The sequence below is a fragment of the Procambarus clarkii genome, chromosome 53 (genome assembly GCF_040958095.1).
Source record: "Procambarus clarkii isolate CNS0578487 chromosome 53, FALCON_Pclarkii_2.0, whole genome shotgun sequence".
NCBI classification, from domain to species: Eukaryota; Metazoa; Arthropoda; class Malacostraca; order Decapoda; family Cambaridae; genus Procambarus; species Procambarus clarkii.
In genome coordinates, this window is record NC_091202.1 from 19,332,995 (window position 1) to 19,405,083 (window position 72,089).

A 72,089-nucleotide genomic window follows, 5' to 3' on the forward strand; every position below is an offset into this window, starting at 1 on the left:
CTGGTGTAGTTCTCAAGCTATATCTTGCTCTAGTTAGGCCCCATTTAGATTATGCAGTTCAGTTTTGGTCGCCATATTATAGAATGGATATAAATTCACTTGAACGTGTCCAGCGTAGGATGACTAAGTTAATTCCCCAAATTAGAAATCTTTCATGTGAAGAAAGATTAACAAAGCTTAAGTTGCATTCACTGGAAAGGCGAAGAGTTAGGGGTGACATGATAGAGGTTTACAAGTGGGTGAATGGACATAACAAAGGGGATATTAATAGGGTATTAAAAGTATCAACACAAGACAGAACACGAAACAATGGGTATAAATTGGATAAGTTTAGATTTAGGAAAGACTTGGGTAAATACTGGTTCAGTAACAGGGTTGTTGATTTGTGGAACCAATTGCTGCGTAACATTGTGGAGGTGGGGTCCCTCGATTGTTTCAAGCGCGGGTTGGACAAGTATATGAGTGGGATTGGGTGGTTATAAATAGGAGCTGCCTCGTATGGGCCAACAGGCCTTCTGCAGTTGCCTTTGTTCTTATGTTCTTATGTGTTGGGGTCTACATCGTCTGTATCTGGGAGACAGACAGTATCAGCCCATTTTTTCTTATCTAGTTTCTTAATGTTCCACTTGGGGAGCGTTAGGGGGGTGGGTTGGTGGCTGGAAGTTAGTAAATTTTATAATGAGGGGTTTGTGGTCACTTCCATTATCTGGTCCAGTATGAAACTGTAGTTCATGTTGAAAGTGCGCAGAGCCAAAGCAGATGTCCAGTGAGGCTTCATAATTGGTTCTGTAGTTAAAGTAGGTTGCAAGGTCGGGCGGCGAAAGAATATATGGTGCAGTGTCTAAGTAGTTATATAGATCGGTGCCTGCAGTATTCTGGGTACCTCTACTCCATGTGGGGTGGTTTGTATTGAGATCACCTGTAACAATGATCGGTTGCCGTAATTGGTTAAGATAGAATTCCAGTTCATTTAAATTTATTGTGCCACCAGGGTTGTATATACCCAGAAAGGATATGTGTGTACCATTGTAGGGTATTAGACATGCTAAAATTTCTAGTTTACCGTTCACAAAATGTGTAAGCGTTACAGGTTTAAATGTCATGTTACTCTGTGTTAAGAGGAAAATACCCCCCCCCCCATACGGTTTGGTCTGTCCAGTCTCTGCATCTGAAAGTTTTTAAAAATAGGATTTTGTTTGGGAGTGAGCCAGGATTCGGTAATGAAAGCTAAGTCCGGTTTGGATGAGTAAAGGAAATGTTTAAGTTCTGTAAGGGATGTTTTAATGCTTTTTGCGTTCCAAGTCATGAAGGTTAGGGGAGCCATTTAGGACGTGTGCCTTTATGCCTTCAGCCGAACAAGTCTATGTGGGTGGGGACGAGGACAGGTTGACGAGTTTAGCAGTTACCAGGGAGGATGTTCTTAAACAAATAGTAAAACTCAAACCAAACAAATCCCCAGGGCCGGATGAAGTGTTTGCTAGGGTGCTTAAAGAATGCAAAGAGGAGCTTTGTGACCCACTGTCAACCATATTTAATAAATCAATAGAGTCAGGCAGAGTGCCAGAGTTTTGGAAAGTTGCTAATGTGATACCAGTTTTTAAGAAAGGAGATAGATCACTTGCGTCTAACTATCGACCAATTAGCCTAACGTCTATTGTGGGAAAGTTACTCGAATCTATAATAGCAAATAAAATTCGTCTTCATCTTGAAAAACATAAATTAATAATTGAGTCGCAACATGGTTTTATAAATGGCCGTTCATGTTTAACAAATTTGTTATCTTTTTATTCTAGCATTGTTGAGGCAGTTGATAGTGGTAAGGATTGCGATGTTGTATACCTTGACTTTAGCAAAGCTTTTGATACAGTGCCACATGAAAGACTGATTAAAAAAATAGAGTCTCATGGTATTGGGGGTGCTATATTAAGCTGGATTAGGGCATGGCTATACCAAAGGAAACAGAGAGTTAGTATAAATGGAATCAAGTCAGAGTGGGAAAATGTTGTAAGTGGAGTGCCTCAAGGCTCTGTCCTGGGACCTCTGTTGTTTATAATATATATAAATGATTTAGATTCAGGTTTGAGTAGCAACATTTGCAAATTTGCCGATGATACGAAAATCGGTAGGGAAATTAATTCGGAGGAGGACTCACTATCACTTCAAGTTGATCTAGATAGGGTTTTGAAATGGTCAAAGGATTGGCAGATGCAGTTTAATGCTGATAAATGTAAAGTTCTGAGGTTAGGTAATGATGATAGAGTTACAAGATACGAGCTAGATGGTGTTGTGATTGCGAAGTCGGATTGCGAAAGGGATCTGGGAGTTATGATTAGTAAGAATTTAAAACAAAAGGATCAATGCATAAATGTTCGTAATAAGGCAAATCGGACACTTGGATTTATTAATCGCAGCGTTAGTAACAAGACACCTGGTGTGGTTCTCAAGCTATATCTTGCTCTAGTTAGGCCCCATTTAGATTATGCAGTTCAGTTTTGGTCGCCATATTATAGAATGGATATAAATTCACTTGAACGTGTCCAGCGTAGGATGACTAAGTTAATTCCCCAAATTAGAAATCTTTCATATGAAGAAAGATTAACAAAGCTTAAGTTGCATTCACTGGAAAGGCGAAGAGTTAGGGGTGACATGATAGAGGTTTACAAGTGGATGAATGGACATAACCGGGGGGATATTAATAGGGTATTAAAAGTATCAACACAGGACAGAACACGAAACAATGGATATAAATTGGATAAGTTTAGATTTAGGAAAGACTTGGGTAAATACTGGTTCAGTAACAGGGTTGTTGATTTGTGGAACCAATTGCCGCGTAACATTGTGGAGGTGGGGTCCCTCGATTGTTTCAAGCACGGGTTGGACAAGTATATGAGTGGGATTGGGTGGTTATAGAATAGGAGCTGCCTCGTATGGGCCAATAGGCCTTCTGCAGTTACCTTTGTTCTTATGTTCTTATGTTCTTATGTGTGGGTTATGGATGTGTCTGTTTTCCTTGGTATGCCAGTAGTAGTACGTGTTGGATACCTAGATGTGGATGGGGGCTGTGTCTTACTCTTGGTACTGGCGAGTTATTTATGAGTTTTTCCATCATCTGTTCAAACAATGTGTGTCCAGCAATGGTGGCTTTGTTTGGGCGGATGTCAGTGTCTGTAGCTGTTGATGGGATTTTTTTGGGTCAGGCTCAGGGGTGAGTTGTGTTGCGTAAAAAAATTTAGTTAGAAGTCGGTCCAGCGTCTTTTCTAGTGCATTTTCAATGCGAGTGACAAGAGTTTCAACAAGATCAGGACTCATGGTGCATTTTGTGGGAGATGGTTGGACCCTGGGGTTGTGGGAGTGTCGGTGACAGATATATCAGGTACAAGCAAGGGTTGTGTTTGAGTGTGAGGTAGTGTTTGATGATGGGCTGTGTTTGGTTGATTCAGTGCACTACTGTATAGCAGGTTGTTGGTAGGGAGAACCTTAGTTTTTGCTGCTGCTGCTATGTATGAAGGACATTGTTTGATTGTAATGTCGTGGTCGCCACCACAGTTTGAGCAGGTAAGTGTATCTGATGTACAATCTTGCGTGTAATGGGAACCAGAGCATTTCCCACAACCCTACCCTATCGTTAGGCTCAGGTTGGCTCGAAGTTGTTAGGCTCAGTTCCTTCAAGCGCTCTTCATACTCTATCCCTCGTAACGCTGGGATGAGTCTTGTTGCAAACTTCTGAACCTTTTTCAGTTTCCTTATATGTTTCTTCTGGTGAAGACTCCAAGATGAGGCGGCATACTCCAAGACTGGCCTCACGTAGGCAGTGTAAAGCGCCCTAAATGCCTCCTTACTTAGGTTTCTGTGTGTGTACTCACCTAATTGTGCTTGCAGGGGTTGAGCTCTGGCTCTATGGTCCCGCCTCTCAACCGTCAATCAACAGGACTGTACTCACCTAATTGTACTCAGCAAATTGTGCTTGCGGAGGTTGAGCTCTGGCTCTTTGGTCCCGCCTCTCAACTGTCAATAAACAGGTGTACAGGTTCCTGAGCCTATTGGGCTTTATCATATCTACACTTGAAACTGTGTATGGAGTCAGCCTCCACCACATCACTTCCTAATGCATTCCATTTGTCAACCATTCTGACACTAAAAAAAAGTTTTTTCTAATATCTCTATGGCTCGTTTGGGCACTCTGTTTCCACCTGTGTCCCCTAGTGCGTGTGCCCTTGTGTTAAATAGCCAGTCTTTATCTACCCTGTCGATTCCCTTGAGAATCTTGAATGTGGTGATCATGTCCCCCTTAAGTCTTCTGTATTCCAACGAAGTGAGGTTTAATTTCCGTAGTCTCTCCTTGTAGTTCATACCTCTCAGCTCGGGTACTAGTCTGGTGGCAAATCTTTGAACCTTTTCCAGTTTATTCTTATGCTTGACTAGATATGGACTCCATGCTGGAGCCGCGTACTCCAGGATTGGTCTGACATATGTGGTATATAATGTTCTGAAAGATTCCTTATACAAGTTTCTAAAGGGCGTTCTTATGTTAGCCAACCTGGCATATGCCGCTGATGTTATCCTCTTGATATGAGCTTCAGGGGACAGGTCTGGCGTGATATCAACCCCCAGTTCTTTCTCTCTCTCTCTCTCTTTGACTCTTGAAGTATTTCATCTCCCAAATGATACCTTGTATCTGATCTCCTCCTCCCTACACCTATCTTCACTAAAGTACATTTGCTCGGGTTAAACTCTAACAACCATTTGTTCGACCATTCCTGCAGCTTGTTCAGGTCTTCTTGTAGCTTCAAGCTGTCGTTCTCTGTCTTAATACTTCTCATAATTTTGGCGTCGTCAGCAAACATTGAGAGGAATGAGTCTATACCCTCTGGGAGATCATTTACGTATATCAGAAACATGATAGGTCCAAGTACAGAGCCCTGTGGGACTCCACTGGTGATTTCACGACAATCTGAGGTCTCACCCCTCACTGTAACTCTCTGCTTCCTATTGCTTAGGTACTCCCTTATCCACTGGAGCGCCCTACCAGTTACTCCTGCCTGTTTCTCCAGCTTATGCATCAACCTTTTATGGGGTACTGTGTCAAAGGCTTTCCGACAGTTCAAAAAAATGCAGTCCGCCCATCCTTCTCTGTCTTGCTTAATCTTTGTCACCTGATCGTAGAATTTTATCAAGCCTGTAAAGGCAAGATTTACCCTCCCTGAACCCATGTTGATGGGTTGTCACGAAGTCCCTTCTCTCCAGATGTGTTACTAGGTTTTTCCTCACGATCTTCTCCATCACCTTGCATGGTATACAAGTTAAGGACACTGGCCTGTAGTTCAGTGCCTCTTGTATGTCACCCTTTTTGTATATTAGGACCACATTAGCCGTCTTCCATATTTCTGGTAGTCTCCTGTCTCCAGTGACCTACTATACAGTACGAAGAGTGGCAAACAAAGTACTCCTGCACACTCTTTCAATACCCATGGTGAGATTCCATCCGGCCAAACTGCCTTTCTCACGTCCAGCTCCAATAGATGCTTCTTGACTTCATCTCTTGTAATTTCGAACCCTTTCAAGGTCGCCTGGTTTGCTGCCACCTCTCCTAGCGCCGTGACCTCTCCTTATTCTATTGTAAAGACCTCCTGGAACCTCTTATTGAGTTCTTCACACAATTCTTTGTCATTCTCTGTGTACCTGTCCTCGCCCACCCTAAGTTTCATCACCTGTTTCTTCACTGTTGTCTTCCTCCTGATGTGACTGTAGTAGCTTTGGTTCGGTCTTGGCTTTATTAGCTATATCATTTTCATACCTTTTCTCAGCTGCTCTTCTCACACTAACATACTCGTTCCTGGTTCTCTGGTATCTCTCTCTACTTTCTGGTGTTCTGTTATTACGGAATTTCCTCCATGCCCTTTTGTTCAGCTCCTTTGCTTTCATACATTCCCTATTATACCACGGATTCTTCTTTTGCTTCTCGGTTTATCCTGTCGGGCTGGGATAAACTTGCTTACAGCCTCCTGACACTTTTGGGTGACATAGTCCATCATGTCTTGTACGGACTTGGTTCTGAGGTCCGTGTCCCTTGGTATAATATCCCTTAGGAATTTATTCATCTCAGTGTGTGTGTGTGTGTGTGTGTGTGTGTGTGTGTGTGTGTGTGTGTGTGTGTCTGTCTACGCGTGTGTGTGTGTGTGTGTCTACGTGTGTGTGTATGTGTGTGTCTACGTGTGTGTATCTTTAGGGGGTGTGTCTCCCAACTGATTGGATTTCTGTCCCGGCTGACCTTTCCGTGTACCTTTGCTCTATGTGTGGGAGCTGAACACTTCCTTGATGTACTGGCTCTTGTTGAATGGAAGTGCTACGATGTTGGGCTGGGGTCTGAGAGAGAGAGAGTACAGTACACTTCACAGTACCAGTGTAGTGTAGTCGATGTGGGTGCCAGTTACGGTTACTGGGAGGCATTGTACAGAATACAGTAGCTAGTAGTACACTGTGTTTTCCTGTACAGAATACAGTACGTTGAAGTACCGGTGCTCCCTGAACAGTACCTTGTTGTAACGATGCTGGGATACATGCAGTACTTTGTGGTAGTTTGACAGAGTTTACATATGATTAACCTGAAGTGACTACGCTCTCCTACCTTCAGCTCGACCACACCAGGACTCTCATGATGTGGGTGCCACGATGTATGTAATAATCACTTGCAGGTACACTGACTGAATTCCTGGCACATTTAACATTTCGATACAAATGACAGATGTTTTTTTCAGGTTTATACATGGATTCGAACTTACAAAACATATTTTTTCATTCGGACCAAATTGTCACTGTGCTACATTTCTCACCGCTTGATTTTTTTTTTTATAGAGTTCCAAGAATGTTTTTTTTAGTGATTGGTGCACCATTGTATGCGTGTGGACGTGTTTTTGTATTAAAAGATGTTTTTGAAGAGTGAAAGCAATTTAAAAAGTGCAATATTGTAACTTTCCTCTTATGTGTAACATATATGTCAACGTTTTAAAAGTTTTTTCGGCATTACAAATTTGTTTCATGGTGTTTCAAGCCCATTTTTTCAGCGTTGAAAACATATTTTTGAGTTTGAAACATATTTATCAATGCTTAAAACATGTTTCTCAGCGCATAAAACATGTTTTAAAAATACAACTTCAGAATAGACCCCTATATCCCGTCAAACACACACCGAAACTACGACGTTGCTACAACGTTCGAACAAGGTTTAACACCTCCTAACCAGTTATAACAACCAATATAGCAAGTTGTAACAATGTTCTAATACATCTTAAACACGTTAAGCCAAGATGTAACAACTTTATTACAAGTTGTAACAAGCGGAAAACAGAGATAGTTGCGGTTTGTGTTTCCAGGGATACACACACTATCGTCACTCGACTCTCAATCACATGATCCATATTACAAACAATTTCAACATGGAATTACATCCAAATTAAATGGGAACTCCTGTTATTATTTTATCTACAGGAAGTTTTAAACGCTTCTGTGCATTAATAAAGCTGCTAATATTTTAATGCACAACAAAGAATTAATCTAGAGGAAAACAACAATTTAAACTCGTATTTTAACTGAGATTATTTATGATTAAATTATAAAATTACAGTAACGCATTTGTGTGAGAAAAGTTCAGGTTCTAATTTAAAGAAATTGCTGCAAAAAATTAATTAATCATTTACAGGTAAACAAAAACAATAGTGATTATTGTCCGAATTTTAATAAATTATGAATTAGTTTGTACAATTGATTTAAAAAAAGTAGTAAAAACTAAAAGAAACATTTTCCGGTTATTAATGAAATTATTATTGTGTTGTTGTGGGAGTCAGTGTTGTACAGAGTAGTCCATGTGGTTGTCAGTGTAGTGCATGTGGTTGTCAGTGTAGTGCATATGGGTGTCAGTGTAGTCCATGTGGGTGTCAGTGTAGTGCATGTGGGTGTCAGTGTAGTGCATGTGGGTGTCAGTGTAAGTAGTAGGGATGGCTCCACACAGGTACCTTTTTTTTCTGGGAGAAAAAAGGTACCTGTGCGCCCCAAGGGTTTCAGGTAAATTTAGAATATCCCCTGTGCGCCCCAAGGGTTTCAGGTCCAAAGGGAAAAAAAGTGCCTGTGCGCCCCAAGGGTTTCAGGTAAATTTAGAAAATCCCCTGTGCGCCCCAAGGGTTTTCAGGCGAATTTGGGGAGTCACAGATTTAGAATTAGGGAATTCTTATAATGAAAAATAATGTCATACGAGTTTGCTAAAGTTCTTATAAGAAAAATAATTTCCGAGACTTAGAAGTTTGTTAAGGCCTTATGGGAGAAATTCAAATAACATGTGTAGCACTTTAGGGCTTCCAGGAGAACTCTACGGACATATTTTACATGTTTTCAACTTACAAAATCGTCTATGTAAGCCTTAGTTATTCATATAAATTTAGAAAAGCACCTGTGTAAGTCATTGTTTTCAGGGTTTCGTACATCACACCCCCCTCCCTCTCCCCCTTACCTCGCAATCTGTCGCATCACCTTTATTTACTTTGCGCCCAGCCAGTCAGTCGGCTCTTAATCTTATCTTATCTTATCCATAATATCTGGACCGTCCCTCCTCTCTCTCTCTCTCTCTCTCCTTTCATTCAGTTCAACTATTTTCCAACATCGTATGTTTGCTCCTTTTCATTAAGCAAGTCAGTATGTTTGCTCCTTTTCATTAAGCAAGTCAGTTTTACACAAATAAATCATGTTAGTAAGCAAGTTCTAGCTCACGTTCCCCACCTTAGTCCCCTGTCGTATAAAGAATACTATCATTCCAATCCCTCTAAAATTTTAAAATAATCATATTTCAAATGTAGTTCAATACAGTAATTAGTTACCAAGCTCCAGCTCTTGTCCTCCGCCTTAGCTCTCTCTCGTATCTTCGTTAGTATCAGTCCAATTTCCCTGAAATTTCTACCCTCTGTATTTCAGACATAGTTTAGTAAATGCAAACAATTATCAAACTCTAGCTCTTGTCCCCAGCTTAGTTCATTTGTACAAAATCATTAGTAACAGTCCAAATTTCCCTGAAATTTCTACCCTCTGTATTTCAGACATAGTTTAGTAAATGCAAACAATTATCAAACTCTAGCTCTTGTCCCCAGCTTAGTTCATTTGTACAAAATCATTAGTAACAGTCCAAATTCCCTGAAATTTCTACCCTCTGTATTTCAGACACCGTAAATAAGATCAAAACAGTTACCAAGCTCCAGCTCTTGTCCTCCGCCTTAGCTCTCTCTCGTATCTTCGTTAGTAACAGATCAATTCCCCTGAAATTTCTACCCTCTGTATTTCAGACACCGTAAATAAAATCAAAATAGTTATCGAGCTCCAGCTCTCGTCCCCGCCTTAATTCTCTTTCGTATCTTTGTAAATAACCCATCAATTTCCCTAAAATTAAAAGCAGACATACTTCAAAGTTAGTAAATAAGATCAAGTCAGTTACTGAGCTCCAGCTCTCGTCCCCGCCTTAGTTCTCTTTCATATCTTTGTAAATAAACCATCAATTTCCCTGAAATTTTTACCCTCTGTATTTCAGACATAGTAAATATGAAGTAAACAATTATAAAACTCTAGCTCTTGTCCTCTGTCCAAGCTCACTTTTGTAAAATCATTACTCTCAGTCCAAATCACCCAACTACATTTTCAGACATAGTAAATAAAAACCAGTTCAGTTATCAAGTTTCAACTCTTGTGCCCCAGCTTAGTTCATTTGTACAAGTTCTTTATTTTCCAACTAAATCACCCTGAGATTTAAGATCACCGTATTTCTAACGTAGTAAAATTAATCGGGGCATTAACCAAGCTCAATTCCCTCTGCCTTAGATCATCAGACATAAATATTTTCGATCAAGTCCGTCTCCAGCTTAACTCTTACCCTTTCCCTCCCTTACCTTCTCATCCCCAACTTATCCAAACCTTCAATAATCGTACTGTATTTGCATATTTTCTCTATATTCACTGTGTTCTTCGTATTCTCATCCGTGTTCACTCCATGTTCTTCAAAATGTTCACAGTCCCATTCAGTTCATATTTTCACAAGTATCTCCATTTTTTATGTAATCTTTCTCTTAGTCTCATTATGTTCTCTACAAATTCTAGTCATATTTTCTATGTTTTCATATGTTCTCTTTACAACTTTTATACTCAATATTCATGCTAACTTCCATATTTTGTGTTCTTTGTCAATATTCATGTTCTCAATGTTCTTAGCTTGTTCTTCACATGTTCAGTGTTCATTCTTTGTATTCCCTATGTTCCTTATCATGTTTTCATATTCTCTGTAAGTTCATATTCCCAGCATGTTCACTGTATTCATCAACTTTTCTTACATGTGTTCTTTGCCATGTTCCCCCATATGTTCTCTGGGTTTTCCCCTTACATGTTATTTAACGTTCCTTAACTAAAAAAATCTTTCGCCAATCAACTAAAACATAGTCACTTTCGTCATTTCTCAACTAAACCTATTATCCAGTCAACTAAAAATAGTCAGAAATAGCCTCGTTCAACACTGTTCTTAACTAAAACAACCTTTCTCTTAGCTAAAAATTGTCAAGGAAACTTTTTCAGCACTTTCTTAACAGGCGCTATGTTTCATCAAGAAAAATTGTCAAAGGAAACTTTCCAAAACTGTTCATAACTAGCTTTTATCCATCGTCAATCAACTAAAAATAATAACTTTCATCATTTCTTAACTAAACATATTCCCCATTCATCAGAAAATAACCGTGTTCATCATGTTTCATTGTCATTTCTTAACTAAAATTATCTGCCAATCATCAGAAAAAGTCATGTTCATCATGTTTAAGCTTTTGCTCAACTAAAAGTATTCATCGGTCAACTAAAAATAGTTACTTCATCATGTTTCCTTGTCATTTCTTAACTGAAATATCACTTCTCTCATCTGAAAATAGTCAGGATTAACCTCATTCAACACCGTTCTTAACTAAAACAGCCTTTCGCTTAGCTAAAAATTGTCAAAGGATTCTTTTCAGCACTGTTCATAACTAACTTTATCCATCGTCAAGTAAGAAAATATAGTTAAAGATATCTATCATCGTCGTTCTTAACTGACATTTATACTTTGTGGAGCACTAAAATAGTCAAATGTAACTTTTTCAACACTTTCGTAACTAAAATTATATGTCGCTAAGTAAGAAAAAATAGTCAAATGTAACTTTTTCAGCACTTTCGTAAAAATTATATGTCGCTAAGTAAGAAAAAATAGTCAAAGGTGCTCTCCGTAACACCAAAGTTACTCTTCGAGATAACAAAAAGACGCTCTCAAACACTCAAAAATTTACTCGCATCCTCAATGTTATTCTCAGAGTCATCAAAAAGTTAATCTCAGTTATCAAAATGCTATTCTCCAAGTAGCCTTTCATTCATCAGAGAACTTTCTAAGACATATTCGTTCATTAAAGTTAATCTCAGAGGCATAAAAGTTATTCTCGGAGCTATCAAAAAGTTAATCTCTAAAACAACAAAAGTTAATCTCTGTCATCAAAGTTGATCTGCAAGATATCTTCGAGTCATCAAAGTTACTTTTCATTACATCAAAGACGCGTTCAAATACTACCCATGTTCTCAGAAGTCATTCTCAAAGTTATTCAAAGAGCTAACAAAAGTTATTCTCAGAGTCACCTTCGTTCTTCAGAGAAACTTTCCAAAACATCTTTGTTCATCAAAGTTATTCTCAGAGTTAGCAAAGGTAATCTCTAACTCACTCTCAGTCATCAAAGTTAATCCAAGAGACGTCAAAGTTAATCTAAGACATCATCTTTCATCAAAGATATTCTCTCTAAGCCATCAATGTTCTTCTCTAAGACATAAAAGTTATTCTCTATGTCAACAAAAGTTATTCTCTGAGCTAACAAAATACTACTCATGTTCTCAAAGACATTCTCCAATTCATCAATGTTGTTTCAAAGACATCAAAGTTAATCTCAGAGTTATCCAAAGACATTCTCAAAGTCATCTAAAGTTATTCTCTAAGACATCAAAGATATTCTAAGAGTTATCAAAAGTTATTCTCAGTCATGTTATGTTATTCTCTAACTCTCTTCCATTCATCAAAGACATTCTCTAAGCCCTCAAAGTTATTCTCTAAGACAACAAAGTCATTCCCAGAGTCATCAAAAGTTATTCTTCGAAACATAAAATTTGCTCTGTAAGATATCTTCGTTCATCAAACTTATTCTCCGAGATATCTAAAGTTATTCTCAGAACAATCAAAAGTTATTATAAGACAACAAAAATTTATTATCAGAGCTACCCAAAGCTATTCTCAGAGTCACCTTCGTTCGTCAGAGAAACTTTCAAAACATCTTTGTTCAACAAACTTGTTTTCAAAGTCATCAAAAGTTAATCTAAGACATCTGCTTTCATCAAAGTTATTTTCAGAGACATCTAAAGTTATTATGTAAGACATAAAAGTTATTCTCAGAGACATCAAAGATGTTCTCAAAATCATAAAAGTTATTCCCAGAGCTATCAAAGTTAATCTCAGAGTTATCCAAAGATATTCTCATGTCCACAAAAGTTATTCCAAGAGACGTCAAAGTTGTTTCAAAGACTTCAAAGTTAATCTCAGAGTTATCCAAAGACATTCTCAGAGACATCTAAAGTTATTCTCTAAGACATCAAAGTTGTTCTAAGAGTTATCAAAAGTTATTCTCAGTCATGATATGTTATTCTCTAACTCACTTCCATTCATCAAAGACATTCTCTAAGTCCTGAAAGTTATTCTCTAAGACAACAAAGTCTTTCTCAGAGCTACCAAAGATGTTCTCTAAATCATAAAAGTTAATCTTAACTCACCTTCGTTCATTAGAGAAACTTTCCAATCCATATTCGTTGACCAGAGTTATTCTCAGAGTCATCAAAGCGATCTCTAATTCATCTTCGTTCTCCAAAGTTGTTCTCTAAGACACCTTCATTCATCAAAGAAACTCTCCTTCTTCCATCATGTTATTCTTTAAGACATCTTCAGTCATAAAATTTTCTCTCCAAAATGTAACTAGTTCAGCTTTTCATACCAAACCTGCATTTCTGTTAAAACATATTTTCTTAGTTGCTTTACCCTAAAACTGTTCTCTGAACTACACTGTTCAAACCTACGTAACCTATCCTCTCCACCCAATGTTACTTAGTTAACGTAACGTTCCTAAACCTAGCTTTACCTATCCTAACATACCTTACCTTACCTTCCCTATCTTACCTAACTTTACCTATCCTAACATAACTTACCTTACCTTCCCTATCTTACCTAACTTTACCTATCCTAACATAACTTACCTTACCTTCTCTAACTTAACCTAACTTTACCTATCCTAACTTAACTTACCTAACTTATTCTGCTTAACATAACTTACCTTCATATCTTACCTAACTTTACCTATCCTATCCTAACCTAACTTGTCTTACATAACTTAATCTTACTTTCCCAAACTGATGTATCCTAACTTATCTAGTCCAACCAGACATGATCTAACTTAAGTATTCCTTCTTGTCTTTGTGTTTCGTCAATCATTGTCTCATATTCATTTACTCATTTCAAGGGTTAATTTCTCAAATGGTCACTTATGCATTTCAAGTGCTATTTGTTAGAGATTGGATATTTAAGCATTTCAAAGAATTATAATTTCTCAAATGGACGTTTTTGCATTTCAAGTGCTATTTGCTAGAGATTGAATATTTAAGCATTTCAAAGAATTTTTGTTATATATGGGCATTTACTCATTTCAAGGGATAATTTCTCAAATGGACGTTTTTGCATTTCAAGTGTTATTTGTTTAAGATTGGGTATTTAACCATTTCAAAGGATTTTGTTATATATGGGAACTTACTCGTTTCAAGGGCTAATTTCTCAAATGGTCATTTTTGCAGATCAAGGGTTATTTGTTAAAGTTCATCAAGTTGCCCATAAGTTGTATTAGTAGGTTCTATCTTATGTTCTTATTCCCCAACCCTTTAACCTATCCTTTCAGATGTAGTTTGTTGAATATATTATCCTTTTCCTAACCTTTCAGATGTAGTTTGTTGAATATATTATCCTTTTCCTAACCTTTCAGATGTAGCTTTGTTTCTCCTTTTGTATATTTTTACCCAAACCATCTTTCCTTCTTTACTTTGATTCTCCTACTCCTTCTAACCCTCCTTTTCTATCTCTCTCCCTTATTCTCTCTCTTCCTCCCCTCTCTCTCCCTCATTTGCTCAAATGCTCTCTTGTTTCTCAAATTCAAGTCTTATTGCTCCCATTCTCACACCCTCATTCTCATTCACTTAGTTTTTCTTTTTCTCAATTCAAGTCTTATTGCTCCCATTCTCACACCCTCATTCTCATTCACTTAGTTTTTCTTTTTCTCAATTCAAGTCGTAGTGCTCCCATGCCCACACTCTCTCTCATTCTCTCTTCTTTGGTCCCATTTTCTTCCGCCCCCTCTCTCTTACTCCTTGCTCTTCTTTCATGCTCTCAATCCCTTGAGCTCTTGTTTCTCAATTTCAAGTCTTAGTAGATCTGATTCTTTACTATTGTAATTTTATTATTACTATGATAAAGAATGAACTTATATGTGAAAACAAAGTAAAGAAGGAAAGATGGTTAAGTGGGATGGTGGGTTTGGGTAAAATATACAAAAACAAGAAACAAAGCTACATCTGAAAGGTTAGGAAAAGGATAATATATTCAACAAACTACATCTGAAAGGTTAGGAAAAGGGTTGGGGAATAAGAACATAAGATAGAACCTACTAATACAACTTATGGGCAACTTGATGAACTTTAACAAATAACCCTTGATCTGCAAAAATGACCATTTGAGAAATTAGCCCTTGAAACGAGTAAGTTCCCATATATAACAAAATCCTTTGAAATGGTTAAATACCCAATCTTAAACAAATAACACTTGAAATGCAAAAACGTCCATTTGAGAAATTATCCCTTGAAATGAGTAAATGCCCATATATAACAAAAATTCTTTGAAATGCTTAAATATTCAATCTCTAGCAAATAGCACTTGAAATGCAAAAACGTCCATTTGAGAAATTATAATTCTTTGAAATGCTTAAATATCCAATCTCTAACAAATAGCACTTGAAATGCATAAGTGACCATTTGAGAAATTAACCCTTGAAATGAGTAAATGAATATGAGACAATGATTGACGAAACACAAAGACAAGAAGGAATACTTAAGTTAGATCATGTCTGGTTGGACTAGATAAGTTAGGATACATCAGTTTGGGAAAGTAAGATTAAGTTATGTAAGACAAGTTAGGTTAGGATAGGATAGGTAAAGTTAGGTAAGATATGAAGGTAAGTTATGTTAAGCAGAATAAGTTAGGTAAGTTAAGTTAGGATAGGTAAAGTTAGGTTAAGTTAGAGAAGGTAAGGTAAGTTATGTTAGGATAGGTAAAGTTAGGTAAGATAGGGAAGGTAAGGTAAGTTATGTTAGGATAGGTAAAGTTAGGTAAGATAGGGAAGGTAAGGTAAGGTATGTTAGGATAGGTAAAGCTAGGTTTAGGAACGTTACGTTAACTAAGTAACATTGGGTGGAGAGGATAGGTTACGTAGGTTTGAACAGTGTAGTTCAGAGAACAGTTTTAGGGTAAAGCAACTAAGAAAATATGTTTTAACAGAAATGCAGGTTTGGTATGAAAAGCTGAACTAGTTACATTTTGGAGAGAAAATTTTATGACTGAAGATGTCTTAAAGAATAACATGATGGAAGAAGGAGAGTTTCTTTGATGAATGAAGGTGTCTTAGAGAACAACTTTGGAGAACGAAGATGAATTAGAGATCGCTTTGATGACTCTGAGAATAACTCTGGTCAACGAATATGGATTGGAAAGTTTCTCTAATGAACGAAGGTGAGTTAAGATTAACTTTTATGATTTAGAGAACATCTTTGGTAGCTCTGAGAAAGACTTTGTTGTCTTAGAGAATAACTTTCAGGACTTAGAGAATGTCTTTGATGACTTCGAGAATAACATTTGATGACTCTGAGAACAAGTTTGATAGCTCTGAGAATAACTTTAGATGTCTCTGAAAATAACTTTGATGAAAGAAGATGTCTTAGATTAACTTTTGATGACTTTGAAAACAAGTTTGATGAACAAAGATGTTTTGAAAGTTTCTCTGACGAACGAAGGTGAGTCTGAGAATAACTTTTATGTCTTAGAGAAGAACATTGATGGTTTAGAGAGAATATCTTTGATGAAAAATGATGTCTTAGATTAACTTTGATGACTCTGTGAATAAGTTTGATGACTTTGAGAACAAGTTTGATAGCTCTGAGAATGACTTTTATGCCTCTGAGAATAACTTTGATGAATAAAGATGTTTTGGAAAGTTTCTCTGAAGAACGAAGGTGACTCTGAGAATAACTTTTGTTAGCTCTTTGAATAACTTTGATGAACGAGAGTGAGTTAGAGATTACCTTTGTTAACTCTGAGATCAACTTTGATGAACAAAAGAGAGTTAGAGATTACATTTGATAACTCTAAGATTAACTTTAGATGTCTCTGAGACAAACTTTTATAACATAGAACTTAACTTTAATGACCAAAAGTGAGTTAGAGAATACCTTTTGATGACTCCGAGAATAATTTTGATAGCTCTGAGAATGACTTTTGTTGTCTTGGAATAACTTTTGATTGTGCTGAGAATAACTTTGAGGGCTTAGAGAATGTCTTTGATGAATGGAAGAGTCCCATTGAAGTCTTTGATGTCTCGAAGGATGTCTTAGAGTGTAACTTTGGTGTCTTTGAGTAAGTCCTTGATGTATTGAAGAGAGTCTTTGATTTCTCGAAGAGTAACTTTGGTGTAAAGAAGAGCACCTTTGACTATTTTTCTTACTTAGCGACATATAATTTTTACGAAAGTGCTGAAAAAGTTACATTTGACTATTTTTTCTTACTTAGCGACATATAATTTTAGTTACGAAAGTGTTGAAAAAGTTACATTTGACTATTTTAGTGCTCCACAAAGTATAAATGTCAGTTAAGAACGACGATGATAGATATCTTTGACTATATTTTCTTACTTGACTATGGATAAAGTTAGTTATGAACAGTGCTGAAAAGATTCCTTTGACAATTTTTAGCTAAGCGAAAGGCTGTTTTAGTTAAGAACGGTGTTGAATGAGGTTAATCCTGACTATTTTCAGATGAGAGAAGTGATATTTCAGTTAAGAAATGACAAGGAAACATGATGAAGTAACTATTTTTAGTTGACCGATGAATACTTTTAGTTGAGCAAAAGCCAAAACATGATGAACATGACTTTTTCTGATGATTGGCAGATAATTTTAGTTAAGAAATGACAATGAAACACGATGAACACGGTTATTTTCTGATGAATGGGGAATATGTTTAGTTAAGAAATGATGAAAGTGACTTTTTCTGATGATTGGCAGATAATTTTAGTTATGAAATGACAATGAAACATGATGAACACGGATATTTTCTGATGACTAGGGAATAAGTTTAGTTATGAAATGATGAAAGTTATTATTTTTAGTTGATTGACGATGGATAAAAGCTAGTTATGAACAGTTTTGGAAAGTTTCCTTTGACAATTTTTTCTTGATGAAACATAGTGCCTGTTAAGAAAGTGTTGAAAAAAGTTTCCTTTGACAATTTTTAGCTAAGAGAAAGGTTGTTTTAGTTAAGAACAGTGTTGAACGAGGCTATTTCTGACTATTTTTAGTTGACTGGATAATAGGTTTAGTTGAGAAATGACGAAAGTGACTATGTTTTAGTTGATTGGCGAAAGATTTTTTAGTTAAGGAACGTTAAATAACATGTAAGGGGAAAACCCCGAGAACATATGGGGAAACATGGCAAAGAACACATGTAAGAAAAGTTGATGAATATAGTGAACAAGCTGGGAATATGAACTTACAGAGAACATGAAAACATGATAAGGAGAATAGGGATTACAAAGAATGAACAATGGACTTGTGAAGAACATGGAGAATATGACAAAGAATGTAGAAAACATGTAAGTGAAGGTGAAAAAACGTAGTGATCTTGTGCGGAACATGAACTTGTAGAGGAACATGAATATTGACAAAGAACACAAAATATGGAAGTTAGCATGAATATTGAGTATAAAAGTTGTAAAGAGAACATGTGATGAACATGAAAACATAGAAAATATGACTAGAATTTGTAGAGAACATAATGAGACTAAGAGAAAGATTACATAAAAAATGGAGATACTTGTGAAAATATAAACTGAATGGGACTGTGAACATTTGAAGAACATGGAGTGAACACGGATGAGAATACGAAGAACACAGTGAATATAGAGAAAATATGCAAATACAGTACGATTATTGAAGGTTTGGATAAGTTGGGGATGAGAAGGTAAGGGAGGGAAAGGGTAAGAGTTAAGCAGGAGACGGACTTGATCGAAAATATTTATGTCTGATGATCTAAGGCTGAGGGAATGGAGCTTGGTTAATGCCCTGATTAATTTTACTACGTTAGAAAATAAGGTGATCTTAAATCTCATGTGATATAGTTGGAAATAAAGAACTTGTACAAAATGAACTAAGCTGGGGCACAAGAGTTGAAACTTGATAACTGAACTGGTTTTTATTTACTATGTCTGAAAATGTAGTTGGGTGATTGGACTGAGAGTAATGAATTTACAAAAGTGAGCTTGGACAGAGGACATGAGCTAGAGTTTTATAATTGTTTACTTCATATTTACTATGTCTGAAATACAGAGGGTAAAAAATTTCGGGGGAAATTGATGGTTTATTTACAAAGACTTGAGGGTGGAAGAGGGTGGGGGACGAGAGCTGGAGCTCAGTAACTGACTTGATCTTATTTACTAACTTTGAAGTATGTCTGCTTTTAATTTTAGGGAAATTGATGGGTTATTTACAAAGATATGAAGGAGAACTAAGGCGGAGACGAGAGCTGGAGCTCGATAACTGACTTGATTTTATTTACGGTGTCTGAAATACAGAGGGTAAAAATTTCAGGGAAATTGGACTGTTACTAACGATCTTGTATAAACGAACTAAGGTGGGGGACAAGCGCTGGAGCTCGATAACTGTTTTGATCTTATTTATGGCGCCTGAAATACAGAGGGTGAAAATTTCAGGGAAATTGGACTGATACTAACGAAGATACGAGAGAGAGCTAAGGCGGAGGACAAGCGCTGGAGCTTGGTAACTGTTTTGATCTTATTTATGGTGCCTGAAATACAGAGGGTGAAAATTTCAGGGAAATTGGACTGATACTAACGAAGATACGAGAGAGAGCTAAGGCGGAGGACAAGCGCTGGAGCTTGGTAACTGTTTTGATCTTATTTATGGTGCCTGAAATACAGAGGGTGAAAATTTCAGGGAAATTGGACTGATACTAACGAAGATACGAGAGAGAGCTAAGGCGGAGGACAAGCGCTGGAGCTTGGTAACTAAATTACTGTATTGAACTACGTTTGAAATATGATTATTTTTAAATTTTAGAGGGATTGGAATGTTAGTATTCATTATACGACAGGGGACTAAGGTGGGGAACGTGAGCTAGAACTTGCTTACTAACATGATTTATTTGTGTAAAACTGACTTGCTTAATGAAAAGGAGCAAACATACTGACTTGCTTAATGAAAAGGAGCAAACATACGATGTTGGAAAATAGTTGAACTGAATGAAAGGAGAGAGAGAGAGAGAGGAGGGACGGTCCAGATATTATGAGAAGATAACATAAGATAAGAGGTCTGGCTGACCGGGCGTAAAGTAAACACAGGTGAGGCGACAGATTGCGAGGTAAGGGGGGGGGAGGGAGGGGGGTGTGATGTACGAAACCCTGAAAACAATGACTTACACAGGTGATTTTCTAAATTTATATGAATAACTAAGGCTTACATAGACGATTTTGTAAGTTGAAAACATGTAAAATATGTCCGTAGAGTTCTCCTGGAAGCCCTAAAGTGCTACACACGTTATTTGAATTTCTCCCATAAGGCTTTAACAAACTTCTAAGTCTCGGAAATTATTTTTCTCATAAGAAATCCTTACTTCTAAAATCTGCGACTGACAAAATTTACCTGAAAACCCCCAAGCGCTATACACGATTTTCTAAATTTACCTGAAACCCTTGGGGCGCACAGGGGATATTCTAAATTTACCTGAAACCCTTGGGGCGCACAGGTACCTTTTTTCCCTTTGGACCTGAAACCCTGGGGGCGCACAGGTACCTTTTTTCCCTTTGGACCTGAAACCCTTGGGGCGCACAGGCACTTTTTTTCCCTTTGGACCTGAAACCCTTGGGGCGCACAGGGGATATTCTAAATTTACCTGAAAACCCTGGCGCCACACAGACGATATTTTCCCTGAAAAAAAAATATCGTCTGTGTGGCGCCAACCCTACTACTAGTGTAGTGCATGTGGTTGTCAGTGTAGTGCATATGGGTGTCAGTGTAGTCCATGTGGGTGTCAGTGCAGTGCAGTGTAGTCCATGTGGGTGTCATTGTTGCACAGTGCAGTCCATGTGGGTGTCAGTGTAGTACAGTGTAGTCCATGTGGGTGTCAGTGTAGTACAGTGTAGTCCATGTGGGTGTCAGTGTTGTACAGTGTAGTCCATGTGGGTGTCAGTGTTGTACAGTGTAGTCCATGTGGGTGTCAGTGTAGCCCATGTGGGTGTCAGTGTTGTACAGTGTAGCCCATGTGGGTGTCAGTGTTGTACAGTGTAGACCATGTGGGTGTCAGTGTAGTCCATGTGGGTGTCAGTGTAGTCCATGTGGGTGTCAGTGTAGTCCATGTGGGTGTCAGTGTAGTCCATGTGGGTGTCAGTGTAGTACAGTGTAGTCCATGTGGGTGTCAGTGTAGTACAGTGTAGTCCATGTGGGTGTCAGTGTAGTCCATGTGGGTGTCAGTGTAGTACAGTGTAGTCCATGTGGGTGTCAGTGTAGTATAGAATAGTCCATGTGGGTTTCAGTGTAGTCCATGTGGGTGTCAGTGTAGTACAGTGTAGTCCATGTGGGTGTCAGTGTAGTACAGTGTAGTCTATGTGGGTGTCAGTGTAGTACAGTGTAGTCTATGTGGATGTCAGTGTAGTACAGTGTAGTCCATGTGGGTGTTAGTGTAGTCCATGTGGATGTCAGTGTAGTACAGTGTAGTCCATGTGGGTGTCAGTGTAGTCCATGTGGGTGTCAGTGTAGTCCATGTGGATGTCAGTGTAGTCCATGTGGGTGTCAGTGTAGTCCATGTGGGTGTCAGTGTAGTCCATGTGGGTGTCAGTGTAGTCCATGTGGGTGTCAGTGTTGTACATGTGGGCGTCAGTGTTGTACAGTGTAGTCCACAGAGCGTCAGTGTAGTGCAGTGTACTTACAGTGTATGTTTAAAACAATAAGGTAGGAAAAGAATATTAACTAAACATATTTATATATCTGGAATAAGTGGGAGACAAGCTAATGGCCTGGGTTCGAACCCCGCGAAGAACAGAAACATTTAGAGACGTTTCCTTCCACCTGATGCATCTCTTCACCAGGCAAAAACGTAGAGACTAGTAAACTGTTGTGGGACGCATTCTGGTTAGTCGTGCTGGGGAGAATGGGTGGGTGGGGAGGGGGGCGGCGGGTGATGTCGATGAGACTAGGTGCAGGCATCCTGTCCCCGATGACGGGAATATTGGTTTAGAGCACTGCTGAGACACTGTGGGGCTGAGAGCACTGCTGAGACACTGTGGGGCTGAGAGCACTGCTGAGACACTGTGGGGCTGAGAGCACTGCTGGGACACTGTGGGGCTGAGAGCACTGCTGGGACACTGTGGGGCTGAGAGCACTGCTGAGACACTGTGGGGCTGAGAGCACTGCTGAGACACTGTGGGCTGAGAGCACTGCTGAGACACTGTGGGCTGAGAGCACTGAAGGGACACTGTGGGCTGAGAGCACTGCTGGGACACTGTGGGCCGAGAGCACTGCTGGGACACTGTGGGCTGAGAGCACTGCTGGGACACTGTGGGGCTGAGAGCACTGCTGGGACACTGTGGGGCTGAGAGCACTGCTGGGACACTGTGGGTCTGAGAGCACTGCTGGGACACTGTGGGGCTGAGAGCACTGCTGGGACACTGTGGGGCTGAGAGCACTGCTGGGACACTGTGGGGCTGAGAGCACTGCTGAGACACTGTGGGGCTGAGAGCACTGCTGAGACACTGTGGGGCTGAGAGCACTGCTGAGACACTGTGGGGCTGAGAGCACTGCTGGGACACTGTGGGGCTGAGAGCACTGCTGGGACACTGTGGGGCTGAGAGCACTGCTGGGACACTGTGGGGCTGAGAGCACTGCTGAGACACTGTGGGGCTGAGAGCACTGCTGAGACACTGTGGGGCTGAGAGCACTGCTGGGACACTGTGGGCTGAGAGCACTGAAGGGACACTGTGGGCTGAGAGCACTGCTGGGACACTGTGGGGCTGAGAGCACTGCTGGGACACTGTGGGCTGAGAGCACTGCTGGGACACTGTGGGCTGAGAGCACTGCTGGGACACTGTGGGGCTGAGAGCACTGCTGGGACACTGTGGGCTGAGAGCACTGCTGGGACACTGTGGGCTGAGAGCACTGCTGGGACACTGTGGGCTGAGAGCACTGCTGGGACACTGTGGGCTGAGAGCACTGCTGGGACACTGTGGGCTGAGAGCACTGCTGGGACACTGTGGGCTGAGAGCACTGCTGGGACACTGTGGGCTGAGAGCACTGCTGGGACACTGGGCTGAGAGCACTGCTGGGACACTGTGAGCTGAGAGCACTGCTGGGACACTGTGGGCTGAGAGCACTGCTGGGACACTGTGAGCTGAGAGCACTGAAGGGATACTGTGGGGCTGAGAGCGCTGCTGCGGACACTGTGGGGCTGAGAGCGCTGCTGCGGACACTGTGGGGCTGAGAGCGCTGCTGCGGACACTTTGGGGCTGAGAGCGCTGCTGCGGACACTGTGGGGCTGAGAGCGCTGCTGCGGACACTGTGGGGCTGAGAGCGCTGCTGCGGACACTGTGGGGCTGAGAGCACTGCTGCGGACACTGTGGGGCTGAGAGCACTGCTGGGACACTGTGGGGCTGAGAGCACTGCTGGGACACTGTGGGGCTGAGAGCGCTGCTGCGGACACTGTGGGGCTGAGAGCACTGCTGGGACACTGTGGGGCTGAGAGCACTGCTGGGACACTGTGGGGCTGAGAGCGCTGCTGCGGACACTGTGGGGCTGAGAGCGCTGCTGCGCTCAGTAAATCAGTAAATCAGTAAATCAGTAGGGCTTCAGTAAATCTGCAGCTAGTTAGTCTTTAATGAACCTTGTAGCAGTTGGCATTTCCTGTTTGGCGTTGTAATGGCTAGAATTGTATCACCAAAATACTCTTAGAGTTTCAGGAATAAGGAGGAATAGATAACTTAGCATTCCTCAACAAGAGGGATGAGCACACTAAGCTTGGCGAGGATGAGTCACAATAACAGGTCTGAAGATAAGATGAACAATCCACTCGCCAGTAGATGAGACGTCGACGTTTCGGTCCGTACAGGATCGTTATCAAGTCGATTATGATATCGCCTGGCGGTTAGTCCAGGACGGACCGAAACGTCGTCGTCTCTTCATATCCCGGTGAAGATTTTTGCCTTTAAGCAGAGTCTACGTCAAAATACGACGTTCTATCAAGGGAACGGGTTGACTGATCAGGAGCAGAAGGATCTTTTCGGAAATCTTACTGCCAACCACTCGGCAATCGTTGATGGTCATCAAGAAACTTGTCATTTGTTTTTAAATATAATTGAGAAAATCCACCAAGGGTGGATTTCTGACTTGATATAAGTTATACAACCGGATTTCTTCTAAAATTACAGGACGTTTGAAGGCCCGTCCTGAAGCCAGTCCAAGTTTAATGTGTGACCCACAAGCACCCGGGTGGACGGGCAGAGTGGGTCTAGACCTTTTACAGCGATTATTGTCTCTTGAAGGTTTGCCCATAATTGAGAGCAGCGTCACTGGTCAGTAACTACTGAACACTTAACGACGCTTCCTTTAGTGGACTGTGATTGGCTCTGCCTACTTCCACTGAGTGGGGGAGGGGGCCCGTGGTCCATGAACGAGGCAGAGTTGGTAGAGACGTCAGAGGCGAAGCGACATGTTTGCACAAGTGTAGTTGAACTTACCTCGCCCCCCACTGTCTTACCTCGCCCCCACTGTCTTACCTCGCCCCCCCACTGTCTTACCTCGCCCCCCACTGTCTTACCTCGCCCCCCCACTGTCTTACCTCGCCCCCCACTGTCTTACCTCGCCCCCCACTGTCTTACCTCGCCCCCCACTGTCTTACCTCGCCCCCCACTGTCTTACCTCGCCCCCCACTGTTTTACCTCGCCCCCCACTGTCTTACCTCGCCCCCCACTGTCTTACCTCGCCCCCCACTGTCTTACCTCGCCCCCCCACTGTCTTACCTCGCCTCCCCACTGTCTTACCTCGCCCCCCACAGTCTTACCTCGCCCCCCACTGTCTTACCTCGCCCCCCACTGTCTTACCTCGCCCCCCACTGTCTTACCTCGCCCCCCACTGTCTTACCTCGCCCCCCACTGTCTTACCTCGCCCCCCACTGTCTTACCTCGCCCCCCACTGTCTTACCTCGCCCCCCACTGTCTTACCTCGCCCCCCCACTGTCTTACCTCGCCTCCCCACTGTCTTACCTCGCCCCCCACTGTCTTACCTCGCCCCCCACTGTCTTACCTCGCCCCCACTGTCTTACCTCGCCTCCCCACTGTCTTACCTCGCCCCCCACTGTCTTACCTCGCCCCCACTGTCTTACCTCGCCCCCCCACTGTCTTACCTCGCCCCCCACTGTCTTACCTCGCCCCCCCACTGTCTTACCTCGCCCCCCACTGTCTTACCTCGCCCCCCACACTGTCTTACCTCGCCCCCCACACTGTCTTACCTCGCCCCCCACTGTCTTACCTCGCCCCCCACTGTCTTACCTCGCCCCCCACTGTCTTACCTCGCCCCCCACTGTCTTACCTCGCCCCCCACTGTCTTACCTCGCCCCCCCCACTGTCTTACCTCGCCCCCCCCACTGTCTTACCTCGCCTCCCACTGTCTTACCTCGCCCCCCACTGTCTTACCTCGCCCCCCCACTGTCTTACCTCGCCCCCACTGTCTTACCTCGCCCCCCCACTGTCTTACCTCGCCCCCCACTGTCTTACCTCGCCCCCCACTGTCTTACCTCGCCCCCCACTGTCTTACCTCGCCCCCCCACTGTCTTACCTCGCCCCCCACTGTCTTACCTCGCCCCCCACTGTCTTACCTCGCCCCCCACTGTCTTACCTCGCCCCCCACTGTCTTACCTCGCCCCCCACTGTCTTACCTCGCCCCCCACTGTCTTACCTCGCCCCCCACTGTCTTACCTCGCCCCCCACTGTCTTACCTCGCCCCCCACTGTCTTACCTCGCCCCCCACTGTCTTACCTCGCCCCCCACTGTCTTACCTCGCCCCCCACTGTCTTACCTCGCCCCCCCACTGTCTTACCTCGCCCCCCACTGTCTTACCTCGCCCCCCACTGTCTTACCTCGCCCCCCACTGTCTTACCTCGCCCCCCACTGTCTTACCTCGCCCCCCCACTGTCTTACCTCGCCCCCCCACTGTCTTACCTCGCCTCCCACTGTCTTACCTCGCCCCCCCATAAAGCCTTACCTCGCCCCCCCCCAAAGCCTTACCTCGCCCCCCCACAACCTTACCTCGGCCCCCCACAGCCTAACCTCGCCCCCCACAGCCTTACCTCGCCCCCCACAGCCTTACCTCGCCCCCCACAGCCTTACCTCGCCCCCCACAGCCTTACCTCGCCCCCCACAGCCTTACCTCGCCCCCCACAGCCTTACCTCGCCCCCCACAACCTTACCTCGCCCCCCACAGCCTTACCTCGCCCCCCACAGCCATACCTCGCCCCCCACAGCCTTTCCTCGCCCCCCACAGCCTTACCTCGCCCCCCACAGCCTTACCTCGCCCCCCACAGCCTTACCTCGCCCCCCACAGCCTTACCTCGCCCCCACAGCCTTACCTCGCCCCCCACAGCCTTACCTCGCCCCCACAGCTTTACCTCGCCCCCCACAGCCTTACCTCGCCCCCCACAGCCTTACCTCGCCCCCACAGCCTTACCTCGCCCCCCCCACAGCCTTACCTCGCCCCCCACAGCCTTACCTCGCCCCCCACAGCCTTACCTCGCCCCCCCACAGCCTTACCTCGCCCCCCCCCACAGCCTTACCTGTGTCCATAGATCTAAGAAGATGATAGACTTCCGCCGGTTGTTTAACCACATCAGGTAACAGTGTCCCAGCACTTAGATCACACACTCCTGCAAGTGTTTAGCTCATAGGTTTACCAGTTAACAATTTTACCAGTTTACCAGTTTGCAAGTTTAACAGTTTACAATTTTACCAGTTAACAATTTTACCAGTTTACCAGTTTACCAGTTTGCAAGTTTAACAGTTTACAATTTTACCAGTTAACAATTTTACCAGTTTACCAGTTTACCAGTTTGCAAGTTTAACAGTTTACAATTTTACCAGTTAACAATTTTACCAGTTAACAAGTTTACCAGTTAACAAGTTTACCAGTTAACAAGTTTACCAGTTAACAAGTTTACCAGTTACCAAGTTTACCAGTTAACAAGTTTACCAGTTTACCATCTTTCTTTTGATTGCTGCCAGTACCAGCACCGTCTTCCTGGTCTACCGCTGGGATCCGATCCTGGTCCTCGCGGCGTGTTCCGTCATCAGACCTCGCGACCTTGGCGCCAAGACTTCCCGGTGCCAGTTATCTTGTATCTGATTCCCAGCTTGGTGTAACATACTGGTGGAACCGCCTACCCGCCGAAGCCGTAAATGACAAAACTCCGCTGTACTGCTGGAAAAGGTCATTCAGGGAAAAGGGGTGGGGGGGGGGGGGGGTCCTTCGACAAGCCGCCGGCGTCCTGGCATCATCGAGGCCAAAATATAGTGTTAGTGGCTATAGCAGGTAAATTCAGGTAAACTTTCTTTCGGCAAATGCGTCTGTCAGTGTAACGGTTAATTACCTGAGTTTACCTGAGAGCCACTAACACTATAGTGGCCTCGACGGGGGACAGGAAGCTGGCAGCTTGTCGAATGTAAACACCCCCACCCCTCTCCTCCCATTTTCCTTGATCTTTTCTAGATAAACTTTGAAAGTTTTAATAAAGTTTGGCATTTACGGCTTCGGCGGATAGGCGGTTCCATGGGGCTGAAATGAAGAGAGATATCTTTGTTTTATATTTTCTCCAACAATGTTCTTGGTCTCGGCTGGCCTCGGCTGGCCTCGGCTGGCCTCGGCTGGCCTCGGCTGGCCTCGGCTGGTCTCGGCTGGCCTCGGCTGGCCTCGGCTGGCCTCGGCTGGCCTCGGCTGGCCTCGACTCCTCTACAAGTATATATTGGCTTACCAGAAGCCTGGGTCACACATTACTAAGGAACGGAAGGTAACTATCGGGAGAAAGTGCCAACAAGCCACTTGGACGGTCGGGGATTGAACGCCGACCTGCATGAGATGTACATGTTTATCTTTTTCTTTTCCGCTGTTACTCATTCTCTCTACATTTATTCCTTCTGCTTCTACTATTATGTGTCTCTTCCACCCACCCCATTATCTCTCTCTCTCTCTCTCTCTCTCTCTCTCTCTCTCTCTCTCTCTCTCTCTCTCTCTCTCTCTCTCTCTCTCTCTCTCTCTCTCTCTCTCTCTCCCTCCCTCCCTCCCTCCCTCCCTCCCTCCCTCCCTCCCTCTCTCTCTCTCTCTCTCTCTCTCTCTCTCTCTCTCTCTCTCTCTCTCTCTCTCCTCTCTCTCTCCTCTCTCTCCTCTCTCTCTCCTCTCTCTCTCTCTCTCTCTCTCTCTCTCTCTCTCTCTCTCTCTCTCTCTCTCTCTCTCTCTCTCTCTCTCTCTCTCTCTCTCCTCTCTCTCTCCTCTCTCTCCTCTCTCTCTCTCTCTCTCTCTCTCTCTCTCTCTCTCTCTCTCCTCTCTCTCTCTCTCTCTCTCTCTCTCTCTCTCTCTCTCTCTCTCTCTCTCTCTCTCTCTCTCTCTCTCTCTCTCTCTCTCTCTCTCTCTCTCTCCTCTCTCTCTCCTCTCTCTCCTCTCTCTCTCTCTCTCTCTCTCTCTCTCTCTCTCTCTCTCTCTCTCTCTCTCTCTCTCTCTCTCTCTCTCTCTCTCTCTCTCTCTCTCTCTCTCTCTCTCTCTCTCTCTCTCTCTCTCTCTCTCTCTCTCTCTCTCTCTCTCTCTCTCTCTCTCTCTCTCTCTCTCTCTCTCTCTCTCTCTCTCTCTCTCTCTCTCTCTCTCTCTCTCTCTCTCTCTCTCTCTCTCTCTCTCTCTCTCTCTCTCTCTCTCTCTCTCTCTCTCTCTCTCTCTCTCTCTCTCTCTCTCTCTCTCTCTCTCCTCTCTCTCTCCTCTCTCTCCTCTCTCTCCTCTCTCTCTCTCTCTCTCTCTCTCTCTCTCTCTCTCTCTCTCTCTCTCTCTCTCTCTCTCTCTCTCTCTCTCCTCTCTCTCCTCTCTCTCTCTCTCTCTCTCTCTCTCTCTCTCTCTCTCTCTCTCTCTCTCTCTCTCTCTCTCTCTCTCTCTCTCTCTCCTCTCTCTCTCCTCTCTCTCCTCTCTCTCTCTCTCTCTCTCTCTCTCTCTCTCTCTCTCTCTCTCTCTCTCTCTCTCTCTCTCTCTCTCTCTCTCTCTCCTCTCTCTCTCTCTCTCTCTCTCTCTCTCTCTCTCTCTCTCTCTCTCTCTCTCTCTCTCTCTCTCTCTCTCTCTCTCTCTCTCTCTCTCTCTCTCTCTCTCTCTCTCTCTCTCTCTCTCTCTCTCTCTCTCTCTCTCTCTCTCTCTCTCTCCTCTCTCTCTCCTCTCTCTCTCTCTCTCTCTCTCTCTCTCTCTCTCTCTCTCTCTCTCTCTCCTCTCTCTCTCTCTCTCTCTCTCTCTCTCTCTCTCTCCTCTCTCTCTCTCTCTCTCCTCTCTCTCTCTCTCTCTCTCTCTCTCTCTCTCTCTCTCTCTCTCTCTCTCTCTCTCCTCTCTCTCTCTCTCTCTCCTCTCTCTCTCTCTCTCTCTCTCTCTCCTCTCTCTCTCTCTCTCTCTCCTCTCTCTCTCTCTCTCTCTCTCTCTCCTCTCTCTCTCTCTCTCTCCTCTCTCTCTCTCTCTCTCTCTCTCTCTCCTCTCTCTCTCTCTCTCTCTCTCTCTCTCTCTCTCTCTCTCTCTCTCTCTCCTCTCCTCTCTCTCTCTCCTCTCTCTCTCTCTCTCCTCTCTCTCTCTCTCTCCTCTCTCTCTCTCTCTCTCTCCTCTCTCTCTCTCTCTCCTCTCTCTCTCTCTCTCTCTCCTCTCTCTCTCTCTCTCCTCTCTCTCTCTCTCTCTCTCCTCTCTCTCTCTCTCTCTCTCTCTCTCTCTCTCTCTCTCTCCTCTCTCTCTCTCTCCTCTCTCTCTCCTCTCTCTCTCTCTCTCCTCTCTCTCTCTCTCTCTCTCTCTCTCTCTCTCTCTCTCCTCTCTCTCTCTCTCTCTCTCTCTCTCTCTCCTCTCTCTCTCTCTCTCTCTCTCTCTCCTCTCTCTCTCTCTCTCTCTCTCTCTCTCTCTCTCTCTCTCTCCTCTCTCTCTCTCTCTCTCTCTCTCTCTCTCTCTCTCTCTCTCTCTCTCTCTCTCTCTCTCCTCTCTCTCTCTCTCTCTCTCTCTCTCCTCTCTCTCTCTCTCTCTCTCTCTCCTCTCTCTCTCTCTCTCTCTCTCTCCTCTCTCTCTCTCCTCTCTCTCTCTCTCTCCTCTCTCTCTCCTCTCTCTCTCTCTCTCTCTCTCTCTCTCCTCTCTCTCTCCTCTCTCTCTCCTCTCTCTCTCTCTCTCTCTCTCTCTCCTCTCTCTCTCCTCTCTCTCTCTCTCTCTCTCTCTCTCTCTCTCTCTTACTGACTCTTTCTCGTTCTCATTATTAACTTCTCACATTTTTTACTCGGAATCGATGTTTTTCTTCAAAATACAATTCATATTTCCATATTCCATCAGTAATTGCGATCTTTTAAATTTGTCTTTTTTAAATTGGGAATAATATTTGTTCGGTTCCTCCTTTTAGTTTATATATACATATATATAATATATAATATATATATATATATATATATATATATATATATATATATATATATATATATATATATATATATATATATAAAATATAATATAATATAATATTTTACCCTCGTTATTTTTATTTTTATTCTTAATTATTGCTTCTTGTGCATGTTATCTCATTATTAATATTTCTCTGTGAATTATATATATATTTTAAATAGAAATTAAGGCAAATATTGACTAGTTGTTTTATCTGTTTTGCTTCTCGTTCTTGAGAGATTTTTTTTATTGATTTGTTACATTATTCTGGTGATAAAAAAATGTTTCAGTTGTAGGTGCTTTATTGATTTATTTACTTCTGTATTTGTTTTCTTTTATGTTTTATGTCTTTTCTCTCTTTTATCGTGTTCTGGTTTTATTCTTGGCATTTCTATCTTTCCCGTCACTTTTGTTTCTCTTCTTTTTTTCCTTCCTTTTCTCTTGTTTTCCACCACCATGTTACCACCTCTCTCTCCTTTCCTCTCTCTCTCCCTCCTCTCTCTCTCCCTCCTCCCCCTCCTTCCCTCTCTCTCCCCCTCCTTCCCTCTCTCTCCCCCTCCTTCCCTCTCTCTCCCCCTCCTTCCCTTTCTCTCCCCCTCCTTCCCTCTCTCTCCCCCTCCTTCCCTCTCTCTCCCCCCTCCTTCCCTCTCTCTCCCCCCTCCTTCCCTCTCTCTCCCCCTCCTTCCCTCTCTCTCCCCCTCCTTCCCTTTCTCTCCCCCCTCCTTCCCTTTCTCTCCCCCCTCCTTCCCTCTCTCTCCCCCCTCCTTCCCTCTCTCTCCCCCCTCCTTCCCTCTCTCTCCCCCCTCCTTCCCTCTCTCTCCCCCTCCTTCCCTCTCTCTCTCCCTCCTTCCCTCTCTCTCCCCCTCCTTCCCTCTCTCTCCCTCTCCTTCCCTCTCTCTCCCTCTCCTTCCCCCTCTCTCCCTCGCCTTCCCCCTCTCTCCCTCGCCTTCCCCCTCTCTCCCTCTCCTTCCCTCTCTCTCCCTCTCCTTCCCTCTCTCTCCCTCTCCTTCCCTCTCTCTCCCTCTCCTTCCCTCTCTCTCCCTCTCCTTCCCTCTCTCTCCCCCTCCTTCCCTCTCTCTCCCCCTCCTTCCCTCTCTCTCCCCCTCCTTCACTCTCTCTCCCCCTCCTTCCCTCTCTCTCCCCCTCTCCTTCCCTCTCTCTCCCCCTCCTTCCCTCTCTTCCCTCCCTTCCCTTTATCTCCACTATCGCCTGTGTACACATTTCATCTCTCCCTCACCGTCTGTTTATCTCTTTCTCTTCCATTCCATCTCTCTGTCCCTTACCTTCCCTCGGAAAATCTATCCGCACTTTTTCATATTTTCTGGTGGATGTGTTTCCTGCCTCGAGTGTGTGTGTGTGTGTTTGTTTCCTTTATTTTGATATAACTTGTTTATTGTTTGTTTCGTGTTTATTGTTGATTTTTTTTATCATTTTCTACCACAGACGTGGCCAGACATTTACAATGCTAACCGGCATATATACATTTTCTTCTGTCCTCCATGGACAGGGTTAGAGATAAGTTAAATATATAGTTTAGGGATTTGTTGAACACTCAACCACAGAAGGTGATTTGGTGCTTATAAAATGCTAAGCTAACCTACATACGTAAATACATAGATACATAGATTTACGTATGCCTTACATAAAGTGTTAGATGTGTCTTTTACATAGTGTCATTAATGTGCATTTACAAAGGTAAAATGAAATTCTGATCTGCTTCCATATATACTTAATACACATACATATACATACACACACACGTATACATACATATACATATATATACATACATATATACACACACATGCATTCACATACATTTGTCTCTTTTACTCTGACAGGGCGAGATAGCTGATAAAGAAACTAGTGTGCAATTAAGCACTTAATCACTGAAGGTCATTAAGGTGTGTTTACAAGCTCAGGTTATAGAGTTACATCACATACATACATTGTATAATTGATACATTACATGGTCAATCTTGGGTACAAGTCCAATATATCAAGTGTTCCAGTACTCATATAGTAATTACAGAGTTCAGCATACCTTAGCCCAGGAGGGCGAAAGTCAGTCAATATGGGACATTCTACAATATAATGTTCAAGAGAGTGCATGTTTTCTCTTTCACAAAATTGACACATTGTGTACTCGACATTTGGGTTTTGAGAAAGCTGCCAGATACGTCTATATCCCAGGCGTATTCTGGCCACTATAACATCACGTTGCCGGGTTCTTGTTCTATTAGTCCCATATGTGAATGTCTCCTCACGATATCTATCATAATATTAAATGCTACAACTTTCAGGTCTTTGTCAATTTGTTAGGTCGGTGAGATCTTCATTAGATATTTGTTTAAGTATTCTCTTTGTCACTGCTAATGAAACACCCATATTAATGTCTACCGCTGGTGTTCTATAGGCTGTCTTTGCAAGCATATCAACAGTGTTCTCATCTTCATTTCATTGTTTTCTTTTTGGACTGGGACAAACTTGTTTGCTGCGTCCTTGCACTTCTGCGTGATGAAGTCCATCATGTCTTGGGCCGTCTTTCCCCAGAGCTCTGTTAGTGTTAGTTTTGTGTTTGTTTTGTTTATTTTTATTACGTTTAACAATAGTTTTTACCGTGTTTATTGTTTGTTTATATACTGTACAAGGAGGGGTATCCGGCGGTGTCCGGGTCTATCCGGTGCCCAGGTCTTCCCAACACACAGACCTCATCTCCCCCTATTTTCTCTTACCCCTCTCTCTCTCTCTCTCTCTCTCTCTCTCTCTCTCTCTCTCTCTCTCTCTCTCTCTCTCTCTCTCTCTCTCTCTCTCTCTCAGAACATGGAACATATGTTACTTTCATACAACGTTGTAACAGCCTTGTAGTTACCTTGTGTATGTGATGAACAGCTGAAAAAACAATTTAGAAACTCTATTGACAACCAAACCCATGTTTCAAATTCGAACCGCCGACCACATAGCCAGCAACCAGCCGCTCTACCTACTGAGCCATCAGATGAATGACATGTATCCACGATACAGGGTTAGGAATTTACGTGAAAAGGGCGTGAATAAACCTAACTCCTAAATGCCACATCAGCACCCGAAAGGAATTATGGCCTAAAGTTTCAGTTGGACAGCAGAAAGGTGTTTTTGAAAATCCTTCTCCTTAGAGACTTATGTATTCACATACATACTGAATATGTGGTCAGTTGAGAGGTGGAGCACGGACGCCTGGGGCTAGTGTCAACAAATTTCTCAGTGACTGGTCTTGGTTCGAGGTTCGTGATAGGCATGAAGAGGTCACTCCAGTCACTGCTCCTCCCTTTTCAGTGTCCTGGCAAACGATGCCAATTAGAAACCTCAGCAATTAGCAGCCTCCGGTCACACTAAGATTTGTCCAGAATATTACGTTCATGGTGAATACTTCTTAGTTTTCCGTACATTATTTATTTATGAAGGAAGATAGTGTTAAGTGAAGAGGTATGATAGCCATTAATTTGGCTATCATACTCCCACAGCCAATAATCTGGCTATCATGCTCCCACAACCAATAATCTGGCTATCATACTCCTACAACCAATAATCTGGCTATCATACTCCCACAGCCAATAATCTGGCTATCATACTCCCACAGCCATTAATCTGGCTATCATGCTCCCACAACCAATAATCTGGCTATCATACTCCCACAACCAATAATCTGGCTATCATACTCCCACAGCCATTAATCTGGCTATCATGCTCCCACAGCCATTAACCTGGCTATCATACTCCCACAGCCATTAATCTGGCTATCATACTCCCACAGCCATTAATCTGGCTATCATGCTCCCACAACCAATAATCTGGCTATCATACTCCCACAACCAATAATCTGGCTATCATACTCCCACAGCCATTAATCTGGCTATCATGCTCCCACAGCCATTAATCTGGCTATCATACTCCCACAGCCATTAATCTGGCTATCATACTCCCACAGCCAATAATCTGGCTATCATACTCCCACAGCCAATAATCTGGCTATCATGCTCCCACAGCCATTAATCTGGCTATCATGCTCCCACAACCAATAATCTGGCTATCATACTCCTACAACCAATAATCTGGCTATCATACTCCCACAGCCAATAATCTGGCTATCATACTCCTACAACCAATAATCTGGCTATCATACTCCCACAGCCAATAATCTGGCTATCATACTCCCACAACAATTAATCTGGCTATCATGCTCCCACAACCAATAATCTGGCTATCATACTCCCACAGCCATTAATCTGGCTATCATACTCCCACAGCCATTAATCTGGCTATCATACTCCCACAACCAATAATCTGGCTATCATACTCCCACAGCCATTAATCTGGCTATCATGCTCCCACAGCCATTAATCTGGCTATCATACTCCCACAGCCATTAATCTGGCTATCATACTCCCACAGCCATTAATCTGGCTATCATGCTCCCACAACCAATAATCTGGCTATCATACTCCCACAACCAATAATCTGGCTATCATACTCCCACAGCCATTAATCTGGCTATCATGCTCCCACAGCCATTAACCTGGCTATCATACTCCCACAGCCATTAATCTGGCTATCATACTCCCACAGCCATTAATCTGGCTATCATGCTCCCACAACCAATAATCTGGCTATCATACTCCCACAACCAATAATCTGGCTATCATACTCCCACAGCCATTAATCTGGCTATCATGCTCCCACAGCCATTAATCTGGCTATCATACTCCCACAGCCATTAATCTGGCTATCATACTCCCACAGCCAATAATCTGGCTATCATACTCCCACAGCCAATAATCTGGCTATCATGCTCCCACAGCCATTAATCTGGCTATCATGCTCCCACAACCAATAATCTGGCTATCATACTCCTACAACCAATAATCTGGCTATCATACTCCTACAACCAATAATCTGGCTATCATACTCCCACAGCCAATAATCTGGCTATCATACTCCCACAACAATTAATCTGGCTATCATGCTCCCACAACCAATAATCTGGCTATCATACTCCCACAGCCATTAATCTGGCTATCATACTCCCACAGCCATTAATCTGGCTATCATACTCCCACAACCAATAATCTGGCTATCATACTCCCACAGCCATTAATCTGGCTATCATGCTCCCACAGCCATTAATCTGGCTATCATACTCCCACAGCCATTAATCTGGCTATCATACTCCCACAGCCATTAATCTGGCTATCATGCTCCCACAGCCATTAATCTGGCTATCATGCTCCCACAGCCATTAATCTGGCTATCATGCTCCCACAGCCATTAATCTGGCTATCATGCTCCCACAGCCATTAATCTGGCTATCATGCTCCCACAGCCATTAATCTGGCTATCATACTCCCACAACCAATAATCTGGCTATCATACTCCCACAGCCATTAATCTGGCTATCATGCTCCCACAGCCATTAATCTGGCTATCATGCTCCCACAGCCATTAATCTGGCTATCATGCTCCCACAGCCATTAATCTGGCTATCATGCTCCCACAGCCATTAATCTGGCTATCATGCTCCCACAGCCATTAATCTGGCTATCATGCTCCCACAGCCATTAATCTGGCTATCATGCTCCCACAGCCATTAATCTGGCTATCATGCTCCCACAGCCATTAATCTGGCTATCATGCTCCCACAGCCATTAATCTGGCTATCATGCTCCCACAACCAATAATCTGGCTACCATACTCCCACAGCCATTAATCTGGCTATCATGCTCCCACAACCATTAATCTGGCTATCATGCTCCCACAGCCATTAATCTGGCTATCATGCTCCCACAGCCATTAATCTGGCTATCATGCTCCCACAGCCATTAATCTGGCTATCATGCTCCCACAGCCATTAATCTGGCTATCATGCTCCCACAACCAATAATCTGGCTATCATGCTCCCACAGCCATTAATCTGGCTATCATGCTCCCACAGCCATTAATCTGGCTATCATGCTCCCACAGCCATTAATCTGGCTATCATGCTCCCACAGCCATTAATCTGGCTATCATGCTCCCACAGCCATTAATCTGGCTATCATGCTCCCACAGCCATTAATCTGGCTATCATGCTCCCACAGCCATTAATCTGGCTATCATGCTCCCACAGCCATTAATCTGGCTATCATGCTCCCACAGCCATTAATCTGGCTATCATGCTCCCACAGCCATTAATCTGGCTATCATGCTCCCACAGCCATTAATCTGGCTATCATGCTCCCACAGCCATTAATCTGGCTATCATGCTCCCACAGCCATTAATCTGGCTATCATGCTCCCACAGCCATTAATCTGGCTATCATGCTCCCACAGCCATTAATCTGGCTATCATGCTCCCACAACCAATAATCTGGCTATCATGCTCCCACAACCAATAATCTGGCTACCATACTCCCACAGCCATTAATCTGGCTATCATGCTCCCTCGCATGTTATCTTGTTTATTGCTTCCATTCCTGGATTTATTCACCTCGTCTTCTCTCCCTTTAACTTTATTAACGCCTCTCTCTCTCTTCTCTTGTTCCGTCACTCTCCCCTCATTTGTTCTTCTTGATTATCATTTCGTTATCCGCCTGTTCCTCTTCCCCTGTTCTTTCTCTCTCCCTTTGTTTCTTTCCCGATCTGATTCTCTCATTTAATTGGCCGTAGTGATATATTGGGCCTTCTACCGTCCCTTGCTCTTCTTTCTTCCTTCCTTCTCTCTCCTGTTGTCTCTTCTTTCTTCCTTCTCTCCTGTTGTCTCTTCTCTCTCTCTCTCTCTCTCTCTCTCTCTCTTGTTCTCTCTTGTTGTCTCTCTCTCTCTTGTTCTCTCTTGTTGTCTCTCTCTCTTGTTCTCTCTTGTTGTCTCTCTCTCTTGTTCTCTCTTGTTGTCTCTCCTCTCTCTCTCTTGTTGTCTCTCCTCTCTCTCTCTTGTTGTCTCTCCTCTCTCTCTCTTGTTGTCTCTCCTCTCTCTCTCTTGTTGTCTCTCCTCTCTCTCTCTTGTTGTGTCTCCTCTCTCTCTCTCTTGTTCTCTCTCCTCTCTCTTGTTGTCTCTCCTCTCTCTCTCTCTCTTGTTGTCTCTCCTCTCTCTCTCTCTCTCTTGTTGTGTCTCCTCTCTCTCTCTCTCTTGTTGTCTCTTCTCTCTCTCTCGTTGTCTCTCCTCTCTCTCTCTCTTGTTGTCTCTCCTCTCTCTCTTTGTTGTCTCTCCTCTCTCTCTTTGTTGTCTCTCCTCTCTCTCTTTGTTGTCTCTCCTCTCTCTCTTTGTTGTCTCTCCTCTCTCTCTTTGTTGTCTCTCCTCTCTCTCTTTGTTGTCTCTCCTCTCTCTCTTTGTTGTCTCTCCTCTCTCTCTCTTGTTGTCTCTCCTCTCTCTCTCTCTTGTTGTCTCTCCTCTCTCTCTCTCTCTTGTTGTCTCTCCTCTCTCTCTCTCTCTCTTGTTGTCTCTCCTCTCTCTCTCTCTCTTGTTGTCTCTCCTCTCTCTCTCTCTCTCTTGTTGTCTCTCCTCTCTCTCTCTCTCTTGTTGTCTCTCCTCTCTCTCTCTCTCTCTTGTTGTCTCTCCTCTCTCTCTCTCTCTTGTTGTCTCTCCTCTCTCTCTCTTGTTGTCTCTCCTCTCTCTCTCTCTCTTGTTGTCTCTCCTCTCTCTCTCTCTCTCTCTTGTTGTCTCTCCTCTCTCTCTCTCTCTTGTTGTGTCTCCTCTCTCTCTCTTGTTGTCTCTCCTCTCTCTCTCTCTCTTGTTGTCTCTCCTCTCTCTCTCTCTCTCTTGTTGTCTCTCCTCTCTCTCTCTCTCTTGTTGTCTCTCCTCTCTCTCTCTCTCTCTTGTTGTCTCTCCTCTCTCTCTCTCTCTTGTTGTCTCTCCTCTCTCTCTCTCTCTGGTTGTCTCTCCTCTCTCTCTCTCTTGTTGTCTCTCCTCTCTCTCTCTCTCTTGTTGTCTCTCCTCTCTCTCTCTCTCTTGTTGTCTCTCCTCTCTCTCTCTCTCTTGTTGTCTCTCCTCTCTCTCTCTCTCTTGTTGTCTCTCCTCTCTCTCTCTCTCTTGTTGTCTCTCCTCTCTCTCTCTCTCTCTCTTGTTGTCTCTCCTCTCTCTCTCTCTCTCTCTCTCTTGTTGTCTCTCCTCTCTCTCTCTCTTGTTGTCTCTCCTCTCTCTCTCTCTCTTGTTGTCTCTCCTCTCTCTCTCTCTCTTGTTGTCTCTCCTCTCTCTCTCTCTCTTGTTGTCTCTCCTCTCTCTCTCTCTCTTGTTGTCTCTCCTCTCTCTCTTGTTGTCTCTTCTCTCTCTCTTGTTGTCTCTTCTCTCTCTCTTGTTGTCTCTTCTCTCTCTCTTGTTGTCTCTTCTCTCTCTCTCTTGTTGTCTCTTCTCTCTCTCTCTTGTTGTCTCTTCTCTCTCTCTCTTGTTGTCTCTTCTCTCTCTCTCTTGTTGTCTCTTCTCTCTCTCTTGTTGTCTCTTCTCTCTCTCTTGTTGTCTCTCTTGTTGTCTCTCTCTCTTCTCACTTATTCAGTATTAATTATCCCTTACTCACCTAGTTGTACTTGCGGGTGTTGAGCTTCAGCTGTTTGGTCCCGCCCCTCAACCGTCAATCAACTGGTGTACAGGTTCCTGAGCCTACTGGGCTCTATCATATCTACTCCACTTGTTGGAGTGGACATGTCTACTATGTTCTACTATATGAACTCTTCTACTCCACTTGTTGGAGCGGACATGTCTACTATGTTCTACTATATGAACTCTTCTACTCCACTTGTTGGAGTGGACATGTCTACTATGTTCTACTATATGAACTCATGTCTACACTTCTTCTCCTCAAGGTTTCTGAAGTGATGTTCCCTACATGTATTGTGATAATTTATCCCTCTTGGCGCTAGGTAGTGGTAGCTGTGGTGGTGGTAGCTGTGGTGGTGGTAGCAGCGGTGGTGGTAGCTGTGGTGGTGGTAGCAGCGGTGGTGGTAGCTGCGGTGGTGGTAGCACCGGCGGTGGTAGCTGTGGTGGTGGTAGCTGCGGTGGTGGTAGCTGCGGTGGTGGTAGCTGCGGTGGTGGTAGCTGGGGTGGTGGTAGCTGGGGTGGTGGTAGCAGCGGTGGTGGTAGCAGCGGTGGTGGTAGCTGGGGTGGTGGTAGCTGTGGTGGTGGTAGCTGCGGTGGTGGTAGCTGCGGTGGTGGTAGCTGGGGTGGTGGTAGCAGCGGTGGTGGTAGCTGCGGTGGTGGTAGCTGGGGTGGTGGTAGCAGCGGTGGTGGTAGAACCGGTGGTGGTAGCTGCGGTGGTGGTAGCTGCGGTGGTGGTAGAACCGGTGGTGGTAGCAGCGGTGGTGGTAGAACCGGTGGTGGTAGCAGCGGTGGTGGTAGCTGGGGTGGTGGTAGCTGCGGTGGTGGTAGCTGCGGTGGTGGTAGCTGCGGTGGTGGTAGCTGCGGTGGTGGTAGCTGCGGTGGTGGTAGCTGCGGTGGTGGTAGCAAGGGTGGTGGTAGCTGCGGTGGTGGTAGCTGGGGTGGTGGTAGCAGCGGTGGTGGTAGAACCGGTGGTGGTAGCAGCGGTGGTGGTAGCTGGGGTGGTGGTAGCAGCGGTGGTGGTAGAACCGGTGGTGGTAGAACCGGTGGTGGTAGCTGCGGTGGTGGTAGCTGCGGTGGTGGTAGCTGCGGTGGTGGTAGCAAGGGTGGTGGTAGCTGCGGTGGTGGTAGCTGGGGTGGTGGTAGCAGCGGTGGTGGTAGCTGCGGTGGTGGTAGCTGCGGTGGTGGTAGCTGCGGTGGTGGTAGCTGCGGTGGTGGTAGCTGCGGTGGTGGTAGCTGCGGTGGTGGTAGCTGCGGTGGTGGTAGCTGCGGTGGTGGTAGCAGCGGTGGTGGTAGCTGCGGTGGTGGTAGCTGCGGTGGCGGTAGCTGCGGTGGTGGTAGCTGCGGTGGTGGTAGCTGCGGTGGTGGTAGCTGCGGTGGTGGTAGCTGCGGTGGTGGTAGCTGGGGTGGTGGTAGCTGCGGTGGTGGTAGCTGCGGTGGTGGTAGCTGCGGTGGTGGTAGCTGCGGTGGTGGTAGCTGCGGTGGTGGTAGCTGCGGTGGTGGTAGCTGCGGTGGTGGTAGCTGCGGTGGTGGTAGCTGGGGTGGTGGTAGCTGGGGTGGTGGTAGCAAGGGTGGTGGTAGCTGCGGTGGTGGTAGCAAGGGTGGTGGTAGCTGCGGTGGTGGTAGCTGCGGTGGTGGTAGCTGGGGTGGTGGTAGCTGCGGTGGTGGTAGCTGCGGTGGTGGTAGCTGCGGTGGTGGTAGCTGCGGTGGTGGTAGCAAGGGTGGTGGTAGCTGCGGTGGTGGTAGCTGGGGTGGTGGTAGCAGCGGTGGTGGTAGCAGCGGTGGTGGTAGCTGCGGTGGTGGTAGCTGCGGTGGTGGTAGCTGCGGTGGTGGTAGCAAGGGTGGTGGTAGCTGCGGTGGTGGTAGCTGCGGTGGTGGTAGCTGGGGTGGTGGTAGCAAGGGTGGTGGTAGCTGCGGTGGTGGTAGCTGCGGTGGTGGTAGCTGGGGTGGTGGTAGCTGCGGTGGTGGTAGCTGGGGTGGTGGTAGCAAGGGTGGTGGTAGCTGCGGTGGTGGTAGCTGCGGTGGTGGTAGCAAGGGTGGTGGTAGCTGCGGTGGTGGTAGCTGCGGTGGTGGTAGCAAGGGTGGTGGTAGCTGCGGTGGTGGTAGCTGGGGTGGTGGTAGCAAGGGTGGTGGTAGCAAGGGTGGTGGTAGCTGCGGTGGTGGTAGCAAGGGTGGTGGTAGCTGCGGTGGTGGTAGCTGCGGTGGTGGTAGCTGCGGTGGTGGTAGCTGCGGTGGTGGTAGCTGCGGTGGTGGTAGCAAGGGTGGTGGTAGATGCGGTGGTGGTAGCTGCGGTGGTGGTAGCAGCGGTGGTGGTAGCTGGGGTGGTGGCAGCAGCGGTGGTGGTAGCTGCGGTGGTGGTAGCTGGGGTGGTGGTAGCTGGGGTGGTGGCAGCTGCGGTGGTGGTAGCTGCGGTGGTGGTAGCTGCGGTGGTGGTAGCTGCGGTGGTGGTAGCAGCGGTGGTGGTAGCAGGGGTGGTGGTAGCAAGGGTGGTGGTAGCTGCGGTGGTGGTAGCTGCGGTGGTGGTAGCTGGGGTGGTGGTAGCTGCGGTGGTGGTAGCTGCGGTGGTGGTAGCTGCGGTGGTGGTAGCTGCGGTGGTGGTAGCTGCGGTGGTGGTAGCAAGGGTGGTGGTAGCTGCGGTGGTGGTAGCTGCGGTGGTGGTAGCTGGGGTGGTGGTAGCAGCGGTGGTGGTAGCTGCGGTGGTGGTAGCTGGGGTGGTGGTAGCTGCGGTGGTGGTAGCTGGGGTGGTGGTAGCTGCGGTGGTGGTAGCACCGATGGTGGTAGCAGGGGTGGTGGTAGCAGGGGTGGTGGTAGCTGCGGTGGTGGTAGCTGCGGTGGTGGTAGCAGGGGTGGTGGTAGCAGCGGTGGTGGTAGCTGCGGTGGTGGTAGCTGCGGTGGTGGTAGCACCGATGGTGGTAGCTGCGGTGGTGGTAGCACCGATGGTGGTAGCAGCGGTGGTGAACTTTGGCACTCCTAATATCCCAAGCCTGAAGGTGGTGGGGGGGGTGGCCGGGGGGGCTCTCCCCCCCCCCTCTCACTGGGGCGGCGCCTCCCCCCCTGCCTGACGCACGATCACCACCCATTTAATTGAAGTCTGAGGAATCCAGTGGTTGGAGCAGCAGCCGGGCTTGTTGCTGCTCATTCAGCCTTAAACACTGCCCCGGGGCGCCCATCAGGTCAGCCTCGTAGGGCCCCAACCTCCCGAACTGGTCATGACGGCTGTGGAATTCTTCATTCCTCGTCCCCCCTTTTTTAGGGGTAGATAAAGGTGAGGTCACCTTACGGAAAACTCCCCAATATTTGATAATAAAATAGGTGGACCCTCCTAGCCACTCCTGGAGGGTTGGTGTATCAGCGGCATCGCGTTTTCTCTCCCCCGACGGCGTTGTTCCCTCCGCTGAGTGTCCGGAGATGCAAGATTGACAAAATACATCAAATAGCTAACGATTTCAACAAGCCACACTAACGATTAAAGTGTATGTGTGGCTTGGGCAGGTGCGTACGAGATCCTGGGCGGCGCTGCCGGCAACACCAGTGGGCGGTCGAGAGAGGCTGGGTCATTCGTGTGGCGTCTGGCCGAGGAGACGCCTGGTCTGTGTCGCTTCACTCTGAAAAAGTTCGCTCCTGTCCGCCTCGAGGGAGACTGAACCTGACTGCAAAATTAATAACTAAAGGCAGTCTAATTACCCACAAAAAGTGGTAACAAGAGCAATACAGAGGTTTGTTATCGCTCTACAAGTAGAGGTGATTTAAACCACTTGAAATATGAACAGAGTTTTGAATTTCCCGTTAGAGGTCAATGATTGTGTGAGTGTGTGGGATAACAGTGACCTCCTGAGAAAATAGTTCACGCCTCTACCAACTAAAGAATGTGATTTTTTTTTGCACATTCAATAAATAGTTGATGAAAAAATCTTTAATAAACTCCATATATATATATATCTAAAAATCACTTATTAAAATGCAATAAATAATTTAAGCTAAAAAGAGATTTACTCTGCCGTCATAAAATTCCTGATAATTAGTGAAGTTCTCTCAGTAACTCGCCCGGGAAAGTTAAATCGAAAAAAAAGTGAAAAAAGTATGTAAAATACACCTGTTAATTAATTTAAAAACTCTCTATGTCTAAAAATCAATCAACGCAAGAACAAAAAATAAAATATGTTAAAGATGCGAGATTCTGTATTACCTGAAAGCTTAGTGAGCTCAGTCATCTTGAGCTTGTGTGTGTGTGTGATCTACCTGCTACCACTGCATCTACCACTGCATCTACCACCACAGCCCATCACCCTTCATGCCTCCACAGCACCCTCAGCTGGAGTCCGACCCCACTGTTCCACTATTGCAATGTTCCAGTGTTGTTCCATTGTTCCGTTGTTCCACAGCAGCAGCAGAAAATGACCTGTGTGCCTTCAGTGTGACCCCAAAGTTATTCTCTCTTGTGTGTCAACCCTCAGTGCTTGAAAATTTCCTCCTTATTATTATCGTTATTGCTATTTATTATTATTATTATTATTACTACTATTATTATTTATTTTCATTTTATCACCCCTACTCGTGGTCTTCCTGTGATGTGTGTCGATACTCGAGATAAATCTTGCATTCATGACAGCCAAAAAAAATTAGGATCTAAAGAAAATTCCCTTTCCAACAAATTTTCAACTAAAAATAAAAAAGATGAAAGCTTCATCGCATGTTTGGGTTTAAGAATGTTGAGTGGCGTAGACGGCCGGCTCACCTCTACGGAGCTATGTCTTGAGAACAAGGAAGTGAGCCCGGGTGAGCTTGAGCTCCTCTCAAACACACACACTCTCTCTAACATTGAAACTGCAATCACGTTGCAAAGTTGATCATTGGTGGACGCTTCGAGGCTTGCAACATGCAGGAGTAAATGCTGCACTGAGCCAGGCAGAGAGAAACACTGGGTAGTCACGGAAGGTGGTGCAAGGACACGTCCATACAGTGCAGTGACCGTGTCACCCTCAGAAGGCATCAACCACCAAACACATAGACAAACACACATACCCGGACACACAGGGAGCGTCTCAACTAACGCTCTGCTCAACGCTTAAGTCAACAAGAATCAGGTAAGTCAACAAAGGCATCTTTCAGTTCAATAGCGCTTTACCCTGCTTACTAACCCCTGGAGGCGTCACTCACACAGAGCGACACAACCTAACGCAATGTTCTCAGAAACGGTGCTTGCAGTCTCTCTTGAAGCAACATTAAAACAGACCAAGTTTCCCCTCGGAGACGGGGCTGACGAGGGGATAAAACAGCCAGAATATTAAGACCTGTCCCATGTCCTCGCTAATGAAGCAGAGTGTATATAAGAGCCACATTCAACACACTAAATAGGAATAGAGAATAACCGGTTTACCTCTCACGCGAGACGTATTTGGAATGCTGACTAAGACTTCGTTCTGTGTAACTACCACTTTCATACAAAGCTTTTATGTTTAAGCTTATGTGCAAGCTCATAAAGAGGAGACAGAGAACGATATATATGTTAACCTGTGCCACCTGCAGGTGTAGAAGGCAGGTGTTGCGGGTGTGTAGTGGTCAACGTGGCCCCTGGACACATGTTTCTAGTCTCCAACACCTGCAATAGTTAAACACAGCTGATTCCTGAAATTATTGGGAGGAAGTGAGTGAGTGTGATGAGACAGTGTATGGGGGAAGTGCTTCTGTGAGTGTGTGTGTGTTGTGGAAATATTCGGGGGATGTAACTGGCATTAGTTTTCCCTAAATGGTATGATCCAGTAACATAGGAAAGTTAAACAAAACAAAACAAAAAAAAAAAAAAAATATATATATATATATATATATATATATATATATATATATATATATATATATATATATATATATATATATATATATATATATATATATATATATATAATATAATGTACACTTGCCCCCACGAAGGATGTAACCTTCAATCTAAGTACATAGGTATGATGTCGACCAAGCTGACGAGGCGTTTGACCTGTCATCTTCAATCCGGTGCCCCCAGGAATCACATGAGACAAGCCCATGACATCACCCTAACAAGAGAAATGTTGAACAAAAACACTTGTATAATAGACAAAAACCCGAGATGTAAGAAGATTACAAATTCGTGAAGCAATCCACATAAAAATAGAACAACTCACCATAAATACCCAAATTACGGAACTATTCACTCTACCCACCATGAGAGTAAGAACAAGACGGGAACATGAAGATGCCAACATATAAGACACTGCTCAACATGCTACGCCCACTACACCTCATTAATTTTTGTATGTGCTTCGGCCCCTATTTTCCCCCTTTTCTTTCACGCCTTACTTTTTTCCCTTCGTGCCTTATTCTTGACCCATTTGTATAGGTCTACTTGCCTTCACCTGACCCCTTATTGGTATAAATCTAACACGCTCTGTATTTTGTTATCACTTGAGAATGAACCATATAGGTACGAAACGTTGTGTAAATTTTATAATAGGTGCAATACACTCTACATTTATTTATTTATTTTGCTTTACCTCGAACGAAGATGACCTTGGAGAACTCTTCCAATTAAACCAAGATGCTAGAGCACTATTCAGAGGGATAGAAGCCCTAAACAAGAAAATAATCAATACAGAATATGCATGTCATATTCAATGAAACATATATAAATGAAAACCTGCTGCCAGTATATCGTACCTAGTAGCCAGAATTCACTTCTCAGCCTACTATTCAAGGCCCGATTTGCCTAATAAGCCAAGTTTTCCTGAATTAATATATTTACTATAATTTTTTTCTTATGAAATGATAAAGCAACCCTTTTCTCTATGTATGAGGTCAATTTTTTTTATTGGAGTTAAAATTAACGTAGATATATGACCGAACCTAACCAACCCTACCTAACCTAACCTAACCTATATTTATAGGTAAGGTTAGGTTAGGTAGCCAAAAAAAGCTAGGTTAGGTTAGGTTAGGTAGGTTAGGTAGACGAAAAAACATTAATTCATGAAAACTTGGCTTATTAGGCAAATCGGGCCTTGAATAGTAGGCTGAGAAGTGCGTTCTGGCTATTAGGTACGACATATATATATATATATATTGGTAGCAGTCTTTCTTTCAAACATATTTAATTGAAAACGACAGAAAGTTTTAGATTTGTCCTTCTGGCACGAATCTTCTCGATATTCCTTATGTTTTTCTTCACTGAAGCAGGAAGATTAAAAACTTAACTCTCCAAAGTCCATGTTTACGTATTATTTGGGTCTGACGTCTAGTGATGCGTTTCGTAAGGTCTTACCTCACTTTCTCAAAGACAAATTCTTCTGTGTTAGCACCTGGTTATATCCTCTAATGGTGAGGTGGTAGGTGACATGGATGAATGACGTACATGAGGTATTAAATGAATGGGGGAATAAAATGAATGGGGTATAAAATGAATGGGGTATTAAATGAATGGGGTATTAATGGGGTAGTAAATTAAGAGTGGGACATATTGGCAGTTTATGTTCTTCTGATTACTTCCGTTCCTGTTGCCGGGTCATTCGGTCCTGCATTGACCCTGCGTCTTGAAGTGGGTAAAGTGCATTAGCTGGTTATTGATTGCTGGTCTAGATTTCCTGATATACAGCGCTTCACTGATGTCTAATCTTCTATTGTCGTTGTATCTATCAATTATTTCGGTGTTGCTCGTGTAAATATGCCTGGTGATCGTCTCAGTTGTGTGTGGTGAGTATATGTTCCTTGATGGAGCCATGTTGTTTGTGCATTGTTAAACGCCTAGAGAGAGACGTTGTTGTCTTGCCTGTATACTGAGATCGTTGGGCCTGACAATCCCCAAGTGGGCACGTGAAGGTGAAGACAACGATGGTATCTTTCAAGGCGTTTTTCTTGGTGTCGGGAGAATTCTTCATTAAGCAGGCTTGGCGGTTTTCCTACTCTTATAATACAGTGTTAGTTTTATCTTTTGGTTGACGTCAGTTGGGGTAACGTTCCTCTCTATGATCTATGTCAGGGCTCTTTCCTCTGCACTGTAGGCCGCGGAGAAGAAGTTTCTGTAGAACAATGTTATTGGAAGTCCGGGAATTACGGTATTAGTTGTTCCGTTTCCTGTTGCACACCTCGCCACCTTCCTTTTTATTATGTCTTCGACATAACCATTGGAGAAACCATTGTTGACCAAAATTTGACTTATTCTACATAACTCCTCATCCACCTGCTTCCACCCAGAGCGGTGAGTGAGAGCTCGGTCAACGAAAGCGTTCTCAACACTCCGTTTGTATCTCTCCGGGCAGTTGCTGTCAGTGTTAAGGCACATTCCCATGTTTGTCTCTTTAGTATATAGTGTATAATGAAAGCTGCCGTTCCTTTCCATGACTGCTACATCTAAGAAGGGCAGCTTACCCCCCACTCTCCATCTCATAAGTGAAGTTTAAAACTAGGTTTAGCTCGAAAGCTTCCTTCAACTGCAACAGTCGTTTGCTATCCGGGACTTGTACAAATATGTCGTCGACATACCTGCAGTAGATGGCGGGTTTTTTGTCGAAGCCCACCAGAGCTCTCTGCTCAATAGTACCCATGTAAAAATTTGCGAACAAGACACCCGGGGGGGGGGGGGGAGCCAATAGCGACGCCATCCACTTGCTTATAATCAGGTGTCCGTCAGGACTTGAGAAGGGTGCCTCTTTCGTGCAAGCTTCAAGCAGTTTTCTTAATATGCTCTATGGTGTGTCCAGAGGAGTGGTAGTTGGCTCGCGATACACTCTGTCCATCATCATTCCAATAGTCTGGTCCACGGACACATTAGTGAACAGTGACTCCACGTCCAGGGAGGCTCTTGCACCTGCGGCCAGCCATCCTCTCCACAGGTCAATGAATTCCTTCGGTCGACCTCAGGCTAAACGCACTCGGCACGTAGGGTGTCAACAGCGACTTGAGTCGCTTAGCCAGCTTGTACGTAGGGTGTTAGGTATCTGGCTGATGATTGGCCTCAGTGGCTTCCCAAGTTTGTGGGTTTTGACGTTTCCGTGGGCATAGTCGGGTTGTTTGTATTCTCCAGTGATTGTTGACAGGTGAGGTCCTGGACTTAGTCGCGTTGACAGTTTCGATCAGATTGTTTACTTTCGTTTTTAATTCGGTTGTTGTATCCCTCGTGACCCTCAGGAATTGTGTTTGGTCGGAGAGGATAAGGTTCATTTTTGCAATGTAATAATCTCTTTTTAGGATGACGTATATTGGTGAGGTGTCGCCTCTCTTCACTACCACGTCCCTGTTATCACGGAGGCTCTTACCTGCCGCTCTCAGCTCCAGGGGTCAGTGTCACCCTCGGGTCTTCTCTCCTTCCGCGATCAGTTCAGCTTGCAGAGTGTCTGTAGTGGTGCACCTTCCTTTAGTTCCCAAGCTCGAATATATCGTCTAGTAAGATACCTAACTCTACTTCCCGGCCCATCTCACGCGGTCTGGACATAACGTGACAGTTTATTCCCAGAATTAAGACAGTGCTCTGGTACTTCGGTGAGGTTGACTCCTGTGAGAGTTAAGAAACCATCCATGGGTCGAGGAACCATAATGGGACCTTCGAATATTGATGTGAACTGTTGACCAGACCACACACTAGAAGGTGAAGGGACGACGACGTCCTGGCCCATTCACAATCGACTGGAAAATGATCCAGGACGGACCGAAACGTCGTCGTCCCTTCACCTTCTAGTGTGTGGTCTGGTCAACATTCTTCAGCCCCGTTATTGTGACTCATCGCCTGCATATTGATCTCAACTTCTTGATCATCCTACTCTCTGTGTTCAACCCGTTCTCGCAAATTCGTAAAGTCAATATTGACTTATTAAATAAGTGCATAGGTGACATACTAAACATAATAGATACCCTTAAAAAGCTTCATAGAAAACACTGACCTTACCTAACCTTGTTAGTATCTTAAGATAAGCATCTTATAGCTTCGTAATTACAATTGTTACTTAACTATTATAGGTTAAGTAATAATTGTAATTACGAAGCAATAAGATGCTTATCTTAAGATACTAACAAGGTTAGGTAAGGTCGGTGTTTTCTATGAAGCTTTTTAAGGGTATCTATTATGTTAAGTATGTCACCTATGCACTTATTTAATAAGTCAATATTGACTTTACGAATTTGCGAAGAACGGGTTGCTGTGTTATGGAGGTGCGGCTCCGCAAGTTTGTCGAGTTTTAGGTCGACTCTAATGCGGAGGTCCTCGTCGATCTCAGTCGATTCCCATGTGTGTGTATATCCTGCTATAGGCACACTGTGCTACTACTGATCTCATTCTTTGCTTTGTACGCCTGATTACAGATCAGATCCTGGCCATATCCTCTCATGAAAGCTTCGGTTCTTGCTGCTGGGTCGTGTATTATAATATTAGTATATTTTGGTAACAGTCTTTCTTTTAAACACATTTTAATGAAAACGACAGAAAGATTTAGGTTAATGATTCTAAATCGAATCGAAAAGATTCATGCCAGAATCATCAATCTAAAATTTTCTGCCGTTTTCAATGAATGATATAAACATCAACAGGCGCTTGATCTGGAAGGTAGAATATGCGCTACCAGGTCAGCCAGGACCACTACCACCACACTACCAGGTCAGCCAGGACCACTACCACCACACTACCAGGTCAGCCAGGACCACTACCACCACACTACCAGGTCAGCCAGGACCACTACCACCACACTACCAGGTCAGCCAGGACCACTACCACCACACTACCAGGTCAGCCAGGACCACTACCAGGTCAGCCAGGACCACTACCACCACACTACCAGGTCAGCCAGGACCACTACCACCACACTACCAGGTCAGCCAAGACCACTACCACCACACTACCAGGTCAGCCAAGACCACTACCACCACACTACCAGGTCAGCCAGGACCACTACCACCACACTACCAGGTCAGCCGGGACCACTACCACAACACTACCAGGTCAGCCAGGACCACTACCACCACACTACCAGGTCAGCCAGGACCACTACCACCACACTACCAGGTCAGCTAGGACCACTACCACCACACTACCAGGTCAGCCAGGACCACTACCACCACACTACCAGGTCAGCCAGGACCACTACCACCACACTACCAGGTCAGCCAGGACCACTACCACCACACTACCAGGTCAGCTAGGACCACTACCACCACACTACCAGGTCAGCCAGGACCACTACCACCACACTACTCCACCACTTATCCCGCCACACCCCCTGGTCCACTACCACACCCCCTGGTCCACTATCACACCCCCTGGTCCACTATCACACCCCCTGGTCCACTATCACACCCCCTGGTCCACTATCACACCCCCTGGTCCACTACCACACCCCCTGGTCCACTACCACACCCCCTGGTCCACAACCACACCCCCTGGTCCACAACCACACCCTTTGGTCCACTACCACACCCCCTGGTCCACAACCACACCCCCTGGTCCACAACCACACCCCCTGGTCCACTACCACACCCCCTGGTCCACTACTACACCCCCTGGTCCACTATCACACCAAATGGTCCACTACCACACCCCCCCTGGTCCACTACCACACCCCCCCTGGTCCACAACCACACCCCCCTGGTCCACAACCACACCCCCCCTGGTCCACTACCACACCCCCTGGTCCACTACCACACACCCTGGTCCACTACCACACCCCCTGGTCCACTACCATACCCCCTGGTCCACTACCACACCCCCTGGTCCACTACCACACCCCCTGGTCCACTATCACACCAAATGGTCCACTACCACACCCCACCCCTGGTCCACAACCACACCCCCTGGTCCACTACCACACCCCCTGGTCCACTACCACACCCCCTGGTCCACTACCACACCCCCTGGTCCACTACCACACCCCCTGGTCCACTACCACACCCCCTGGTCCACTACCACACCCCCTGGTCCACTACCACACCCCCTGGTCCACTACCACACCCCCTGGTCCACTACCACACCCCCTGGTCCACTACCACACTCCCTGGTCCACTACCACACCCCCTGGTCCACTACCACAACCCCCCCCTGGTCCACTACCACACCCCCTGGTCCACTACCACACCCCCTGGTCCACTACCACACCCCCCCTGGTCCACTACCACACCCCCCCTGGTCCACTACCACACCCCCTGGTCCACTACCACGCCCCCTGGTCCACTACCACACCCCCTGGTCCACTACCACACCCCCCCTGGTCCACTACCACACCCCCCCTGGTCCACTACCACACCCCCTGGTCCACTACCACGCCCCCTGGTCCACTACCACACCCCCTGGTCCACTACCACACCCCCTGGTCCACTACCACACCCCCTGGTCCACTACCACACCCCCTGGTCCACTACCACGCCCCCTGGTCCACTACCACGCCCCCTGGTCCACTACCACACCCCCTGGTCCACTACCACACCCCCCCTGGTCCACTACCACACCCCCCCTGGTCCACAACCACACCCCCCTGGTCCACTACCACACCCCCTGGTCCACTACCACACCCCCTGGTCCACTACCACACCCCCTGGTCCACTACCACACCCCCTGGTCCACTACCACACCCCCTGGTCCACTATCACACCAAATGGTCCACTACCACACCCCACCCCTGGTCCACAACCACACCCCCTGGTCCACTACCACACCCCCTGGTCCACTACCACGCCCCCTGGTCCACTACCACACCCCCTGGTCCACTACCACACCCCCCTGGTCCACTACCACACCCCCCCCTGGTCCACAACCACACCCCCCTGGTCCACTACCACACTTCCTGGTCCACTACCACACCCCCTGGTCCACTACCACACCCTCTGGTCCACTACCACACCCCCTGGTCCACTACCACACCCCCTGGTCCACTATCACACCAAATGGTCCACTACCACACCCCCTGGTCCACTACCACACCCCCCTGGTCCACAACCACACCCCCCTGGTCCACTACCACACCCCCTGGTCCACTACCACACCCCCTGGTCCACTATCACACCAAATGGTCCACTACCACACCCCATCCCTGGTCCACAACCACACCCCCTGGTCCACTACCACACCCCCTGGTCCACTACCACACCCCCTGGTCCACTATCACACCAAATGGTCCACTACCACACCCCATCCCTGGTCCACAACCACACCCCCTGGTCCACTACCAGAATCCATGGTGTGGTAGTGGACCAGCGCCACTAATACAACACTAGGGCCACTGTTAGACCACTAGGGTCAGTGCTATACTACTAGGGCCACTGCTGGGCCACTGCTGCACCACTAGGGCCACTGCTGCACCACTAGGGCCACTGCTGCACCACTAGGGCCACTGCTGCACCACTAGGGCCACTGCTACACCACTAGGGCCACTGCTGCACCACTAGGGCCACTGCTGCACCACTAGGGCCACTGCTGCACCACTAGGGCCACTGCTGCACCACTAGGACCATTGCTGCACCACTAGGGCCACTGCTACATAACTACGGCCTCGGCTACACTACTAGAACCACTCCTACACTACTAGGACCACTGCCTCAGTATTAGGGCCATTGCTATACTACTAGAGCCACTGCTTCACCACTAGTGCCACTGCTTCACCACTAGTGCCACTGCTTCACCACTAGTGCCACTGCTTCACCACTAGTGCCACTGTTTCACTACTAGGGCCAATGTTTCACTACTAGGGCCACTGCTTCACTACTAGGGCCACTGCTTCACTACTAGGGCCACTGCTTCACTACTAGGGCCACTGCTTCACTACTAGGGCCACTGCTTCACTACTAGGGCCACTGCTTCACTACTAGGGCCACTGCTTCACTACTAGGGTCCCTGCTGCACCACTAGATCGTCTGCTGCACTACTAGGGCCACTGCTGCACTACTAGGGCCACTGCTGCACTACTAGGGCCACTGCTGCACTACTAGGGCCACTGCTGCACTACTAGGGCCACTGCTGCACTACTAGGGCCACTGCTGCACTACTAGGGCCACTGCTGCACTACTAGGGCCACTGCTGCACTACTAGGGCCACTGCTGCACTACTAGGGCCACTGCTGCACTACTAGGGCCACTGCTGCACTACTAGGGCCACTGCTGCACTACTAGGGCCACTGCTGCACCACTAGCGCCACTGCTGCACCACTAGGGCCACTGCTGCACTACTAGGGCCACTGCTACACTACTAGGGTCACTGCTACACTTCTAGGGCCACTGCTACACCACTAGTGCCACTGCTACACTACTAGGGCCACTGCTTCCCCACTAGGGCCACTGCTTCCCCACTAGGGCCACCGCTGCACCACTAGGGCCAATGCTGCACCACGAGGGCCAATGCTGTACCACTTGGGCCACTGCTTCACCACTAGGGCCACTGCTACACTACTAGGGCCACTGCTGCACTACTAGGGCCACTGCTGCACCACTAGGGCCATTGATATACTACTTAGGGCCACTGCTGCATCACTAGGGCCACCGCTGCACCACTAGCACCACTGCCGCACCGCTAATGCCACTGCTACACCACTAGGGCCACTACTACACCACTAGGGCCACTACTACACTAGCAGGGCCACTTCTACACAACTAGGGCCACTGTTACACCACTAGGGCCACTGGTACACCACTAGGGCCACTACTACTTACCAAGATTCACAGCTACACATCTAGGGCTACTGCTACAATAGTAGGGCCATTTATATACTTCATGAGGTCCCAGCTACACCACTAGGGCCACTGTTACACTACAAGGGCCACAGCTAATCCACTAGGGCCACTACTTCACCACTAGTGTCACTGCTACAGTACAAGGTTCACAGCTACGCATCTAGGTCCACTACAACACTACTAGAGCCACTGCTACACCTCTAGGGCCACTGCTACACTACTAGAGCCACTGCTGCTCCTCTAGGGCCACCGCTACACTACTAGAGCCACTGCTGCTCCTCTAGGGTCACTGCTACACTACTAGAGCCACTGCTGCACCTCTAGGGCCACTACAACACTAATAAGGCCTCTGATGCTCCACTAGGGTCACTGCTACACCACTACGGCCACTGCTACTCTATTAGGGTCCCTGCTGCACCACTAGATCGTCTGCTGCACCACAAGGGACACTGCTACACTACTAGGGCCATTGCCCCACTACTAGGGGTCACTGCTGCACCACTAGGGCCAATGCGGTACCACTAGGACAACTGCTGCACCAGTAGGGCCACTGCTACACTACTAGGGTCACAGTTAAGCCACTAGGGCCACTGCTGCACCCCTAGGGCCACTGCTTCACTACTATGGTCACAGTTACACCTCTAGGACCACTGCTGCCCCAGTAGGGCCACTTCTTCTGAATTGAGGTTACTGCAGCACCCCTAGGACCCCTGGTACACAACGAGGGTCACAGCTACACCACTAAGCCACTGCTGCACCACTAGGGCCACTGCTGCGCTACTAAGGCCACTGCTATACATCCTGGGCCATTGTTACATTACTAGGGCCACTGCTACACTACTAGGACCGCTGTTACACCACTAGGGCCACAGCTGCACCACTAGGGCCACAGCTGCACCACTAGGGCCACAGCTGCACCACTAGGGCCACAGCTGCACCACTAGAGCCACTGCTACACCACTAGAGCCACTGCTACACTACTAGGGCCACTGTTACACCACTACGTTCACAGCTACACCACTAGGGCCACAGCTACGCCACTAGGGCCACTGCTATACTACTAGGGTCAAACTACACCACTAGGGCCACTGCTAAACCACTAGGGCCACTGCTAAACCACTAGGGCCACAGCTACACCACTAGGGCCACAGCTACACTACTAGGGCCACAGCTACACCGCTAGGGCCACAGCTACACTACTAGGGCCACTGCTACACTATTAGGGCCACTGCTACACTACTAGGGCCACTGCTACACCACTAGGGCCACTGCCGCACCACTAGGGCCACTGCTACACCACTAGGGCCACTGCTACACCACTAGGGCCACTGCTACACCACTAGGGCCACTGCTACACCACTAGGGCCATTGCTACACCACTAGGGCCATTGCTACACCACTAGGGCCACTGCTACACCACTAGGGCCACTGCTACACCACTAGGGCCACTGCTACACCACTAGGGCCACTGCTACACCACTAGGGCCACTGCTGCACCACTAGGGCCACTGCTACACCACTAGGGCCACTGCTACACCACTAGGGCCACTGCTACACCACTAGGGCCACTGCTACACCACTAGGGCCACTGCTACACCACTAGGGCCACTGCTACACCACTAGGGCCACTACTACTTAACAAGGTTCACAGCTACACATCTAGGGCCATTGTTACACTACTAGGGTCCCGGCTACACCACTAGGGCCACTGCTACACCACTAGGGCCACTGCTACACCACTAGGGCCACTACTACTTAACAAGGTTCACAGCTACACATCTAGGGCCATTGTTACACTACTAGGGCCACTGCTACACTACTAGGGTCCCGGCTACACTACTAGGGCCACTGCTACACTACTAGGGCCACAGTAAAACCACAAGGGTAACTTCTGCACCTCTAAGGCCACTGCTGTAAAATTAGGGTTACTGATACACTACTAGGGTTAATGCGGCATCACTAGGACCACTGCTACACCACTCGAGCCACTTCTACACTACTAGGGCCACTGCTACACTACTAGGGTCCCGGCTACACCACTAGGGCCACTGCTACACCACTCGAGCCACTGCTACACTACTAGGGCCACTGTTACACCACTAGGGTCCCGGCTACACTACTAGGGCCACTGCTACACTACTAGGGTCCCGGCTACACCACTAGGGCCACTGCTACACCACTCGAGCCACTGCTACACTACTAGGGCCACTGCTACACTACTAGGGTCCCGGCTACACCACTAGGGCCACTGCTACACCACTCGAGCCACTGCTACACCACTCGAGCCACTGCTACACTACTAGGGCCACTGCTACACTACTAGGGTCCCGGCTACACTACTAGGGCCACTGCTACACTACTAGGGTCCCGGCTACACTACTAGGGCCACTGCTACACTACTAGGGTCACAGTAAAACCACAAGGGTAACTTCTGCACCTCTAAGGCCACTGCTGTAAAATTAGGGTTACTGATACACTACTAGGGTTAATGCGGCATCACTAGGACCACTGCTACACTACTAGGGTCACTGCTGCACCACTAGGACCACTGTTGCACCCGTAGGGCCACTGCTACACTACTAGGGCCACTGCTAAAGTTCTAAAGCCACTGCTGCACCTCTAGGGCCCCTGCTAAAGTTCTAAAGCCACTGCTGCACCTCTAGGGTCACTGCTACACCACTACGGCCACTGCTACACTACTAGAGCCACTGCTACACTACTAGGGCCACTGCTGCACCACTAGATCGTCTGCTGCACCACAAGGGCCACTGCTGCACTACTAGGGCTACTGCTACACTATTAGGGCCATTGCTACGCTACTAGGTCCACTGCTAGACTATTAGGGCCACTGTTACACTACTAGGGCCACTGCTACACTACTAGGGGCCACATCTAGAATACTAGGGCCACTGCTACACTTCTAGGGCCACTGTTACACTACTAGGGCCACTGCTACACTACTAGGGCCACTGCTGCACCTCTAGGGCCACTACAACACTACAAGGGTCACAGCGTCACCACTAGGGTCACAGCGTCACCACTAGGACCACTGCTACACTACTAGGGTCACTGCGTCACCACTAGGGTCACAGCGTCACCGCGTCACCACTAGGGTCACAGCGTCACCGCGTCACCACTAGGGCCACTGCTACACCACTAGGACCACTGCTACACTATTAGGGCCATTGCTTTACTACGAGGGCCACTGCTACACTACTAGGGCCACTGTTACACTACTAGGGCCACTGTTACACTACTAGGGCCACTGCTACACTACTAGGGCCACTGCTACACTACTAGGGTCACTGCTACACTACTAGGGCCTCTGCTTCACCACTAGTGCCACTGCTGCACCACTAGGGCAACTGCTACACTACTAGGGCCACTGCTACACTACTAGGGTCACTGCTACACTACTAGGGCCTCTGCTTCACCACTAGTGCCACTGCTGCACCACTAGGGCAACTGCTACACTACTAGGGCCACTGCTACACTACTAGGGTCACTGCTACACTACTAGGGCCTCTGCTTCACCACTAGGGCCACTGCTGCACCACTAGGGCAACTGCTACACTACTAGGGCCACTGCTACACTACTAGGGTCACTGCTACACTACTAGGGCCTCTGCTTCACCACTAGGGCCACTGCTGCACCACTAGGGCAACTGCTACACTACTAGGGCCACTGCTACACTACTAGGGTCACTGCTACACTACTAGGGCCTCTGCTTCACCACTAGGGCCACTGCTGCACCACTAGGGCAACTGCTACACTACTAGTGCCACTGCTGCACCACTAGGGCAACTGCTACACTACTAGGGCCTCTGCTTCACCACTAGTGCCACTGCTGCACCACTAGGGCAACTGCTACACTACTAGGGCCACTGCTGCACCACTAGGGCAACTGCTACACTACTAGGGCCACTGCTGCACCACTAGGGCAACTGCTACACTACTAGGGCCACTGCTGCACCACTAGGGCAACTGCTACACTACTAGGGCCACTGCTGCACCACTAGGGCAACTGCTACACTACTAGGGCCACTGCTGCACCACTAGGGCAACTGCTACACTACTAGGGCCAATGCTGCACCACTAGGGCAACTGCTACACTACTAGGGCCACTGCTGCACCACTAGGGCAACTGCTACACTACTAGGGCCAATGCTGCACCACTAGGGCAACTGCTACACTACTAGGGCCACTGCTGCACCACTAGGGCAACTGCTACACTACTAGGGCCAATGCTGCACCACTAGGGCAACTGCTACACTACTAGGGCCACTGCTGCACCACTAGGGCAACTGCTACACTACTAGGGCCACTGCTGCACCACTAGGGCAACTGCTACACTACTAGGGCCAATGCTGCACCACTAGGGCAACTGCTACACTACTAGGGCCACTGCTGCACCACTAGGGCAACTGCTACACTACTAGCGCCACTGCTGCACCACTAGGGCAACTGCTACACTACTAGGGCCACTGCTGCACCACTAGGGCAACTGCTACACTACTAGGGCCACTGCTGCACCACTAGGGCAACTGCTACACTACTAGGGCCACTGCTGCACCACTAGGGCAACTGCTACACTACTAGGGCCAATGCTGCACCACTAGGGCAACTGCTACACTACTAGGGCCACTGCTGCACCACTAGGGCAACTGCTACACTACTAGGGCCAATGCTGCACCACTAGGGCAACTGCTACACTACTAGGGCCACTGCTGCACCACTAGGGCAACTGCTACACTACTAGGGCCACTGCTGCACCACTAGGGCAACTGCTACACTACTAGGGCCACTGCTGCACCACTAGGGCAACTGCTACACTACTAGGGCCACTGCTGCACCACTAGGGCAACTGCTACACTACTAGGGCCACTGCTGCACCACTAGGGCAACTGCTACACTACTAGGGCCACTGCTGCACCACTAGGGCAACTGCTACACTACTAGGGCCACTGCTGCACCACTAGGGCAACTGCTACACTACTAGGGCCACTGCTGCACCACTAGGGCAACTGCTACACTACTAGGGCCACTGCTGCACCACTAGGGCAACTGCTACACTACTAGGGCCACTGCTGCACCACTAGGGCAACTGCTACACTACTAGGGCCACTGCTGCACCACTAGGGCAACTGCTACACTACTAGGGCCACTGCTGCACCACTAGGGCAACTGCTACACTACTAGGGCCACTGCTGCACCACTAGGGCAACTGCTACACTACTAGGGCCACTGCTGCACCACTAGGGCAACTGCTACACTACTAGGGCCACTGCTGCACCACTAGGGCAACTGCTACACTACTAGGGCCACTGCTGCACCACTAGGGCAACTGCTACACTACTAGGGCCACTGCTGCACCACTAGGGCAACTGCTACACTACTAGGGCCACTGCTGCACCACTAGGGCAACTGCTACACTACTAGGGCCACTGCTGCACCACTAGGGCAACTGCTACACTACTAGGGCCACTGCTGCACCACTAGGGCAACTGCTACACTACTAGGGCCAATGCTGCACCACTAGGGCAACTGCTACACTACTAGGGCCACTGCTGCACCACTAGGGCAACTGCTACACTACTAGGGCCACTGCTGCACCACTAGGGCAACTGCTACACTACTAGGGCCACTGCTGCACCACTAGGGCAACTGCTACACTACTAGGGCCACTGCTGCACCACTAGGGCAACTGCTACACTACTAGGGCCACTGCTGCACCACTAGGGCAACTGCTACACTACTAGGGCCAATGCTGCACCACTAGGGCAACTGCTACACTACTAGGGCCACTGCTGCACCACTAGGGCAACTGCTACACTACTAGGGCCAATGCTGCACCACTAGGGCAACTGCTACACTACTAGGGCCACTGCTGCACCACTAGGGCAACTGCTACACTACTAGGGCCACTGCTGCACCACTAGGGCAACTGCTACACTACTAGGGCCACTGCTGCACCACTAGGGCAACTGCTACACTACTAGGGCCACTGCTGCACCACTAGGGCAACTGCTACACTACTAGGGCCACTGCTGCACCACTAGGGCAACTGCTACACTACTAGGGCCACTGCTGCACCACTAGGGCAACTGCTACACTACTAGGGCCACTGCTGCACCACTAGGGCAACTGCTACACTACTAGGGCCACTGCTGCACCACTAGGGCAACTGCTACACTACTAGGGCCACTGCTGCACCACTAGGGCAACTGCTACACTACTAGGGCCACTGCTGCACCACTAGGGCAACTGCTACACTACTAGGGCCACTGCTGCACCACTAGGGCAACTGCTACACTACTAGGGCCACTGCTGCACCACTAGGGCAACTGCTACACTACTAGGGCCACTGCTGCACCACTAGGGCAACTGCTACACTACTAGGGCCACTGCTGCACCACTAGGGCAACTGCTACACTACTAGGGCCACTGCTGCACCACTAGGGCAACTGCTACACTACTAGGGCCACTGCTGCACCACTAGGGCAACTGCTACACTACTAGGGCCACTGCTGCACCACTAGGGCAACTGCTACACTACTAGGGCCACTGCTGCACCACTAGGGCAACTGCTACACTACTAGGGCCACTGCTGCACCACTAGGGCAACTGCTACACTACTAGGGCCAATGCTGCACCACTAGGGCAACTGCTACACTTCTAGGGCCACTGCTGCACCACTAGGGCAACTGCTACACTACTAGGGCCACTGCTGCACCACTAGGGCAACTGCTACACTACTAGGGCCACTGCTGCACCACTAGGGCAACTGCTACACTACTAGGGCCACTGCTGCACCACTAGGGCAACTGCTACACTACTAGGGCCACTGCTGCACCACTAGGGCAACTGCTACACTACTAGGGCCACTGCTGCACCACTAGGGCAACTGCTACACTACTAGGGCCACTGCTGCACCACTAGGGCAACTGCTACACTACTAGGGCCACTGCTGCACCACTAGGGCAACTGCTACACTACTAGGGCCACTGCTGCACCACTAGGGCAACTGCTACACTACTAGGGCCAATGCTGCACCACTAGGGCAACTGCTACACTACTAGGGCCACTGCTGCACCACTAGGGCAACTGCTACACTACTAGGGCCACTGCTGCACCACTAGGGCAACTGCTACACTACTAGGGCCACTGCTGCACCACTAGGGCAACTGCTACACTACTAGGGCCACTGCTGCACCACTAGGGCAACTGCTACACTACTAGGGCCAATGCTGCACCACTAGGGCAACTGCTACACTACTAGGGCCACTGCTGCACCACTAGGGCAACTGCTACACTACTAGGGCCACTGCTGCACCACTAGGGCAACTGCTACACTACTAGGGCCACTGCTGCACCACTAGGGCAACTGCTACACTACTAGGGCCAATGCTGCACTACTATTTATTTATTTATTTATTTATTTATTTATTTATTTATTTATTTATTTATTTATATATATATATACAAGAAGGTACATTGGGTTTGTGAGAATACATTGGATAGTACAGTATTTACATTCTTGTAAAGCCACTAGTACGCGCAGCGTTTCGGGCAGGTCCTTAATCTAGCAGATAATTTTAAGTAGGTAATTTCAATCAGAATTGATAAATGATAAAGATACCTTATAAGAGAAAAATGAGATGAGAGAGATAAGTGAGTATATTAAAGCACATTGTTATATTAAAGCTCTGATTGATTACATTGACAGCTTGATTAGTAATTTAAATAAGGTTAATAGACACCATACAGCAGATTGACAGCACATATAAGACAGCAATGATCACAATGGTAAAGATGTTAAGATTGGGTACATAAAGATTGGGAGACTGGGTAGCAAAAGATACAGATAAACAAGGTTAATAAACACCATACAACAGATTGGCAGCACATATAAGACAGCAATGATCACAGTGGTAAAGATGTTCAAATTGGGAACATAAAGGTTGGGAGATTGGGTAGCAATTGATACAGTGCAATTTTAAGGCAAAAAGTGAAAAACTATGAAGATGAAATTAGGTACTTTTTAGTATTGATTTTGAATGATGTAAAAGTTGGACAGCTTTTCAATTCAGTAGAGAGTGAGTTCCATAAACTGGGTCCCTTTATTTGCATAGTGTGTTTACACAGATTAAGTTTAACTCTGGGGCCACTGCTAGGGCCTAGGGCCACTGCTAGGGCTAGGGCCACTGCTAGGGCCACTGCTAGGGCCACTGCTAGGGCCACTGCTACACTATTAGGGCCATTGCTTCAATACCAAAGCCACTGCTACACTACTAGGGCCACTGATACACTACTAGGGCCACTGCTACACTACTAGGGCAACTACTATGCTACTAGCGCCACTGCCGCACCTCTAGGTCCAACACTGTACCACTACGCCCACTGCTGCACCACTAGGGCCACTGCAACCCTACTAGGGCCATTGATATACTACTTAGGGCCACTGCTGCACCACTAGGGCCACTGCTGCAGACTAGCGCCACTGCCGCACCGCTAATGCCACTGCTACACTACTAGGGCCACTACTACTTACCAAGATTCACAGCTACACATTTAGGGCCACTGCTACACTACTAGAGCCACTGCTGCACCCCTAGGGCCACTGCTGCAATACTAGGGCCATTTATATACTACATGAGGTCCCAGCTACCCCACTAGGGCCACTGTTACACTACTAGGGTCACTGCTTCACAACTAGGGACACTGCTACACTACTAGAGCCACTGCTACACTACTAGGGTCACTGCTACCTTACTAGGGCCACTGTTACACTACTAGAGCCGCTGCTGCACCACTAGGGCCACTGCTGCACCACTACTGCCACTGCTACACTACTAGGGCCACTGCAACCCTACTAGGGCCATTGATATACTACTTTGGGACACTGCTACACTACTAGGGCCATTGCCCCACTACTAGGGGTCACTGCTGCACCACTAGGGCCAATGCGGTACCACTAGGACAACTGCTGCACCAGTAGGGCCACTGCTACACTACTAGGGTCACAGTTAAGCCACTAGGGCCACTGCTGCACTCCTAGGGCCACTGCATCACTACTATGGTCACAGTTACACCTCTAGGACCACTGCTGTCCCAGTAGGGCCACTTCTTCTGAATTGAGGTTACTGCAGCACCCCTAGGACTCCTGGTACACAACGAGGGTCACAGCTACACCACTAAGCCACTGCTGCACCACTAGGGCCACTGCTACTCTACTAGGGCCACTGTTGCACCACTAGGGCCACTGCTACTCTACTAGGGCCACTGCTGCACAGGTAGGATCACTCCTACACCACTAGGGCCACTGCTGCACCATTAGAGCCACTGCTACACTACTAGAGCCACTGCTGCACCACTAGGGCCACTGCTACTCTACTAGGGCCACTGCTGCACCACTAGGGCCACTGCTGCACCACTAGGGCCACTGTTGCACCACTAGGGCCACTGGGTACCACTAGGGCCACTGCTACACTACTAGGGCCACTGCTACGCTAATAAGGCCACTGCTACGCTACTAAGGCCACTGCTATACTTCCTGGGCCACTGTTACATTACTAGGGCCACTGCTACACTACTAGGGCTACTGCTGCACCACTAGGGCCACTGTTGCACCACTAGGGCCACTGTTACACTACTAGGGCCACAGCTGCACCACTAGGGCTACTGCTGCACCACTAGGGCTACTGCTGCACCACTAGGGCCACTGTTGCACCACTAGGGCCACTGCGGCACCACTAGGGCCACTGCGGCACCACTAGGGCCACTGCGGCACCACTAGGGCCACTGCTGCACCACTAGGGCCATTGTTGCACCACTAGGGCCACTGCTGCACCACTAGGGCCACTCCTACACCACTAGGGCCACAGCTGCACCACTAGGGCCACAGCTGCACCACTAGGGCTACTGCTGCACCACTAGGGCCACTGTTGCACCACTAGGGCCACTGCTGCACCACTAGGGCCACTCTTACACCACTAGGGCCACTGTTGCACCACTAGGGCCACTGCTGCACCACTAGGGCCACTGCTGCACCACTAGGGCCACTCCTACACCACTAGGGCCACAGCTGCACCACTAGGGCTACTGCTGCTCCACTAGGGCCAAAGTTGCACCACTAGGGCCACTGCTGCACTACTAGGGCCACTGCTGCGCTACTAAGGCCACTGCTATACTTCCTGGGCCACTGTTACATTACTAGGGCCACTGCTACACTACTAGAACCACTGTTACACCACTAGGGCCACAGCTGCACCACTAGGGCCACAGCTGCACCACTAGGGCCACAGCTGCACCACTAGGGCCACTGTTACACCACTAGGGCCACTGCTGTACTACTAGGGTCAAACTACACCACTAGGGCCACTGCTAAACCACTAGGGCCACTGCTAAACCACTAGGGCCACTGCTAAACCACTCGGGCCACTGCTAAACCACTCGGGCCACAGCTACACCGCTAGGGCCACAGCTACACAACTAGGGCCACAGCTACACTACTAGGGCCACAGCTACACTACTAGGGCCACAGCTACACTACTAGGGCCACAGCTACACTACTAGGGCCACAGCTACACTACTAGGGCCACAGCTACACTACTAGGGCCACTGCTACACTACTAGGGCCACTGCTACACTACTAGGGCCACTGCTACACCACTAGGGCCACTGCTACACCACTAGGGCCACTGCTACACCACTAGGGCCACTGCTACACCACTAGGGCCACTGCTACACCACTAGGGCCACTGCTACACCACTAGGGCCACTGCTACACCACTAGGGCCACTGCTACACCACTAGGGCCACTGCTACACCACTAGGGCCACTGCTACACCACTAGGGCCACTGCTACACCACTAGGGCCACTGCTGCACCACTAGGGCCACTACTGCACCACTAGGGCCACTACTGCACCACTAGGGCCACTGCTGCACCACTAGGGCCTCTGCTACACAACTAGGGCCTCCGCTACACCACTAGAGCCTCTGCTACACCACTAGGGCCTCTGCTACACCACTAGGGCCACTGCTGCACCAATAGGGCCACTGCTGCACCACTAGGGCCTCTGCTACACCACTAGGGCCACTGCTACACAACTAGGGCCTCCGCTACACCACTAGAGCCTCCGCTACACCACTAGGGCCTCTGCTACACCACTAGGGCCACTGCTACACCACTAGGGCCACTGCTACACCACTAGGGCCACTGCTACACCACTAGGGCCTCTGCTACACCACTAGGGCCACTGCTACACCACTAGGGCCACTGCTACACCACTAGGGCCACTGCTACACCACTAGGGCCACTGCTACACCACTAGGGCCTCTGCTACACCACTAGGGCCACTGCTACACCACTAGGGCCACTACTACTTAACAAGGTTCACAGCTACACATCTAGGGCCATTGTTACAGTACTAGGGTCCCGGCTACACCACTAGGGCCACTGCTACACCACTCGAGCCACTGCTACACTACTAGGGTCACAGTTAAACCACTAGGGTAACTTCTGCACCTCTAGGGCCACTGCTGTAAAATTAGGGTTACTGATACACTACTAGAACGGATCACACCTGTGAAGGACTGCAATACATTAAGATGACACAGAAAATCTCTGTGTCAGGCTTAAGAGCTGATGCTCGACCCTGCACGCTCAAGTTGGTGAGTACACACACACACACACACACACACACACACACACACACACACACACACACACACACACACACACACACACACACACACACACACACACACAAACAGGTCAGAATATATACTTCATAAAACAGGCTATGACATGATCTGAAAATTTTCTGTACGACACGAAGCCCAGAGAAAAAAATTTCAGTAAATCATAAATGGACTGTAAAGAGAAGGTTAAAATTTGTGAGTCCATGGGTTATCCGAAATGAAATTGTGTGTGTGTGTGTGTGTGTGTGTGTGTGTGTGTGTGTGTGTGTGTGTATGTGTGTGTGTGTGTGTGTGTGTGAGTGCGCGCTCGTGTTGAGTATACTCACTTAGTTGTGCTTGCGGGGGTTGAGCTCTGGCTCTTTGGTCCCGCCTCTCAACAGTCAATCAACTGATGTACAGGTTCCTGTGTCTACTGGGCTCTATCATATCGAAACTGTGTATGGAGTCAGCCTCCACCACATCACTGCCTAATGCATTCCTCCTGTTAACTACTATGACACTGAAAAAGTTCTTTCTAACGTCTCTGTGGCTCATGTGGGTACTCGTGCTAAATAGTTTGTCTTTGTCCACCCTGTCAATTCCCCTGAGAATTTTATAGATGGTTATCATGTCTCCCCCTTACTCTTCTGTCTACCAGGGACGTGAGGTTTAGCTCCCGTAGCCTTTCAGTTGGGCTGGACGGTGGAAGGATGGTCTCGCTTCATGCAGGTCGGCGTTCAATCCCTGCTGTCCTAGTGGGTTGGGCACTATTCCTTTCCATACTCCAGGATTGGTTTGACATAAGTGGTGTACAAGGTTCTGAACGATTCCTTACACGAGTTTCTAAAGGCAGTTCTTATGTTGGTCAATCTAGCATATGCCGCTGATGATATCCTTTTGATGTGGGCTTCTGGGGACAGGTTCGGTGTGATATCAACCCTCAGATATTTCTATTTGACTCTTGCAGGATTTCACCTCCCAGATGGTACCTTGTTTTCAGCCTTCTGCTCCCTTCGCCTAATTACATTTCTTTACACTTTCCCGAGTTAAACTTTAGTAGCCATTTTCTAGACTATTTCATCAGTTTGTCCAGGTCGTCCTGTAGTCTCTGTCTTCTCCTGTCTTGATTCTTCTCATAATTTTTTCATCCTCATCAAACATTGAGAGGAATGAGACTATACCCTCTGGAAGATCGGTTACATATATCAGAAACAGGATGGGTCCAAGTACAGAGTTGTGTGGGACTCTGCTGGTGACATCTCGCCACTCTGATGTCTCTCTCCTCACAGTTACTCGCTGTTTCCTGTTACTTAGATAATCCCTTATCCACTGGAGCACCTTATCTTTTACTCCTGCCTGTTGCTCCAACTTTTGTAAGTCTTTTATGGGGTACTGTGTCAAAGGCTTTCTGACAGTCCAAGAAAATACAGTCTGCGCACCTTCCTCTTCCTTGCTTAATTGTCGCCTGGCCATGGAATTCTGTTAAGCCTGTGAGGCACGATTTACCATCCCTGAACCCATGTTGGTGGTGCGTTACAAAGTTATTTCCCTCCAGATGCTCTACGAGCCTTTTCCTCATGATCTTCTCCATCACCTTGCATGGTATACAAGTTAGGGAAACTGGCCTGTAGTTAAGTGCCTCTTGCCTGTCACCCTTTTTGTATATTGTGACCACGTTAGCTGTCTTCCAGCTATCTGGTAGGTCTCCTGTTTCCAGTGACCTGATATACACTATAGAGAGTGGCACACTTAGTTCTTCTGCACCCTCTTTTAGTATCCATGGTGAGATTCTGTCAAGCCCAACAGCCTTTGTCACATTCAGCTCCAACGTATTCCGTTTGACCTCATCACTGGTAAGCTCAAATTCCTCCAAGATTGCTTGGTTTGCCGTCTGCTCATTTAGTGCAGGGACCTCTCCTTGCTCTATTGTGAAGACCTCTTGGAATCTTTTGTTGAGTTCTTCACACATCTCCTTGTCATTCTCTGTGTATCTGTTCTCCCCTTTTCTCAGTTGCATCACTTGTTCCTTCACTGCTATTATCCTCCTGATGTGGCTGTGGAGCAGTTTTAGTTGGATCGTAGCTTTACTCGCGATGTCATTTTCATACTGTTTCTCTGCTTCTCTCGTCACTCTGAGGTACTCATTTCTGGCCCTCTGGTATAATACACCTAGTTGTGCTTGCGGGGGTTAAGCTCTTCTCTTTCGGACCGCCTCTCAACTACCAATCAATCAACTGTTACTAACTAATTTTTGTTTCCACACACACACACACACACACACACACCACACACACACACACACACACACACACACACACACACACACACACACACACACACACACACACACACACACACACATACACACACACACACATACACACACATACACACACACACACACACACACACACACACACACACACACACACACACACACACACACACATACACACACACACATACACACACACACACACACACACACATACACACACACACACACACACACACACACACACACACACACACACACACACACACACACACACACACACACATCAGGAGAAAAACAACAGTAAAGGAACAGGTTATGAAATTAAGGTTAGGGGCAGAAGGATTCACTACAAACGACAAGGAAGTGTGTGAGGAACTGAATAAGAAATTCCAGGAGGTCTTCACCTTGGAGCAAGGAGAAATCCCAGAGATAAGAGAGGGAATAGCTAACCAGGAACCACTGGAAGAGTTTGAGATTACCAGCGGGGAAGTATGGAAGTGTTTACTAGAATTGGATGTGACAAAGGCTATAGGTCCAGATGGAATCTCCCCTTGGATACTAAAGGAAGGAGCAGAAGAACTGTGCCTCCCGCTCTCCATGGTGTATAACAAATCACTGGCAACAGGGGAACTGCCAGAAATTTGGAAAGCAGCTAACGTAGTCCCGATATACAAGAAAGGGGATAGACAGGAGGCACTGAATTACAGACCAGTGTCCCTAACCTGCATACCATGCAAGTTGATGGAGAAGATTGTGCGAAGAAAGCTAGTGGAACATCTGGAGCGAAAGAACTTTGTAACACAGCATCAACATGGATTCAGGGATGGCAGGTCCTGCCTCACAGGGTTACTTGAATTCTACGACCAGGCAACAAAAATAAGGCAAGAAAGAGAAGGGTGGGCAGACTGCATATTTTTGGATTGTCAGAAAGCCTTTGACACAGTGCCACACAAGAGGCTAGTGAAAAAACTGGAGATGCAGGCTGGAGTGAAAGGGAAGGTACTCCGTTGGATACAGGAATACCTAAGTAACAGGAGACAACGAGTCAGTGTGAGGGGTGAGGTCTCAGATTGGCGAGACGTTACGAGTGGAGTACCGCAGGGGTCAGTCCTTGGACCTATACTGTTTCTGATATATGTAAATGATCTTCCAGAGGGTATAGAATCGTTTCTCTCAATGTTTGCCGATGATGCAAAAATTATGAGGAGGATTGAAACTGAGGACGATAGTAGGAGGCTACAAGATGACCTAGACAGACTGAGTGAATGGTCCAACAAATGGCTGTTGAAGTTCAACCCGAGTAAATGCAAAGTAATGAAACTAGGTGGTGGAAATAGGAGGCCAAACACAGGATACAGAATAGGAGATGAAGTACTTAATGAAACGAACAGAGAGAAAGATCTAGGAGTTGATATCACACCAAACCTGTCTCCTGAAGCCCACATAAAAAGAATAACGTCTGCGGCATATGCGAGGCTGGCTAACATCAGAACAGCGTTCAGGAACCTGTGTAAGGAATCATTCAGAATCTTGTACACCACATATGTAAGACCAATCCTGGAGTATGCGGCCCCAGCATGGAGCCCGTACCTTGTCAAGCACAAGACGAAGCTGGAAAAAGTCCAAAGGTATGCCACTAGACTAGTCCCAGAACTAAGAGGCATGAGTTACGAGGAAAGGCTGCGGGAAATGCACCTTACGACACTGGAAGACAGAAGAGTAAGGGGAGACATGATCACAACCTACAAAATCCTCAGAGGAATCGACCGGGTAAACAAGGATAAACTATTCAACACTGGTGGGACGCGAACAAGGGGACACAGGTGGAAACTGAGTACTCACATGAGCCACAGAGACGTTAGAAGGAACTTTTTCAGTGTCAGAGTAGTTAACGGATGGAATGCATTAGGCAGTGATGTGGTGGAGGCTGACTCCATACACAGTTTTAAATGTAGATATGATAGAGCCCAGTAGGCTCAGGAATCTGTACACCAGTTGATTGACAGTTGAGAGGCGGGACCAAAGAGCCAAAGCTCAACCCCCGCAAGCACAAATAGGTGAGTACAAATAGGTGAGTACACACACACACACACATACACACACACACACACACACACACACACACACATACACACACACACACACACACACACACACACATATACACACACACACACACACACACACACACATACACACACACACACACACATACACACACATACACACACATACACACACATACACACACATACACACACATACACACACACACACACACACACACACACACACACACACAGGGAGCTGCCCGTAGCAGCTGTCTAACTCCGAGGTATCTATTTTGTGCTAGGCGAACTTTCATCAGGGTGACAGAAACTCGACCTATTTGTTTCCGCCTCCGCCGAGAATCAAACCCGGGCCCTTAGGACTACGACCTCGAAGCGCTGCCCACTCAGCCGCGAGTTGACAGATATGTGCTTATTGAGTTCTGCAGTCTCCCACAGTAGACTATTTAAGACCATGCTTTCCACATTTGTAATTGTGTAATTTGTAATGTAATTTTCTGAGCCTCTGGTATAGGGTTCTTACTGCCTTTTATTGGCACGAATTGCGTCTTGTTTTGCAAAGTAACATTCACATTTATTATTTATAATTTTGCTCTTATGAATGATTATCATCCTCTCCTGTTGTAATTATTCTTACAGCCCTCTGACCACTGCAGGAAGCTGATATGATGCATCTGTGTCGGCAATTTGGTCAGCCAGTCTGCTCGTCTCCTGCAGTGGTCGACAAGTCTGCTCGTCTCCTGCAGTGGTTGACGACATGTCTGCTCGTCTCCTGCAGTGGTTGACGACAAGTCTGCTCGTCTCCTGCAGTGGTTGACGACAAGTCTGCTTGTCTCCTGCAGTGGTTGACGACAAGTCTGCTCGTCTCCTGCAGTGGTTGACAAGTCTGCTCGTCTCCTGCAGTGGTTGACAAGTCTGCTCGTCTCCTACAGTGGTTGACGACAAGTCTGCTCGTCTCCTACAGTGGTTGACGACAAGTCTGCTCGTCTCCTGCAGTGGTTGACGACAAGTCTGCTCGTCTCCTGCAGTGGTTGACGACAAGTCTGCTCGTCTCCTGCAGTGGTTGACGACAAGTCTGCTCGTCTCCTGCAGTGGTTGACGACAAGTCTGCTCGTCTCCTGCAGTGGTTGACAAGTCTGCTCGTCTCCTACAGTGGTTGACGACAAGTCTGCTCGTCTCCTGCAGTGGTTGACGACAAGTCTGCTCGTCTCCTGCAGTGGTTGACGACAAGTCTGCTCGTCTCCTGCAGTGGTTGACGACAAGTCTGCTCGTCTCCTGCAGTGGTTGACGACAAGTCTGCTCGTCTCCTGCAGTGGTTGACGACATGTCTGCTCGTCTCCTGCAGTGATTGACGACAAGTCTGCTTGTCTCCTGCAGTGGTTGACGACAAGTCTGCTCGTCTCCTGCAGTGGTTGACGACAAGTCTGCTTGTCTCCTGCAATGGTTGACGACAAGTCTGCTCGTCTCCTGCAGTGGTTGACGACAAGTCTGCTCGTCTCCTGCAGTGGTTGACGACAAGTCTGCTCGTCTCCTGCAGTGGTTGACGACATGTCTGCTCGTCTCCTGCAGTGGTTGACGACAAGTCTGCTTGTCTCCTGCAGTGGTTGACGACAAGTCTGCTTGTCTCCTGCAGTGGTTGACGACAAGTCTGCTTGTCTCCTGCAGTGGTTGACGACAAGTCTGCTTGTCTCCTGCAGTGGTTGACGACAAGTCTGCTCGTCTCCTGCAGTGGTTGACGACAAGTCTGAGGTCTGGGTTGTCTACCTGAAGTGGTTACAATAATAATAATGTGTTCCCCGACCTTGCCGAGACAACAGTGTTCATTTAGAATTGTTCCACGCTGGATCCGTCATGCCTCTTTTACCCCTCAAGTCAATCGTCTGGCTCCGGTCATCAGGGCTCTTGGCACAGTTCTTCCTTCTTGTCTTGAGAGGTTTTCTGAAGGTGTTGACTCCGTGACTGTGATCATTAAATTGTTGACTGTGGAATAAATGAGGCTTCAGTTCTCTTTCCTAAAATGATAACTGGGAAATCTTTCTTTGCAACAGGTAATGTAATTTTCTGTTGCTTCCTGACAACAGATGCAAGTGCTTCCTGGCGATTAGTCTCGTGTACTTCAAGTATACAGAACAGGTGTTTACCCTACAACATGTCCCTAAGGCCAGAGCAGGTGTTTACCCTACAACAAGTCCCTAAGGCCAGAACAGGTGTTTACCCTACAACAAGTCCCTAAGGCCAGAGCAGGTGTTTACCCTACAACATGTCCCTAAGGCCAGAGCAGGTGTTTACCCTACAACAGGTCCCTAAGACCAGAGCAGGTGTTTACCCTACCCCTCACTATTTTATCTTGTCGTCCATTACCTCAGTCTAGGCCGAGAAAAAATATTTTTAATTAATTGACTTAAAAGGGTAAGGAGGAAGGTAAGACGGGTAATTATCAACAGGTGTAATATAAAACACGTTCACTAATTGGGGTAATATAAGGTAATTAGAGTATTTTTAACGGGTAATTAGCAGCCATTTTAAGCACTTATAAGGGATTATCCACTTATCACAACCTGTTCCATTCTTCATGTGTATCACTACCTCACATATTAAACGCCGCCGCTCCTGTTATATATATATATATATATATATATATATATATATATATATATATATATATATATATATATATATATATATATATATATTTATATATATATATATATATATTTATATATATATATATATA

The 72,089-nt window shown here is 47.0% G+C and overlaps 1 protein-coding gene across 1 annotated transcript; it reads right to left on the reverse strand.

Moving 5' to 3' along the window:
- Positions 1-21,681: 21,681 nt before the first annotated feature.
- LOC123751135 (integumentary mucin C.1-like) lies at positions 21,682-41,873 on the reverse strand. The gene is made up of 3 exons (XM_069304896.1): positions 41,858-41,873; positions 40,158-41,632; positions 21,682-23,247 (listed from the first exon to the last, which is right to left on the reverse strand). The coding sequence occupies exons 1-3, from the start codon at positions 41,871-41,873 to the stop codon at positions 21,682-21,684; spliced, it is 3,057 nt and encodes a 1,018-aa protein (XP_069160997.1).
- Positions 41,874-72,089: the final 30,216 nt, after the last annotated feature.

Bases quoted from the DNA above. Each gene is read 5' to 3' on its own strand.
- LOC123751135 (XM_069304896.1), bottom strand. The intron at 23,248-40,157 runs GCAGCTACCACC...TACTGAGCGCAG, and splicing joins CCACCGCAGCTACCACCACC to CAGCGCTCTCAGCCCCACAG.